The following is a 71,548-nucleotide window of genomic DNA, read 5'->3' on the forward strand; positions in this document are numbered from 1 at the left end:
CCTCAAGAGATCCACCCACCTCAGCCTCCTAAAGTGCTGGGATTACAGGCGTGAGCCACCATGCCCGGCAGTTTTCTTTAAGTTATGCCCCATTTCCTTTTCACAACAATGAACTCCCCCTCCCCTGAAAGTGCTCAATTTGTACAGGGAACCAGTACAGGTTTTTGAAATTTTCCTTTCCTTCATGAAGAATCTGACATTTCTACTATATCAATAACAATAGGAGCAAAGAGTTTACCCTGTATTTGCATAATTAGTTAGAAAGACGAGAATTTCCGTGGCCTCTGAAAAAGGAGCTCTGCATCTTTAAGACTCTGCGAGGCTCCCTGCCCTCCGCGCAGACCGAGCAGACTCTGCCGCAGCGACTCATCCTATCGATAAGGCTCAGTTAGCCAAGGTGGAGGATGGGAAAAGAATGGAACTGTCCCAGCTACTCAATGAGATCAGGGCAAACTATGAAAAGATCCTCACCAGAAATCAGATAGAGACGGTGCTCTCAACAAGGATCCAGGTAATGATTTCATACAGACAGGCACCTTCCAGAATAAGGAGACAGTCCATGTCTACCCAATTCCTGTCCCGGCCTCTCTGAGGTACAGTATTTCCTTTTCGATGCAGCATCTATTGGGGAAGGAATTTAGCTTCTACTGCAATGTGACTGGGACTACAGGGGGAAATACTGTGATTATATTGTTAAATTGCCGTTAAATAAGCATTGATTGATGCACTTGATTTTTATATAGATTGTGAGGTTCCTATCATTAACATGGGGTCAACATACAATAAAATGATGCACTCTAACCTCTTACAGACAATCTTCAGGAAGGAAGCATTCCATATACCCTTCAAAGATATTATGGAGTTATTTACAGAGATAATTTAAATAATATCTTTAAAATGTAAAACCTTTAAGTAAGATTTATTAGCATGTACACTTTCTAGAGATAAATATTTCTAAAAGGTTTCTATCATCTTTTTAACGAGTTCCGTTTTATACCAGATTGTTATAAATAGAAATCATCTGAGTGTGTGAACATGGCATTCAGAAACAATGATATAAATTATGACCATCGAAATTCCCCAAACTGGTAACGATTCTCCACTAAGATTTTTGCTTCTGTACTATAAGATGAGAAACGTTTCTTTCCATTACAAAGCTTGTAATATTTAAGTATTTAAAAAAGAGAAAGAGAGCCAACTTAGATAAGGACTAAATCCTAATTTCATAGATTTAGTTTTAAACTAACAATCACTTTCAGCAATTAATTAAGGTCTCAAGTCTTTAAACAAATTTACAAACAAATATTTTAGAAACAAAGATTAAGAAATTTAGGGGATTTTTTAGTTTACCTATCATATATGGGTTCAAGGTATCTTCCAAGCCCTGAAATACAGCAAAAAGTTTACTTAAGAATATCACCCAAAAGAAAAAAGAAAAAAATTGGTAGAAAAATCTCAGGGCTTTATTCCATTAGCAACTCATTTTTAGTTCCATTGTAAATTTCACCTCTAGGTAACATTTTTAGTCTTCATAAAGAATGATCAACATCTTAGATTAAGCAAAGTCACTGGTACATGTAAGCATTGGGATAGTTCATTCACCTTTACAAACAGAAGAAAAAAAATAAATAGATGACAACTTCTAAAAACTGTAAACAAAACACTTACCTTTGCAGCAGTAGAAATATGAGTTTAGTTTACAAGTCACGGGGCCAAAATGAGTAAATTCAAATGAAAAGACTACAGTAAAGTTTTGTTTAAAGTGTCTTTTAACTTGAAACTACTTTAGAGGATTTTCTTCCAAATAACTCAGAAAGTCAGCTGAATTAAATTCTAGACAGCCTGATTATTTAGTTATTTTTTTAAAATTTCTAAATAAGGTATTTTAGTTACAGATTATTGTATAACACCCCCAAAACTCAGCTGGGACATCAATCGTCTTGGGGTATGACTGGGTTCACTCATGTGTCTGGCACTTTGGCAGGGCATTGCCAAAAGGCTGGCTCTGCTGGGACTTCCTCTCTCGCTCCATGTAGCCTCAGGGTCTCTCTCCATCTGGCCTTTCCACAAGATCTCTCCAACAGGGTATCCAGACTTCTTAGATATTGGCCCAGGGCTCCCAAAAGCACAGAAGTGGAAGTTATCAGGCTTCCTAAGACTTAGGCCTAGAAGTGGCACAGCATTCCTTCTGCCTCATTCTACTGGTTAAAGCAAGACCCAGGTCAGCCCAGAGTCAATGGAGAAGGGGATCACCCTAGGATTCATCTTGGGAGAGAGTTCCTTAAGGGCTATCTTGGGATGGTAGTTACCAAACAAGCTTAGCTGCCGGTTCCATATTTGAAAGCCACAAGACCAGCAGACACCAGCACTCTTTGGTTTTCTTTTTTTTTTTTTTTTGAGACGGAGTCTTGCTCTGTCGCCCGAACTGGAGTGCAGTGGCCGGATCTCAGCTCACTGCAAGCTCCGCCCCCCGGGTTCACGCCATTCTCCTGCCTCAGCCTCCCGAGAAGCTGGGACTACAGGCGCCCGCCACCTCGCCCGGCTAGTTTTTTTGTATTTTTTTAGTAGAGATGGGGTTTCACCGTGTTAGCCAGGATGGTCTCGATCTCCTGACCTCGTGATCCGCCCATCTCGGCCTCCCAAAGTGCTGGGATTACAGGCTTGAGCCACCGCGCCCGGCCTGGTTTTCTTTTTTCCAAAATTCTTTACTTTATCTTCTGTAGTTGCTCTGGTAGGTGTTGCTTGCTGCATGACTTTGCCAAGTTAACACTAAGAAAAGATTTTCAACAAACCAAAAGAAATGTACGAATTTTGTTCTCAAATATCTTGCCCTAAACTTTATTCATAAACTTTCATTTACTTCATTTCCTTTAAAAAATCTATTGTATAATAAAATTAAATTTTTAAAAGTTAAAATTTATTTTTATAAGAATATTAAAAGTTATAAATTTTGCTTCAAAATACTATAATCAATTCTATACATTGTTCTCACTGTTCCTGGGGCCAAATGTTAAAACTTCTGTCAACAGATACTTTCTTTTAATTTCAACATCAACATAAAAACATTTAAAGCTAAATATAAAAATTCTACTTTTTTTAATATGAGAACATTTAGAAAATAATCCTTAGAGAAGTCCTTTTTATTATTTATTCATTTTATTACCCAGATACCCAAAATTAATATGCCTTTTAAAAAAATCATCCTGAAAAAGGTAAATCAACAGATTTTCTTAATATGGAAGTCTATTTGCGAGCCTTATTGCCTATAGTAACTTAATTCTCTAAATTACCAGTAATGTACTTCCTAGCAGAATTTACTCCTGTCCCTATGCCTGGTCCCAGGATTGATTAGTTTTGGGGGCTACAACTGTTTATCTGCTTCTGCAAAGCAGCCTACAAGAAAATGTGGGGGAAAATAGCAAATTTTCAATCCTTCCTCCTAATGATCCATAAATAATGAAAAGTTAAGAATCAGAGATCACAAATCTTGGTCCTACAAACTGTTTTCATTCATGTAAATGTATTTTTCCTTATTTCATAGATTGTCATAATTGGAAGAGAGTTGTTGAAATCATTTTACATAGAAGAAAGCGGGCTAAGAACGCAATGGACTTGCTCACATATTTAATCAGTTAACTAGGCACTAGAACACACATTATAATCTAACAAGTTAAGGAAAAATGTTTTGATTCCTATACAATTTTTCTATAATTGCTCTTACACATCTCATTTTCAGAAGCACTCCTTGTTTTTTGTTTGTTATTGTTGCTGTTGGCTTTCTTATAGCTAGAAGAAGACATAAGCAAAAAAATGGACAAAGATGAAGAGGCTTTGAAGGCAGCTCAAGCAGAACTCAAGGAGGCCCGACGCCAGTGGCACCACCTGCAAGTGGAAATTGAATCTCTCCATGCTGTGGTGAGAATGATCTCAAAAGTAATTGACCCATCGAGTCCTCAGATGTGATTTGATTAAGAGAGGGGAAGGATGAATGTCTGTTTATTTACCATGAGAAACTGGAAATCAAGGCCACTGAATTCTATCCCTGATCCTAGTTTAATTACTCACCCCTCCCCCCACTGTGGCAGTGGCTGTTATCAACTCACTCAAGGTTTAGTTCAGACCTGTAAAAATGAAGAAATCCTTTCTTATTACCTTGGGATTCTCTAGTTGCTGAAGTTGGGGAATAGAGCATTTGTTATTATCCAAAGTCTTAACAGTGGGGATTCTTTTATCCATGCCACTGAGACATCTAATAAAAAATATTTAGGCCGACACTGTGGCTCACACCTGTAATCCCAGCAATTTGGGAAGCTGAGGTGGGCTGACTGCCTGAGCTCAGGAGTTTGAGACCAGCCTGAGCAACATGGTGAAACCCCATCTCTATTAAATACAAAATATTAGCTGAGCATGGTGGCACACACCTGTAGTCCCAGCAACTTAGGAGGCTGAGGCACAAGAATTGCTTGAACCTGGGAGGCAGAGGTTGCAGTGAGCCGAGATCATGCCACTGCACTCCAGCCTGGGCGACAGAGTGAGACTCTGTCTCCAAAAAAGAAAAAGAAAATATGTTTGGAGCAGGGTGCGGTTGCTCATGCCTGTAATCCTAGCACTTTGGGAGGCCGAGGCAGGTGGATCACTTTAGGCCAGGAGTTTGAACCAGCCTAGGCAACTTGGCGAAACCATCTCTTGTACTAAAAATACAAAAAATTAGCTGGGTGTGGTGGCACACGCCTGTAATCCCAGCTACTCAGGAGGCTGAGGCATGAGAATCACTTGAACCCAGGAGGCAGAGGCTGCAGTAAGCTGAGATCACGCCACTGCACTCCAGCCTGAGAGACATAGTGAGACTGTCTCAAACAAACAAACAAACAAAAAGTATTTAAGCATGTTCCTAAATGCCTTTTATGAGCAGTCTGCTCTGGCTTTGATGTTCAATATACTATATTTTCTTCCTTTTGTTTTACAAAGCAAAGCCTACCTCTGAAGTATACTTTCCATAATTTAAAAATCAGGTAATTCAGAGTGATAATAAGTTAATCACACTGCAGAGGATTTTTTTTTTTTTTTTTTTTTTTTTTTTTTGCAGTAAGAATTATCACAGGATGTCTTTGAAATATAGTAAGATCTCTAGTTAGGTACATAAAATATAATTTTTAAAAAATTAGGGGTCACACACAAAGCTGTTAGGAAACACACCTCTTGCATAGGTATAATACAATTATTGCAATCTTTTTAAAGAAAAAAATGGAACATAAAAGAATGAAGACAGCCAGGCACAGTGGCTCAAGCCTGTCATCCCAGCACTTTGGGAGGCCAAGGCGGGCGGATCAGGAGGTCAGGAGTTCGAGACTAGCCTGGCCAACATGGTGAAACCCCATCTCTACTAAAGATACAAAAAATTAGCCGGGCGTGGTGGCACATGCCTGTAATCCTAGCTACTCGAGAGGCTGAGGCAGGAGAATCACTTGAACCCAGGAGGTGGAGGTTGCAGTGAACCGAGATCGTGCCATTGCACTCCACCCTGGGCAACAGGGTGAGAATCCATCTCAAAAAAAAAAAAAAAAAGGATGAAGATATTGCAAATCAGATTTCAGAAACACATTCTGTGTTACTGATTCACTGATGAAAATCTATATAAAACAGGAAAGGGGCCTTGAAAACTCCCTACATGCCAGCGAGCAGCATTACCAGATGCAGCTGCAAGACCTAGAGGCTGTGATTGAAGGACTAGAAAAAGAGCTACAGGAAGTAAGGCGCGGCATCGAAAAGCAGCTTCAAGAGCATGAGATGCTTCTCAACACGAAGATGAGGCTGGAACAAGAAATAGCAACTTATCGCCGCCTCCTAGAAAAAGAAGAAATCAGGTACCTCAATCCATTTAGTTAATGACAAGGGGCCAGAAATACAGAGCCACTTATGCCATTGTTGATGTAGTCAGAGAAATTAAATCCAAAAAACCCATCATCATCATGGTGTATTCACTGAGTTTATACAATAAGGTATGCACTGCAAATAATATATGAAAGAACCATTTCTAGACTTCCAAAATTAGGAACCAAATAGCCAAAGTCAGCTAGAACAAAATGTAAACAATTCTGGATTACTACAAAAATGATCTTGTAGTCTTGGCCGGCTGCAGTGGCTCACTCCTGTAATCCCAGCACTTTGGGAGGCTGAGGCAGGAGGATTACTACAGTTCAGGAGTTCTAGACCAGCTTGAGCAATATAGTCAGACCTCATCTCTACAAAAAAATTTAAAATTTGCTGAGCATGGTGGCACACACCTGTAGTCCCAGCTACTTGGGAGGCTAAGGTGGGAGGATTGCTTAAGCCCAGGAGTTTGGGATTAGAATGAGCTAATCATGAAAAAGACCTTTCCTCAGCTGGGTGTGATGGCTCACACCTGTAATCTCAGCACTTTGGAAGGCCAAGGTGGGAGGATCACCTGAGGTCAGGAGTTCAAGATCAGCCTGGCCAACATGGCGAAACCCTGTCTCTACTAAAATAATAACAATAATAATAATACAAAAACTAGCTGGGCATGGTGGTGCATGCCTGTAATCCCAGCTACTCGGGAGGCTGAGACAGGAGAATCACTTGAATCCAGGAGAGGCAGGTTGCAGTGAGCCGAGACCTCGCCACTGCACTCCAGCCCAGGCGACAGAGTGAGACGCCATCTCAAAAAAAAAAAAAGAAAGAAAGAGAGAGAGAGAGCGAGACCTTTCCTTTCTCACTTCCTTGCCATTCATCTCTTCTAGGATTAGTCTGTGCCTTCTAAGGATCACCCACAACGAAAGCCTGGAAAATTCACAATCACCACAATCCCCCTGACCAAGGACTCACCCTGTACCACACATCAAACCCCAAAACAATTATAATTACTATAATGTAATTATATTACAACCATGGAAAGCAATATTATTTTGAGTCATGATTTAAAAGACTACCAGATGTCCTGATAAGAAAAGATATCAAGAGGAATTCTTATTCATTCATACATCATAATCTGTAATGACTTATAAGGTCATACTGCTTTGAGCATGACATAACCTCCAATTCTCCATGAAGAAATCTTTATTCTTGCTTGTTTCCAAATTATAAGTCCTTTATAAAACTAGATGAAAACTAGGTGAAACAATTTTAGCCTATAATAAATCTTGATATTTATTACATCTTTGAAAAAACATAAACTGAATTAAAAATATACTACTTACTAGCTGAGTGACCTTGAGCAAGTTACTTAACCTGTGTGCCTCAGTTTTCTCATCTGTAAAATGGGAATACTACTACTACCTACCTCATAGGATTGCTGTAAGGATTAAATGAGTTAATGTTTATAAAGTGGTTAAAACAATACCTGGCACATTGTAAGTGCTATGTAAATGTGTGTGTATATATATCATGTCTATACATATATGTATATGTATATATGTAACTATATAGTTAAATGGTTATAAATTTTAATTCCTAATCATTCCAGATCCTATATACATGTAACTATAAAATTGTTAAATAAAATGAATGGTTGTGAATTTTATTTAATTCCTAATCATTCAAGATATTGATCAGGCCGGGCGCGGTGGCTCAAGCCTGTAATCCCAGCACTTTGGGAGGCCGAGACGTGCGAATCACGAGGTCAGGAGATCGAGCCCATCCTGGCTATCCTGGCTAACACGGTGAAACCCCGTCTCTACTAAAAATTACAAAAAACTAGCCGGGCGAGGTGGCAGGCGCCTGTAGTCCCAGCTACTCGGGAGGCTGAGGCAGGAGAATGGCGTAAACCCGGGAGGCGGAGCTTGCAGTGAGCTGAGATCCGGCCACTGCGCCAGAGCGAGACTCCATCTCAAAAAAAAAAAAAAAGATATTGATCAAATCGTCTTTAATATTTCCGTAGTAAAACTTTAAAAAAATTAGGCTACACTTAAGATATACAAGAAAATTTCATAAAAATACAATGACCACCTCTATACCCACTTTCCCCAGTTTAAAAAGTAAAATAGTTCAAAAAAAAAAAAAGATATTGATCAAATCGTCTTTAATATTTCCGTAGTAAAACTTTAAAAAAATTAGGCTACACTTAAGATATACAAGAAAATTTCATAAAAATACAATGACCACCTCTATACCCACTTTCCCCAGTTTAAAAAGTAAAATAGTTCAAAAAAAAAAAAAAGAATAAAATGTTTCCAATGTTGTTGAACTTCCCTGGACACCTAAGCCACATCCCCTAATCTCATGCTCCTCCCTCTACCTGACCTGGCTTCGGAATTTGATGCTTATTAGTCTCATACATTTATTTATAGTAATATGTATGTATTTCTACAAAGTGTGAAATTGTTTTGCATATTATTCTAAACTTTATAGAACTATAAAACTTTTTTCACTCAATATTATTCTTAGGCGATCCATCCGTAAACATACAGTGTAGCCTTAGTTCATTTCTTTTCAGTTAAATAGTGTTTCTATTGCATGAATATACGATTTATCCATTCTTCTGTTTGTTTTAATTATTTGCTAATACAATATTGCTCTTAAAATATAATTATTTCCGATTTCAGATATTATGGTTGTATCCAAGGTGAGATAAAAGACAAAAAGCCTACCACAAGTAAAGTTGGTTTTGTCTTACCATCAGGTGAGTTTCTGACATAAACAAACTCATTTGAAAAGTGAAATACTATTTATGGGGATTATTTTATATGGAAATTAAACACTCTAAAGTAGCAAAAAAAAAAGCAAGCAATATTTGAATAAAAGTTTGAATATAATTTGTGAACAGTAATTCAATATTGTAATTTAATATATCATAAATAATATTTTCACAGCCATTATAAATGAAATATCTTTTACTACAAAAGTCCCACAAAAGTATGAGAATGAAAACGTAGAAACAGTGACCAAACAGGGAATCTTAAATGGGAGTATCGTTAAGGAGAGCACTGAAGCTCATGGCACTGTCCAGTAAGTAAAGAAACTTTGACTAAGAAGTAATAATAAATATATGTAAAGAAATTAACTTTGAGTAATCCCAGTAATTACTCTTCTTTGTTTAAATGTTTCCAAACATAGTTTTAGTATACTGTGATTTTTTTTTTTTTTTTTTTTTTTTTTTGAGACGGAGTCTCGCTCTGTTGCCAGAGTGGAGTGCAGTGGCACAATCTTGGCTCACTGCAACCTCCACCTCCCGAGTTCAAGCGATTCTTCTGCCTCAGCCTCCCAAGTAGTTGGGAATACAGGTGTGCACCACCACACTCAGCTATTTTTTTGTATTTTTAGTAGAGATGGGGTTTTACCATGTTGGCCAGGTTGGTCTCATTCTCCTGACCTCATGATCTGCCCGCCTCAGCTTCCCAAAGTGCTGGGATTACAGGCATGAGCCACCATGCCCAGCCTATTCTGTGATTTTTAATCTGACATATATACATAAAAACTCATGGAAGAGTACTCAATCCTTAATTTGCCATTTTTTTTCCAAAAATACAACCCAAACATGAGAATTCCTAAAGAGAAATTCCATAGAACTCCTTTGAAATTCTATTGATATGGTTGTTAAAGTAAGTACATTATAAATTCTGTACACTATAAATTACACAAATTTCTTGATTTTTCCATAGATATGAAATACATAATACATATTTTTAATAGACCCATACTTCATTATTAAAAGGTTTATTTTATCATTTCAGGACAGAGAAAGTGGATGAAGTTATTAAAGAATGGGAAGGTTCTTTCTTTAAAGATAACCCTCGATTGAGGAAAAAATCTGTTTCTCTTCGATTTGATCTTCATTTAGCAGCCACTGATGAAGGGTGTTTACAGACTAAGCAGGATAATCTACCAGATATAGAAGTCAGGCTTATCATGAGAAGATCATGCAGTATTCCCTCTATCAAACCTCCATCAACAGCTGATTAATCCAAAGATAGTATTTGACTTGATTTGAAAATATTAGGATGGACCAAGGTGGGCTATACCAACTCCCTCTGTCCCAAAATGTAAGTTATTCCATATGTATGGAAGATGTTATGATCAATATGTGGTTCTCTTCAGAAGAAAAAACCAGCAAAGGACATTTCTCCGAATCTAATTATGGAGATAGACATATATGAATGAGAGAGAGTAGCTTAAAAATAAAATCACAAATTCAGTACAGTCTATTTCTTTATATTCTCCAAACAGTCTTCTTTTTCCCTTGAAACTTCATCACAGACTGTAAGCATTTAACTGGTTTAGTGAAGTCTTTGTAATTTTTTTCAATGGCTGAATATGCTAAGGAAAAAAGAATTGTTTAAATAAGATTGTATTATGTTAAGAGTCACACTGAGTTATTCACCATTATTCAATGTCTGGTTAAACCTACAGTGTGTTCTATTTTTCAAAAAGAGCAATTATAAACAAGTTTTTAAAGGAGGATTCACTAGTCACTTAATGAGGATTCTTCTTTTTGAGATAATCATTTGTATACTGAAAGAAATAAGAGTTATTTCCATGAGAAATTCTGAGCAAACTATGGAACACACCCCAAGGCTAATTTGAGATAAGTAAAATTAAGTTAATCTACATATATCTAGAAGATTTTTTTTGTAATAAGTATCTGATTCCCAGAAGATTTACTTTACTCAAAGAACTTTAAAGGTTGTATCCCCCACCAAAAAAAGAAGAAAAAAAATCAGAAGGCCAACTGCGCAAACAAAACATGAAAAGCAAATTGAAAAGGTATTACCATAGTTATCAGAACAGTTATCCACCATCCCAGTTTTTCCATCTGTAAAGCTAAATGTGATTAGAGTGTTTGCAATGAGCTGTAGATAAGATACTATATGAAATATTATAAATATTTCTTGCAATCATTTATGTGAACTAAGATAATGGTATTGTTATCTAATGTGAACTAAGATAATGGTATTGTTATCTAAGCTAAGAGTATTTGCAGGATTTGTTTTTAAATTGTTCAAATTGTAATAAATATGGGTAGAAAATATATTTGTGAATAAGTGAAGTATTGTTGCAAAGTTTTTAAAATAACCTAATTTGTTTAATACAGGTATATTTAAGATCTTAATAAATACCTGTTTTAAGACATTAGAAATTTATAAGCTCTTAATTCTTTTCTAAGCAGAAAAAGTAGTTGAGTACAACTCACCAACTTTTTCCCAGCTAAAGTATCATCTAAGGGCTACAGCTATGTTAGCATTTTAGTACAGTCTTTAAAATGTTTCTCTCTCTCTCTCTCCCCTCTCTCTCTCTTTCTCTCCATATATACATATATAATATACATATAAAATTATATATATTTCAACCAGAAAAATGTATGTTTTAACCAGGAAAATATTATGTTAAATAATCTTTAACATAATACAAGGATATAAAATTTTTAATTTTCTTTCAATTACTTCAGATTCCTTTTAGTCTGGTTTATTCTGTTTAGTGAAAAGGGATGATTTTGTTTTGTCAAGGATGTAACAGCATGTTAAGTGCTTATTCTTGCAGAAGCAACTGACCTCAAATACATCCTATACATAAAAAATGTTTCATTCAATATTGCTAAATGCTACTAACTTTATTAAAGCTTTAAAAATGCAATCATATAAGTTATTGTACTAAAGTTACTGTACTAAGCAACAGTGATCATAATAAAGCAATATTACATCTAGCATAATCTATTGCAGTGTTAAAAAAAAAAAAAAACTTAGTACTGGGCGTCATGACTGTAACTGCTTGTTGTAGTAATTCCAGTATGCATCTATTGGGTGTATAACATGTACATTTTAAAATACAGTACTTGAATTTATAATGAAGCTTTATTCACTTTGGGACATTTTAAATTGGGATATGAATTTACTAAGGTAATGATTTCAATACAATTTAAAAAATGAAACATGGCCAGGCACGGTGGCTCATGCCTGTAATGCCAGCACTTTGGGAGGCCAATGTGAGAGGATTGCTTGAGCCCAGGAGTTCAAGGCCAGCCTGGGCAATATAGCGAGACCCCCATCTCTATAAAAAGTAAAAATAAATAAAAATTAAAAATTGAAAAAATTGAAATATGAATGCTAAAGCTGCATTGTATGTGAGTTTGAACGCAGTCCTTTTAGTTCAAAAATATCTCTGCGGCCGGGCGCGGTGGCTCATGCCTGTAATCCCAGCACTTTGGGAGGCCGAGGCGGGTGGATCACAAGGTCAGGAGATCGAGATCATCCTGGCTAACACAGTGAAACCCTGTCTCTACTAAAAATACAGAAAATTAGCCTGGCATGGTGGCGGGCGCCTGTAGTCCCAGCTACTCGGGAGGCTGAGGCAGGAGAATGGCATGAATCCGGGAGGCGGAGCTTGCAGTGAGCCGAGATCGCGCCACTGCACTCCAGTCTGGGTGACAGAGCCAGACTCTGTCTCAAAAAAAAAAAAAAAAATCTCCGCATGGTTAAGTGAAACAAAGAACTAATTACTCCAATATGGTTAGTTCATTTGGGGAATAAAGAAAACTGCAATCACAGTAGATAGATAATGGTTTTTAACTTGTTTTACAAAAGAGTTAAGAATGGTATATCAATATTTTATTCTAGTTTTTTAAAAATCAAAATAATCACATAATCCCATAAATCTGGGAAAAGTTTAATAATGGCTGCACCATTTGCAAAGCACTTACTCAGCTCCAGGCACTGTGTTTATCCCTAATAATCCCTAATCCTTCCTTACAACAATCCTACACAATGAATAATATTATCCTTGTTTTATACATGAATAGAAATTAATATTCTTCAATCTCTCTGAAATGTTTCAAATGCATGCTTCCATAACAAAATACAAAAATAAAGAGTAATTCCAATTACTAATAATTGTAGGATCCTAGTCCTGGTTCTGTCACTAATTAACCATGTAACCAGGAGGGAACACTTTAAGTTCCTAGGCCTCAAGTTTTACACTTGAAAACAAAGGAAAAGGTAATGCTGGGTAATAATTCCTACTCTGCCTACCTTACAATTGTTTGAAATAATATACAAGCAAAAATATTTGGTAAAGCACTGCTCAGATATACAGTACTATTTGGAAGAAAATTGTCTTTAAAGAATTTGTGGGGGAAATTATAGCTGACAATGATTAAGTAATAGTTCAAAACACAACAGGTAAAGATACTATTTTTAATTTTTCAATTGCTGCCAGAAAAGTTATTCTTTCCCAGTGAGTCACCCAATTTGAACTGTTCTGTCATGATAGATCTTAAAGTACAAAAATGTTCTCCATGCCAGGCACAGTATCTAAACTACAAAAATGTTCTCTATGCCAGGCACGGTGGCTCACGCCTATAATCCCAGCACTTTGGGAGGCCTAAGCAGGATTGCTAGAGCTCAGGAGTTCAAGCCCAGCCTGGGCAATATAGTGAGGCCTTGTGTCTATTAAAAAATTTTAAATTAACCGAGCATGCTGACACATCAGTAGTCCCAGCTACTCAGGAGGCTGAAGTGCAAGAATTGCTTGAGCCCAGGAGGTGGAAGGTACAGTGAGCCAAGATCACGCCACTGAACTCCAGCCTGGGTGACAGAGTGAGACTCTGTGTCTCAAAAAAAAGTAAAAGTTTCTCTAAAGATAATAAGTGGTTATTATTTTAAGCCACTAAATTTTGGGATAATTTGCTATGCAGAAATATGCGAATAACACTGCACATAAGCATATTTCTTATTCATTTGTTAGAGATCTTTGTATTGTCAAAGTTCAGTTTGTCCTTCAATTTGTTCTCTTATGGTTTTAGAATTTTTAAAAACTCTCTTGGCCAGGCATGGTGGCTCACACCTGTAATCTCAACACTTAGGGAGGCTGAGGCAGGAGGATCGCTTGAGCCCAGGAGTTTGAGACCAGCCTGGGCAACACAGTGAGGCCTTGTCTCAAGCAAAAGAAAGAAAAATCAAAAAATTAACCCAGTGTGGTTCTGTGCACCTGTAGTCTGAGCTACTCAGGAAGCTGAGGTGGGAGAATTGCCTGAACCCAGGAGGTCGAGACTGCAGTGAGCCTAGATTGTACCACTCCAGCCTAGGCAATAGAGTGAGATGAGACCCTGTCTCAAATAAAAATCTCTGAAGTCAGAAAATGCTTTCATTAATTTGAAAGTTTCCCCATTGGAAATGTATTATGATACATGAGCTGAAATTAAATTTTAGATAAATAATATGCATACACATTACTCAAATTATCAACACATGAAATCAAAGGAAAGTTTGTCTGTCTACAGGGCAGAATTTGGTTCTATGTTTACAAGTTATGGCCGGCATGTACACACAGATTGCAATATTTGTGGGCATATAACAAATAAAGGCTCTAAAATAAGGTATATGTGAAAATCAGTACAAGCCTTTCCAAGTTTCCCTCACATGCTTAGACTCTAGACCAGCCTTGGCAACCTTCCCCATTGAAGCCCAGAGAGCAAATACTTTAGGCTTTTCAGGCCATAAGATCCCTGTAACAAGTATGCAACCCTTCCCTTGTAACCACAAGCAACCAAAGACAATATGTAAATAAATGGAGGTGCCTGTGTCCAAATAAGGGTTTATTACAAAAACAGGAAGCAGCCCAGATACAGCCTGCAACAATCTCGTTTGGCTACTCTGCTCTAGACTCACAATATTATCAGTGGATAATAGACCCCACACCCCAGATTCTCCAGCTCTATCCTGTTTTCAATGTTCATCCCTTTCCACACCATGTGGCAACACTCTTGTCCCAAATCCTCGAGGTTATTTTGAGGGTGACACAGAGGGTTCTAAAAGCAAACCGTGCTTTTTAAATTCTGTGAATCACTCTGTCCTGGAAAGCTGCTAAGCTTCAATATTTCACAACTATTTCCAGCTACAGAAAACAGAATACCCATAACTCCTTCTTATTTCACAGAAACAGCTGAGAAAATTAGTTTGTTTCATCATTGTGTCTATAACCAGATTTTCTTTTTTTTTTTTTTTTTTTTTTTTGAGATGGAGTCTCGCTCTGTCGCCCAGGCTGGAGTGCAGTGGCAGGATCTCAGCTCACTGCAAGCTCCGCCTCCCGGGTTTACGCCATTCTCCTGCCTCAGCCTCCCAAGTAGCTGGGACTACAAGCGCCCGCCACCTCGCCCGGCTAGTTTTTTATATTTTTTAGTAGAGACGGGGTTTCACCGGGTTAGCCAGGATGGTCTCGATCTCCTGACCTTGTGATCCGCCCGTCTCAGCTTCCCAAAGTGTTGGGATTACAGGCTTGAGCCACCGCGCCCGGCCTATAACCAGATTTTCATAGGCTATTTGGGTCAGGTAAAGCTTTGTTCTCGCTTTCCCTTGCCTAAGAAAAAAAAATCCATTAAAAAAGCTTCCACAGGCCGGGCGCGGTGGCTCAAGCCTGTAATCCCAGCACTTTGGGAGGCCGAGACGGGCGGATCACGAGGTCAGGAGATCGAGACCATCCTGGCTAACACGGTGAAACCCCGTCTCTACTAAAAAATACAAAAAACTAGCCGGGCGAGGTGGCAGGCGCCTGTAGTCCCAGCTACTCGGAGGCTGAGGCAGGAGAATGGCATAAACCCGGGAGGCGGAGCTTGCAGTGAGCTGAGATCCGGCCACTGCACTCCAGCCTGGGCGACAGAGCGAGACTCCGTCTCAAAAAAAAAAAAAAAAAAAGCTTCCACAGACATACTACAACTCCATGGCTCAGTGGTTGGTTCATAATCTTTCTTGAGTCATGCACCCCTTCAAAAATCTCATGAAAGAATTAACCTTCTATCAGGCAAACAGCCATAAGAATTGAGTATAATTTTAAAGGGTTCATAGACCACTTACAGCCTATTCATAGACTACTGGGTGTCCAAGGACTTCAGGTTTTTCCTTATTCTCTCTCATTTTCTCCTTTTTTCTTCTTTCTTCTCAGTCCTACCCCTAATTCTGTCTCCATCACCAGTTTCTTCCCACAGCACAATGGAAAGAACTCAAAGATACCTGGGCTTGAACCTTAGCTTGCTCACTTAGTTCTGGCTTCCCTGTCTTGGGGAAAGAAGAACCCCAAAAAAGTATGAGTAGTGTCTGGGGAAAGCAGGCCAAGTTTCTGGATCTTGCTGCCAGAACGAAAACTAAGGCCTAAGTTAGGCCTTAATTGGGTCTAAGATTATCTCTGGGGTTAACCACTGGGCCCATGTGAGCGCTCCCAACGACCCCTACAGTTATATTTAGTTTAAATAGTCATATTGATGCTGTATCCCAAGTTTTCTGGGAATAATCACAACTCCAAACATCTGTCCTGTAGTTACCAAAATATCCTTCTAAAGGCAAGATCATATGTTCTGATGTTTGCTTTAAGGGGAAAAAAACTCATAATAAGTAAAGTCCATCTTGCTAGATAGTTCACTCTTCAGTTTTAGTTTCTTCAGGACTAGGAAACAGATTATTTTTCTATTATTTCTCACCTATATCCTTCCTTCTTTTCTTTTTTTTTCTTTTTTTTTAAGAAAGGGCCTGTGTCACCCAGGGTAGAGTGCAGTGGCATGATCACGGCTCACTGCAGCCTTGACCTCCCAGGCTCAAGCAATCCTCCCACCTCAGCATCCCAAGTAACTGAGACCACACTTGGCTAATTTTTTTTTTTTTTAAAGAGATGGGGTCTCCCTATGTTGCCAGGCTGGTGTTTCTTAATTTTTCAAATCTTTGGTAGAGAAAGAACCAAGGGAAGAAAATGAGTCATTCATGTATTTACTCCACAAGTATTGAGCACCTAAATGTGCTGTGTACTGTTCCAGAAGTCAAATGTCTCCACTCTGACAGGGAAAAAAAGATGGCCGGGTGCGGTCTCTCACGCCTGTAATCCAGCACTTTGGGAGGCCGAGGTGGGTGGCTCACTTGAGGTCAGGAGTCCAAGACCAGCCTGACCAATGGTGAAACCTCGTCTCTACTAAAAATACAAAATTAGCCAGCTGTGGTAGCACATGCTGTAATCCCAGCTACTTGGGAGGCTGAGGCAGGAGAATCACTTAAACCCGGGAGACGGAGGTCGCAGTGTGCCAAGATCGCGCCATGGCACTCCAGCCTGGGCAACAAGAGTGTAACTCTGTCTTTAAAAAAAAAAAGAAAAAAGAAAAGAAATAAAAGAAAAAGAAAAAGACAAAATAAATTCATAAAATGTATAGTATGTTAGGTAGCGATAAGTACTACACAAAAAGTAAAGAACAGGCCATAAACAGACACTGGGGGTTGGGGAACGAGCTGCAATTTTAAAGAGGTCAGGAAACACCTACTAAGAAGGTGACGTTTGAGCAGAAGCCCAGTGACAAAGTGTATCAGATCATGTCACTGCTCCACTTAGGTCCCCTCCTTTCCCTTTTCTCCATTTGTGGACCATCCCTTTCCTACTATAGTGTGCTTTATTCCTAACATTCAAAACCTGCAGTTTTTCTTCAGAGGACTGCCTGGGGACAACACACAGCGCCTCCTCAGCACTGCACTTGCCCAGTCCCCCCAGCATAATCCCAAAGGCTGGAGTTGCATAATCCCAAAGAAACCAGGCTGGAGTTGCTGGCTAAAACCAGAAAAAGAATGTACTGGAATCCCTTCTGAGACCTTCGTGTATCGTACATTAATCCTTTACATGTCCCTGATTCGCATATATATGTGTGTGTGTGTGTGTGTATGTGTGTGTGTGTATATATATATTTTTTTTTTTTTTTTTTTTTTTTTTGAGACGGAGTCTCGCTCTGTCTCCCAGGCCGGAGTGCAGTGGTACCATCTCGGCTCACTGCAAGCTCCGCCTTCTGGGTTCATGCCATTCTCCTGCCTCAGTCTCCCCAATAGCTGGGACTACACGCGCCCGCCGCCACGCCCGGCTAATTTTGTTTTGTAATTTTAGTAGAGACGGGATTTCACAGTGTTAGCCAGGATGGTCTCGATCTCCTGACCTCGTGATCCGCCCACCTCGGCCTCCCAAAAGTGCTGGGACTACACGGGTGAATATTTTTAAAAAAGCAATTTCATGTACATTTTCTCAAGCACCACTCAAGCTGCCTGTCCACAGGGCAGACGACCTCTCCTTTAGTCTTTCTCTTGAATATGCTCTTCAATTTCATTAATCTCTATTCATGAGTATAACAATATTGGATAAATTGGACAGAGTAGCACTTGTTCCTGGCTTTGCAGACTAGAGATGCTTCTATTCCCTGTTGGCACACTCAGGATGAGGGCTAAGAGCCCAATAATTCAGCCACTCTCTCTAAATGTCAACTGTTCTCAAGTAACGACAGGTCAGGGGTCCCATCTGTTCATTCTCCTCCACAGTGGCCCACAATATCCGTCAGGTGTTTATGTATCCAAAGAGGAGACTACTCACTCCATCTGGTAAACCAACATACTCATGATGTAGTGGAAAGAGCCCGGGAGTAGCACAGAGGGCTGCCTCAATACACACTTACTGAGCGTCTAACAATGAATGAGTCAAGTCCTTCGTAGGCACTGGTAATGGGAAGATGACCAATACAAACGGCTGAACCTTGCTTTCAAGGCCTTCATAAAGCACTGGAGATGACAAACACGGTCCGATACAAAGGGTCGGGTTCAGGACTCCAGTCATTATTATCAAAGAGCCACGGGAATACAAAGGAAGGATTACTAGCGGGGGAAGTTCCTGGAGGGCATCACAAAGAGACCTCTGAGCTGGATCTGGAAGGACAGATGAGTTTAAGCTGAAAGTGGGGACGGTCGTTCCCGCTGGCGGGAACCGAAGGAGCCAAGGCAGCGTTGGGGCGGAGACCAGGTGGCACCCGCGGCGCTGCAAGGACACACAAGCTGTTGCAAGGGGGTCAACCTCTCCGGGCCTTGGCTCAGAAACCTGGGACGATTACACCATAAAAGCGCTTGGAAAAACTGCAAAACTCGTACTGCTTTTCGCCAAAGCTACTACCGGGCCGTGAGGGCAGGAAGCCCTGCGAGGCGTCTGCGAGGACGCAAACGCCGCGAAGCGAGTCCTCTACGCCTCCATCCCCGGCAAAGTGAAGTGTAGACTCTGGCCCACAGCCGAAAGGAAAGAAAGACCCGGGTCGGGGAGGGCCCCTCCAGGGGCTGGCTCAGCCGGAGTCTGGCCGAGCTGCGCGCGGCCACAGTGGTTCCGCGGCCTCGCGCTGAGCGCCTCCCGCCGTCTCCCACTGCAGCCCCCACTGCCCCTTCGCAAGGCTCGGCGCCTCCCGCCACCTCCTCGGTCCCGGCGGCCGCTCCAGCTCCTCACAGCCGCTAAACCCAGGCCTATCCTGCGGTCGGTTCTCCTCGGCCCTCTTCGCCGTGACGAATCGGCGCCCGGCTAGGAAAGTATCCAAATTCGGGGAGTTTTGAGGAACCAATGGGGCCTGAAAAAAATCCCGAAGTCTGCTAAGCATCACCGCATCCTCACTAGAAGGTTTATTTTTTCTAAAGAGGGTCGGGTGGGGCCCGGAAAAAAAAAAATTAAGAAGAGTGTGGAAAGTGCGAGTGCGGAAGCTCCGGACGCGAGGGGCGGGGCGTGCGCGGGACAAAGGGAAGCGAAGCCGGAGCTGCGGGCGCTTTTTCTGCCCGCGGGTGAGTGTTTCCAAGTGGGCCGGACCGGGTCGGTGGGGGCAAGTCGTGGTGTCCCCGCTTGGCTGAACTCCGAGTTCCCGGGGGTTGCTGGGGTTCAGGCTTGGCCGTGGGGCCACAGCTGGGAGCCTGTTGCGGCCTCCTTGAGGCCTAGCAGAGCGAGGGTTGGCAGGGAGTCCCATCTGGGGCCCCCTCCTTGGAGGCAAGGCCGGTCACCCGAAATTGGTCAAAGCACCTGTGCATACCCCGTTTTAGGGGAGTTGCTAGTAAAGTACGTTCTCCAAGACGATGAGAGCGACCTCAGGAAGCCCGCGGGCGAGGCAAGTCCGTGGTTCTCACCCCCAGGAATAAGGTTCCCCCATTGGTTCAGGCAGCGACCTGAGGACTCACGATGTGGCTTATGGAGACGAGCAGAGCTCTGAAATAGTTTGGCCTGGGTTTGAAACCCAACTCTGACACTTCCTGTCTGCATATGGCTTCAGACAAGTTGTTTAGACTCTCCGAGACTCCTTTGTTTCATCTGTAAAATGGGGATAGCTGTACATATCAAGTTCTTGTGACTGTTAAGCGAAATAGTGTCATAAGTCTACCCCGTATAAAGTATTTCTTGAACAAATATTTATCGGGTATTTATTTTTATGCCAGGCACCAAGGATGGATCCAACGGTGGACAAATGTACAAGCCCACTCTTAAATTTTATGTTCTAGCAAAGGAGAACAATAATTTTAAAGTATTAACAATGAAGTATAACGTACAGGGCGCTTATGGCAGTTGTCAGGGTCCCCTGCAGCGAGGCCTACTGGATGTTGACAGCTCCCTTAATGTGAGCAGAAAGGAAATCTACACCAGAGTCAAAGGTTTCTGACTGTTCTTTAAGAGAGAAAGACTCAGGTTGGACCACTGAGAAAATGAACTGTTTCTTTCCACACCAGGACTCATTCCTTACGCTCCAGGGAATCTCCTTAAAATGAATAATAGAAGTGAAAAATCGGATCTATTCCACATAATTTTGGATGCAAATACCTCCAATAGTCATAGAAGTTTATTTGCCTTCTTTCTAAAGATGAATTTTTGTCTTCTTGTACCTCACTATTTGTGATGTATGTTGATGTAAAGAACAAGCTCACATGTGCCTGATTATGTTGTGAGCTGGTAATACTAGGAAAAAATTTTCTAAGAATTGAGCTGGGTCCTGCCATAGTCCCTGTTTCCAAGTAGCATACAATCTAGCCATATTGACAAGTTAAAAAAAGTTATAATAATATCATAGATCTGTGTAAACTGTATAGGAATACAGATGGGGGAGCAATTAATTCTGCCCAGGTAATGTATCAAGAAAGTTCCATTGAGGAGAAAAATTTTGAAATGGGCCATGAAGGATGAATAAGAATTTTTCGGGTAGACTCTCAAAATGTATTCCCAGCATTTATGAAGCTATTTACCACTCTAAGAGAATGCGAAGTTCATTGTCATACCAATTACGTTTTGCACTGCCTCCAGGAATAAAATGCTGCCCAATTTTAATAAAAATTGTTATCCCAAAAACATGGTACAGTTGCTGATCAAGGAGCTGTCAGTATCTGGTAGGCCTTGTTGGGTTGGACTCTAATACATCACTTTGTATTCTCATCCTTGTATCAGTCTGATGAAATGTTTACATGGCGTCAGCAAAATGTTTTCCATGCAAGAGGTAGCTTAGTATCACAAGAAAAACCCTGAAAGTACATTTCTAAATATCCCCAGTACTTTATTTTAGTCATTTAATTCTAATCAACCAAATCTCCTATAAGAACTAGTTAAAATATGCAAAAGGCTTAATTGCTAGGAATTAAGGTGAAGTAATTTTACTCAGAAATACCAATTAAATTACCCTATTCATTAGGAAAACATTCTCGTATGCTTGCTGAGTTTTGATTCTCTTTTTTTTTCTTTTTTTTTTATTTTAGTGTCTCAGATTCATTCTTAAGGAACTGAGAACTTAATCTTCCAAAATGTCAAGTAAGTTTCAATTTTTATATTTATCAATCTATGTTAATAAGAGACTAATGCCCTAGCAAGTGGGAATTCCAAAATACTCTCATTTTTTTTCTTCAAAACAGGACCATTGGTAGTTTTGTTGCATAGTATTATATCTCAGTTGTTTACAAGAAGTTATTTATTTTCTTTCAAACAGAAAGACCATCTTATGCCCCACCTCCCACCCCAGCTCCTGCAACAGTAAGTTTTAATTTTCTTGTTAATGTAATAGCCAAGTCTGGCCTTGATACAAAAACCCAGATGTCTTCCAGTGACAGTCACTCAATCATCACAGCAACAGGATGAAATTCAGCTTAAAAGCAAAAAAAAAAAAAAAAAAAAAAGCATTTCCTACTAAATAAAATAATTATTTGCATCTTTCCTTGAACCAACCCCAACATTTAAAGAAACAATACTGTAAAACTCCAACCTCCTGTGCTCAGTTTGTTTTGTTTTTTTCTTTGTAAATGGGAAATAAGTGAAAGTTTTACCATTTCTTTCTTCTTAATCTTCACTATTAAGAGTCTTTAAGTTGTTACTGAATGAATGCTCATTCTGGCTTTTTTGTTAAACCTAACCTTCAGCTGGTTGTGTTTTTCTCTCCTTTCTTGTCTCTCTATAAAATTTTCATATTAAACAATAAAGCTTCTGAAATTATACTCATTGTAAGTATTTTCAAGCTGTTCAAGTAAAGATTTCGTTATCTTATGGGTCAGATCTTGCTATTGAATCATTTTCCACTCCATAAATTATATTTTATTGGTTTGGAAGTATATATGTTTTGAGGTATTTAAAAAGTAGTTGTGAACATGTTTTTCACCCAGCAAGCTCTGGCCCAGCTTGGTCAGCATGTAAAATAATTTTCCAACCTACAAAACAGATTTAGCAGTAACTGTTCAGGTATTGCTGAAGTGGCTTCCTTGTTGATTTTTTGGGAGGGGGGGTTTTGTTTTTTAAAAAACACTGTTAACATGACCAAATTCTACAAAGTTAGTTCTTTAATATTAATCCTTCCTTCCATACCCCTTACCACCTAAATTTCAGGCTAGTCTACTTTTCACTACTAATTAGGTCCTTGTGTAATTTTGTTTTCTCCGCTAGAAAGCTATTCATATTTACTAACCCTCAGATGTATGTTTTAGTTACATTTATCAACAATTTGTTTTTCTTTAGTGAGATACTTTTAAAAAGAGATACTGTACCATATGTTCTCATTTCAATTTATATCATATACAGGCTCTAAAGTTAATTCCAGTAGACCGTAAAGTCCTGTGCTTGGTTTCTTTTCTTTCTTAAATCAAAGAACATTTGTTATGACCATCTCCATGGCATTCCGCTAGTGGCTATACAGGTGGAGCTGAACAATTGAGATTCTGACCTCAAAGAGCTAACCATGTACTTCAGCTTTGGAAATGGTATAATTATAATGTTTTGCTTTCCTTTTTTTTTTTTTTTTAGTTCCCTTATTTTTATAACATTATTGCCTCATAATGTTGAACAGTGATTCTTATTATTTATGCAAACTTTGAAGGTGTCATTTTGACATAAATACTGCCTCTGACAATGTATCATATCTTGAGGACAAACTTGATTTTTTGAGATTAAAATATTTCAAAAATGAAGTGTCCCCTTATAACTTACTATGCGTAAAAAGGATTTTTTTTTGCCTTTCTTTAGTTATATTTTTGTGCCATTATAATTTCACATTAACACACAAAATAGAGAAAACTAGGGATTAAAACATCCAACAGAATGGATACTAAATTAATTATTCTCCTTCCTTCTTTCCATTACTCCTACCACCACCACCATCACCACCACTACCAACACTATCACCACTATCACCTCCGCCACCCAAATGTACCACTCCAAGTAATATACACTTCTTTCATGCCTTTGACACTTCATCTGTGTTTTGCCTACTTAAATATGCTTAATTTGCGTCTTTTCTAACTGTATAGACTAGAAATTGATCAGCCGTTCTCTTTTCTCCTAAAGAGTATCAAATGTAATATCTGCTTAAATATCTTTCTTTTGGGTACTAAGGATATGTGCAGCGGCATGTTTTAGGAAATTGTGTTTATTTTGTAACAGCTACAGCTTAGTTGGAATCTGTTAAGCATATTTTACATTATACAATTAAGGACCAATATTGTTAATTGCATGTAAAAATGAAATTGTCACATATTTTGATTGAGCTTTACAAGGTAAAATACCCTAATTTTGGTCTCTCTCTACTATATTCTTTCTATGCATTATGCCTTGGTTCTCATGAACATTGAGTGTCATTGTATTAGCCCCAAGGCCACTGCTATATAAGAGCCCATTTGTGATTACATCAACACATAATTCACAAAAACCAAGAGTTCTGTTGCTGAAATGAGCAGTTGTGTTTTGAAAGGGTGAGAGCTATCAGGAAACTAGAAGAAAAAAGAAAATTCAAGTCTATCAACTAGAAAAGTAGTTCACATTGAGACTAAATGCAGAAATGTTTTCATGATTGACCTGTGGAAGATGGATCAAAGAAGAGATGGAAGAGAAATCCTATAAAAGAATGACTGGGTTGAAAAGATCAGATAGTACCCCAGAATGAAATCCATGCATTTCTTACAAGTCTTTGTTTTAAATCATGTATGTGACATCCATCAAATTCAGCATATGTTCTTTTCAATTGACAAATCCTGGCTTCCCGATTTGAGTCTCTTCTCATTTCTCACATTATATAAAATGATTTAAAACTGTCTTTGAAATCAGATCCATTTCTTGTTTTTGTTTTTAGTAGATGAATACATTGGTGGCATCCACATGTCAAATAAATTGTGTTTTGTTTTGCATGTAGTGTTTTCAGAGTTCTAGTTTATCACACTTTAAGCCTTCCTATCTCAGTCTTCATATATTGCTAAGTTGTTATATCCTGTTGTTGACCATAAAGTAATCCTGAATGTTTTAAACACTTCAGTGTTTGCTTACCTCCAGAAACAAAACACACATTCACAGTCACACAAACACCCCCAGTCCCTGCAAAAAAGAAAGAGAAAAACAACCAAAAGACACTGCAGACAGGTTTTTCAATGAAAGAAAAATATTTAATTTCCTCAGTGGAAGAAAAGAACAATTACAACACATCATTGCTTGTTTAAATTCAGGTTGCTTTTGCATGCCATATGCAGATCATTTTTCATTTCTGTGTTTTCCTCGTTTGAGCTCATTTCTCATTCGTGTTTTTGTCTCATTTGTTTCCATCAGCAAATGCCCAGCACACCAGGGTTTGTGGGATACAATCCATACAGTCATCTCGCCTACAACAACTACAGGCTGGGAGGGAACCCGGGCACCAACAGCCGGGTCACGGTAGGAGAATCAACTATTACAGCATCCGGCAAACAACTGGAATTGACCAGAAATGCCTTCAGAATTAGGTCTTTTTGAATCATAAGCACAGCCATTTAAAAAAATTTTTTTAACCTAGCTTTTTGACTATTTTCAACATTCATTGTAGCATCGCACACTGAAAAAATAAATAGTAAGATCTGGAATGTATATGGAAGAAAAGAAAAATCCATTCTGTTTGGTGGTTCGTAGGGATAAAGCCTTGAGCACTTGATGCTTATACTGTATGTAAACAAACAGAATTTCTTCTGGTAAAAATACCCTTTTTGGCATAAAGAGTATTTTTCATTTTTATAAGGTGATTGGCATTAGTCTCAAGGATTCAGTTTCTAGTAAAGGCTGGGCTTTCAGACCTGGCTTTTTCAGGGCTGGAAAGCTTTTGGCTGGTATACCAGTTTGAATCGCTACCCATAGTTATTTGTCTTTTGGATTTAATAGTTGACCTTCTAACTGAGATTCATTTCTCTACAGTGAAAAAGAGAAAAACGTTTTAATGTCACCTTAAAGAAATGCAGAATGAAGATTGAATGAAATTAATTTGAAGTATCAAACTAGATACGTACAACGAGAAGCGCATTTCTAATCCTTAGTTTAAGAGATATGATTTCTGAAACTTAGGATGTTTCATTTAAATGATCAGCCTAAGATTTCAAAATTGGATGATACACTTCAAAGCTTTTAGTTTAGAATCATCTTAAATTTCATTCAAAAAAGTTTAAGTGCCAAAAAAGCCAATAATTATAAAAATGACTTACTAAAGATAAAAAATCCAAAAGTCAAATACTACATTGGAATGTAGTGTTGGTGAGAATTTATACAACCCAGAATGGCTGTAAAGTTTTTAATATCTGGTTTTTGTTTGCTGTATTCATAAATAACAAGTGCCTTCTATTAATGTAACTTCAGAAAAGCCCTCTCACCCTGTAGTCAAGCTAGAACTGAAAGTTTGTAGCTATCAAATGAATGTCTATCTTGATAAGCATATTGCTTAGCTTGATAGGTTTTGTTTGTCTAAATTTTTCATTGTTTCTGCATAATTTGTACTTCATAAGCATATCAAGTTTTATGTGCCATGCATATTTCATGGTATCTGAAAAGAATTCTGACAAAGTGTGTGTATGTATGCATTTCACAATGCATACAATTTTTATGTGCATCAATACGTGTTTTTCCCTGGCCTAAACGTGTTGTTTCACAAGTGTAATGGGTGGCAAGGTTTGCAGATGATAAAGAACATTTTAATTTAAACAATGAACAGAATCAATCTTGGATCTTCATGTTAATGCAGAAATTTTTTCACGGGCAGTAAACAAGAATGATTGCATTTAATAGCGCTATACAGTCACCTCTTGATTATCTATGTTAATGGAATACAAATGGTAACTATAGTATTACAATAATTTGTCTTTTGGTTTTGTGTAAGCATTTTGTTCTTAACTTGGATGTAGCTGTGGGGGATTCTCTGTTAAAAAAGTGAGATTGTTCGATAGAGACTAGGAAGAGAAAGTGCACTCCAGATCTGAAATCACTCATCTGTTTCTTCTCATTCCTTCTTGGCGAATGTTAAGAACTGAGCATTTGGCGTGGACACTAGCTACATGGTAGATGAAGTGTAAAGAGGTGTGGGGCATGGAAAATTTGGTGTTTTGGTCCTTTGTGGAGATTTACTTTGTATTATTATCCTCTTAACACCAGGTTGAAGTGTAATCAAACTGCTATATGAAGAAGGGCCTAGAAAATGTGGAGGTTTTACACTACTTGCCCTGTTTTCTATATCTAGTTTAAGCTGTTAGGACTCAATGGCTCTGATTTTGACCATAATAAAAGCATTTTGATTTTAATAAAAGCATTGTGACCCTAGTTATGCATTACTTTTGGGGGTGAGGAGAAGCTCCCATTTGGTATTATTGTGTGCATATTGCATTAGTGGTTTTCAAGGAATGAGTCTGTGAAGCCCTGTCCAGTAGCTTCTGGTAGGCTGTAGAGAACATTGGGTTTCTCTGGTGACTCCAGTATACTTGGATAGTTCTCAGACAGTAAATACTTTATATAGCATGTCAAGACCTTTTGGAGTGCTTATGAGAGCTACAAGATGGAATTCATTCCCAGTCAGTTCTTCATTCAGATGATAATTAGCATTCTCTTGAGTACAGGTGTGAAAACACATTGAGACAAAAATGTCTTTAAAAACAGCCTGTTTCTGTACATTAATAGAAATTCTGTCCCAGAAGAAAGCTCTTAAATAAGTTCCTGCTAGAGAAACAGCTGAGAATTACAGAAGAAACAACAAAAAACTGAGTGGCCAAGATAAATTTCACAAAATCATGAATTTTATTCATAGGCAATTTCCTAAGACCTTGCTCTTCTGTAAGCCCAGTTCTACCCACCTCTCCATTGGAAATTGAAAGCAGAAAATTGGAAAGAGAGTTGCTGCTAGAGGTGGATTTCCTGATAGTAGCAAGGAAAGAAACAGTTCAAATATGGAAACACATTCTCCAAAAGCATAGATAGCCATAGGCCACTGAAAGAGCCAACAACAGATTTTCGCATTTCACACACCCGACAGAGGGTTACAGCACAGCAAAACAGTGGTGGTTTCCAACTGAAGCTTATCCAGAAAGGGTCTAAAGTATGTTCAGCTTTTTTTTACAGAAATGTTTAAGACATTGTAGAAAGATGTGTGTCTGAGACATTGAATAAATTGGAGGTGTGTAATGATATAAATCTTTACTATCCTGAAAACCATCTGGAATTTTAACTTTATTATTGTTTTGGGGTGTTTTTTTAGTTTGGGTTTTTTTGTTGTAAGTTGACTGGTCTCAATATATAGATGATTTGTGTACCTTTCTTTGGGAGAAAGGAGGAGAAATAGCAAATCCATTAATATAAATGTGATTCTTTGAAAAATATCAAAGCAAATACTACTATGTTTTTAAAGTATTTTAATTCATACTTAAAGCTCGAAAGCATAGGCATTTTAGAATTCTTTACCTCTTTAATTTCAAAAAAATTTTGACAGTAGTCTTAACCACCTCAGTTATGGGCACAATTCCAACTTTATTTGTAACCCATTTCATGGAATTCTGAAGGTTTGTGTTGGATATGAGTTGGAAATGCTTTCTAATAACTGTGTGTGAAGAAGCAGACTTTTGTGTGTCTGTTCCTCTGAATCCATAAGGTTAGTCTTCCAGGAATTCCCTTTCCCCTTAAAAGAACTTGTACAAACCCTGATACAGGTTTCCCTTTATTGGCTGCTACCCCACCACTTTTGACAGTTTCTGTTCCCCCTGGCCATCTCACTCTCTTACCCACTGCTGGCCAAAAACAGTGTCTGTCTACCTGGGCACTAGCATGAGGTGTAGTAAGAATGCATGGGAGGAATGGAAAGAGAGGAAATACTGCTTCCAAGGCGAAATGCTTTCTAATAACTTCATATATGAAGAAGTAGAGTTACAGGGATGGAGAGAGACCCTTGTAGGAAGAGGAAACATTTCTTGATCATAGTGGAAAAGGACACAAACATGCTAATCCCTGAGCCCTCAAATGAAAAATAAGGTTATGATTGGGGTCCCAGCCCAGAGTGGAGGAGTATCTCTGGAGTTTTATCATAGCAACAACAGAAGGGGAAGCGAACAAAATGATACTTTAGTTTTCTTATAAGAATTTGCCAATCCTGTCTTTTGATAATTAGAATAAAGCCAGCACTTCATTTCTCCAGCCTAGCAGGGAGAGTCAGTATCAGAGGAGATCTCCTGAGAATTTGCAAATTGTCTGAAATAGCAATGATTTTTCTTATTCTGGGTCTTTAATCAAATACAGTCATGTATATTAAGAGGAGACTAAAAAGTTCAGAAATAAATGCTTTTAGATGGGTGTTATCTGGGTGGTCTACCAGAAGCTGTCTGGAATCTCACCTAGACTTTAGACCACAGGAAAAACTGATCACTTTATCTTTCTCTTTCCTTCTTTTTTAATTTTTTCTCTCACCTATTTTTGCTTTACCTTTTTAAAAAATATTTTTCAGTCTTCCCTCCCCCACCTTTTCTTCTGTCTCTCTTTTCCTGCACATCACATCTTTCCTTTTCCTCTGTCTTTCTCATAAAACCAAACATTTTTAATGGAATGGAGCTTCTTGATACAACACCTCAAAAATAACAGTCAGGCCCCATATCTGCCACTTCTCTGTTCCAGATAAACTTATTTGCTTTTACACTGTGATTAGGACTAAGGACAAAAAAAGGTGCGACTTTCATTCACACTTCTCCTTCCCCTTTACAAGAAAACCACTAGGTAACAGACAGAACCTTAAGAGAAATAAAATCTCTAGCCTGGCAAAGGAGGTAAAGTGGTTTGTTATTTCACTAATTGTTTTTGATTTTGAACCTGAGAAGTTGTTTTTGTGGTGATATTGGGAGTACATTCCTGACATAGTACTAATAGGTTAAGGCCCCTGTAGACAGTGTGAGAATGGTAAGTTTAAGGGTTCAGATCCTGCTGCAGATAATCAAGTGTTGACTGTATGTGTAATGGTAATTGAGCAGAATAAGAGGGTGCCAGGTAATGTCCTGAATGTGAGATGGTTGATATATAACCATATATTTTCAATGTATGGGTTACTATGTAATATTTTATTTGTTCCTGCAGCCAGGTTGTCAAAGCATTGGCAATAAACTGCTAAGTAAAACATTTAAAAAGTGTGTGCTTAAAGTCGTTTTCTTTTGAACATTTCTGAATTTGCAGTGATAGCTATTTTCAGTGGAGAAAATATTTGGACGAGTAGAAGAAAGGCGCATTAGAATTGTTTAAGGAACTCTCTTTTCAGTTTGCCGGTGAACTCCTTACAGTTTAATAATGAATGTATTTAACTCTTTTGTAGGCATCCTCTGGTATTACGATTCCAAAACCCCCAAAGCCACCAGATAAGCCGCTGATGCCCTACATGAGGTACAGCAGAAAGGTAGGCGCTTAGGACCTGGAAAGGAGTGAGGACACTGTCTTTGCTGCTTCTTTCTTTACATCCAATTTTAGATTGGCTTAGCCAGCTTTTCTGTGCATATTCAGAGGAAAGGACCAAAAAAATACAGTTTTTAAAGCAATTAGTTCTGATTTCAAAATTCCAGAACTAAAATCCAACAAGAGGTGCATGATTAAATAAACTGTTAAAATCCTTAAGATAGAATGTTCTGTGGCCACTAAAGTCATGTCTTTTGGAGAATATTTAATGACATGAAAATATTAAGTGAAGGAGGACTATAAGACTACATGAATTAATATTTCATTTTTATAAAAATAATGGCAACCACATGTTACTTTGAAGGGGGAAAACACAGAAGACAGTGGTTATCTCTAAGCAGTAAGCTTATGGTAGTTTTTATTTTCTTTTCCTCAAGTTTTCCCTTTTTTTTTTTTTTTTATTGAAAGGCAGAGCATTATAACCACTATCTAGAAATTTTAAACCTTTTGATCTTGACTGTTACATTGGTTTTTGATAATATGATGTATTGTGTTATGCAGATTAAGCACTTCTAAATTCACGTGAACTTTTAGTGACATAGACTGTGTTATTGAAGTAATTCATCTTAAGTGTCTGTAGTGATTGGAGATATTCTTGCATATCACACTGAAGTATTTATAAGTGAGTGACATGATGTCTGAGATCTATCTTAAAATAATCCAGTAGGGCAAAGATAACCTGAGGTTGGGCAGTCGTTGATCATTGTTGAAGTAGGCTGATGAGTACATAGAAATTTGATACTGTTTTCTCTGCTTTTTATGTTCAAAAGTTTCCATATTAAAAAGTATTTTTAAAGGTCTATACATTTAGACATCAGTATTAACATTTCATCTGTTTTCTTTTTAAGGTCTGGGACCAAGTAAAGGCTTCCAACCCTGACCTAAAGTTGTGGGAGATTGGCAAGATTATTGGTGGCATGTGGCGAGATCTCACTGATGAAGAAAAACAAGAGTATTTAAACGAATACGAAGCAGAAAAGGTAGGATAGGGGCTCACAGTGGGATAGATAATGTGTAAAGTACATAAACACTAGCTTACTATTTATAAAAGAAACATAAGATTTAGTCGGAAGGCTGATGCTGTACTGAGGCTCTGTCTACCTGAGTCAAGTCAATTTCTCAAGGCCTCAGATTTCTTGTCTGTAAAAAGGAGATAATTATCCAAACACCCTGTTTACATCATATCTTTTGATATTCAAATGAGATAACATAAGTCTGCATTATAACCTGCAAAATGTTAATTATAAAAACAAAAAACATTTGAATTTCAGATAGAGTACAATGAATCTATGAAGGCCTATCATAATTCCCCCGCGTACCTTGCTTACATAAATGCAAAAAGTCGTGCAGAAGCTGCTTTAGAGGAAGAAAGTCGACAGAGACAGTCTCGCATGGAGAAAGGGGAACCGTACATGAGCATTCAACCTGCTGAAGATCCAGATGGTAAAAGAAAAAAAGTGGGGTTTTGTTTATGCTTCCTCTGAGAGTTAGGATATGAGTAATCTCTTAGGTGTGTTTTATTTCTTATCCTAAATGGAAAAGAAAGCATAATTTATGTGTCATCTCAGTATTTTGGTTATATTGAGTAAGATTTGTATGTGAATTTCCCACAAGAAAAAGAAATATCCTTTTGAGTGCAGAAAATGGCAAAAATTATTTATTGTTTATCAAAATCTTTGTACTCAAAATGCATGAAAGGTTTTTAAATGACAATCAGGATTTTGCCTCATCTGCTTTTAAAAAGCTAAATGCATTCTAGTTATATCCTGTTTTCTTACTGGTTCACTAAATTCGCTGAATTAAAGGGTCTTAAGGGAGAAGCTAATGAGTATGTGGAAACATTCTGAAGTTTCCTTTCCATTTAATTCAGAAATCCAATAAGAATGTATAAATATAGCTCATGCTACACCCATACAAATTTTATACATGCACATGAATAGCAGAGCTTCCTAATTGCCATTCTGTATGAGTAGTTAGCAGGTATGCTGATCGTTCTGGTCTTGTGCAGCCAGGCAGGGTCTGAAGCTGCAAGGAGACCCAGAGATAGCCACCTGCAGTGTGAACACACTCAACCACATAGCTAGTGTGCTATATAAATACTGATAGTTCCTCTCTGTACTGCTATGATGTGCAAAAGGTTAGAAGCTCTAGTTACAAGTGACAAAAACATCAGGAAAATGATTTAAGATCCCATCTTAAAGTTGCAGCAACAAAGAGGAAGGCTATAAGAACTTTAAAGACAGTATCAGTGAGGGAGGAAGCAATAATAGCACCTGAAGACAAGAATAAGTTGATAAAAGTGGGGAAAAACAGAAATCATTTTTTAAAATAATGGACTGGAATATTGTCACATGTTCTCATAAATACAGACAGTGGAATGTAACACTATAGAGAATAGAATATGGAATAGAAACAGTATTGAGTGTTAAGCAGAATCAGCAGTGCTAAAGACACACTAGCATCCTCACACTTTAATTACTCAAATGGGATGATTAATGCAAGAGAAACATACAGAAGTGAAAAACAGAAGATGATCCAGGCTACAGATATTGGGAGGATAGGGGTCAGTACAAGAGGAAACAAAGGCTAGCAACATAAGTAGAAAATAAAGCTTTCGTTAACACCATGAACATTGAGAAGGACTGAAGAGATTCACTCAGAAACAATCTCAAACTTGGGCCTATTATGTTTTTAACTTTAAGGTTGGGTCTTAAAGTTGCTAGTAAGTAAGTTCAGGTAGTAATTAAGATGCCAGTATGAGAATGTCTTTAGCATGCCAGTATGAAAATGATTAGATGAAAATGATTAGAAAGAGGAAGACTTGGGAGGTGGAAATGTATGTCAAATGTACATAAGAGAAAGGTGGCATCTGCATGAAGTACAGCAGCTACTGACTTCTTTAACAGAGGACTATCAAAAGATAGACATGACCAGGCGCCATGGCTCACGCCTGTAATCCCAGTACTTTTGGAAACTAAAGCAGGAGGATCGCTTGTGGCCAAGAGTTTGAGACCAGCCTGGGCAACACAGCAAGTATTCTCTACAAAATACTTAAAAATTAGCTGGGCATGGGGGGTTGTGCCTATAGGCCCAGCTGCTCCAACTGAGGCTGAGGTGGGAGGATCAGTTGAGCCCAGGAGTTCAAGACTGCAGTGAGCTATGATCGTGCCACTGCCCTCCATCCTGGATGACAGAGCAATACCCAGTCTCAAAAAAAAAAAAAAAAAAAAAAAAAGAGGGCATGTGCAATTATCCACACAAGACAATGAAGGCTTTTGTTCTGTGAGAGCCTCTTCATGGGATAAACAGCTGTTCAGTTAGATCATAATTAGAAAAGCCATTCCCCGAAAAAAGGAAGCAGATGACTTACATGCAAGGAAGAACAAGCCCAAATTCTTAGACCTTATTACCCCATCTGTGGTCAACACTGGGGCCATATAAATGAAAGAAGAAAATAAAAAATAACAACAAAAACAGATAACTTAGACAGAGGTAGCACAGATATACCATATATAACCCTAAAGGTGAAAAACTCTTAAAAAGTAGAAAGGTTACAGAGTTTTTTAAAAACTGTATCTTACCTAATAGTTTTAATTTCAAAAGTTTATTCCTAAAGAAATTACTCAAAAGGAAACAAAAGTAATTTTTTTAACTTTTTACAAAAACAACAGTTTTTAGCTGTAGTATTTATGATAATGAGAATTTTAGGAACTACTTAAGTGCGAGACAATAAGAGAGGTGCTAAACTGACATAGGAGCACCACAAAGGCCTCTAACAGGGTTCCCTCTGTAACAGGGTTCCCTCTGTAACAGGCTTCCCTCTGTAACAGGCTTCCCTCTGTAACAGGCTTTCCTCTGTAACAGGCTTCCCTCTGTAACAGGGTTCCCTCTGTAACAGGCTTTCCTCTGTAACAGGCTTCCCTCTGTAACAGGCTTTCCTCTGTAACAGGCTTCCCTCTGTAACAGGCTTTCCTCTGTAACAGGCTTCCCTCTGTAACAGGCTTTCCTCTGTAACAGGCTTCCCTCTGTAACAGGCTTTCCTCTGTAACAGGCTTCCCTCTGTAACAGGCTTTCCTCTGTAACAGGCTTCCCTCTGTAACAGGCTTTCCTCTGTAACAGGCTTTCCTCTGTAACAAGGTTTGCTCAAGTATGGTTCCTCCCTGTCTGGTGGGAGACACTGAGGTGATTAAGTGGGTCAAAAAGGAGCATTTGTTTTAGTATGTATTGCTACAGAGAAAGCTTTTTTTTTTTAAATGAGTTAGTTTAAAGAAAAATATTAAGTAAACAATAGTACAGGCTGTTAGTAGATATATGAAAAACTATGAAGCCGATAGAGCAAAGACTGAGATTAAGGAAACACTAGATACCTATTAAAAATAAGCATATAGGGTGTGTGCAGTGGCTCACACCTGTAATCCCAGCACTTTGGGAGGCCAGGATGGGCGTATCATGTGAGGTCAGGAGTTCAAGACCGCCCTGGCCAACATGGTGAAATCCTGCCTCTACTAAAAATACAGAAATTGGCTGGGCGTGATGTTATGTGCCTGTAATTCCAGCCACTTGGGAGGCTGAGGCACAAGAATCGGTTGAACCCGGGAGGTGGAGGTTGCAGTGAGCCGAGATTGGGCCACTGCACTCCAGCCTGGGTAACAGAGCGAGATTTTGTCTCAAAACAAAACGAAACAGAAGCATATAAATCAGACTCGTACAGCTGGCTAAGTGTAAACTGACAAAAATTAAATTTGGAATCAAAACATTTATTTTTCTTCTATAAAATTACTTGAGGGCCTGGGAAACTGAATATTGTTAGAGATGATGTTTCCTCTGCTGTGATAATTTTACAAATTGGCATTTTCATAAAGTCACTGCCCAGTTCGTATGTTGTTCGTTAGTTGTTAAATGCCTTAAGTCACTACCAAGAAAGTGAAACATTGGGCAGAATTTCAATTACTGCCATCACTTGCAGCCTTCACATTGATTCCAAAGCCAGAAGAGACATGTTGTATCTCGTTTATGTTTTAGCCAAAGCCTTCTCAGACACACATCATCACTTAAAGACTGTGAGCTAAATTACTACCTTGGCCGGTGAACACATTACGTCCTCTGTATGGTTTTTATCAAGTAACTGCCCATTGCTCCCATGACGCTGGTCAGGTCCCCTTGTTAGGCCAGCAAGGGCCATAGTTCCTTGATAATTAAGTGTTAACATGTTACACTCCTTTTTATGGTTACTGGTGACCTACTTTGCAGAACAATTTGTTCATTCCAGATTATGATGATGGCTTTTCAATGAAGCATACAGCCACCGCCCGTTTCCAGAGAAACCACCGCCTCATCAGTGAAATTCTTAGTGAGAGTGTGGTGCCAGACGTTCGGTCAGTTGTCACAACAGCTAGAATGCAGGTCCTCAAACGGCAGGTCCAGTCCTTAATGGTTCATCAGGTAAAGTCATAAAACATTCATTTCAATAAAATGGGCCTATACCACATATCCCAGCTGACATGATTCCTACCCCATGCCTAAATGTACCTGTTAAATATGTCAATCTAAACTGTTCCTGATTTGGAGAAGAGGTTTAAGGAAGTAGACCTTTCCCAAATGTTTAATAAGTTTGTCATTAAAAACTATAATATAGAACCTTGTAATGGAAAGTATATTTGTTAAGAAATACATGTGAACTTAAGAATTTTGAGGCGTCCTATCAATCTTTACTGCTCTACTAAATACTTTTTCCAAAGGAATTGCTCAGGCCTGAAACAGTATTCTTTAACATTTACCTATTGATCATAATCATTTCTTTGTGCTGCGTTTTGTATTTTTTAAATCTTAGCTAGACTCATGTAATAAATGATCTAAAGTTCAAAACATTATTTGGTACACGGTGTGAAAGTGTGAACCATTAAAACATGAGACATAGTTGTAAAGCCTGATCCTGTCTTGCAGCGAAAACTAGAAGCTGAACTTCTTCAAATAGAGGAACGACACCAGGAGAAGAAGAGGAAATTCCTGGAAAGCACAGATTCATTTAACAATGAACTTAAAAGGGTATCTGTTTAATATGTTAACTATACTTTTATCACCATACCTGTTACTTTGTTTTTCCTCATTCTTTTTTCCAAAATAGTGTTTTTATTGAATGTTGTTCACTTTGAAACAGGGCTAACTTTACTATATAATCTGTAAGATCTTTTTTTTTCATAAAATTATTCCCAGCCCGGGCGCGGTGGCTCAAGCCTGTAATCCCAGCACTTTGGGAGGCCGAGACGGGCGGATCACGAGGTCAGGAGATCGAGACCATCCTGGCTAACCCGGTGAAACCCCGTCTCTACTAAAAAAAATACAAAAAAACTAGCCGGGCGAGGTGGCAGGCACCTGTAGTCCCAGCTGCTCGGGAGGCTGAGGCAGGAGAATGGCGTAAGCCCGGGAGGCGGAGCTTGCAGTGAGCTGAGATCCGGCCACTGCACTCCAGCCTGGGGGACAGAGCAAGACTCCGTCTCAAAAAAATAATAATAAAATAAAATTGTTCCCATTTTCTTGACAAAATTGCAATAAATTTGAAATATCGTTAACTATATGCATATCTACTAGGCCTATAAATGCTAGAGCCCTCTGATATTTTAAACTCCCATACAGTCATTAACTACTTTCATTTTATTGTGATTTATTCATCAAATGTCTTCATTAAATGTAATTTATAGTTTGTACTTCGCATTCAGACAAGGAAATCTAGTTGGTAGCCCAGAATGTAAAATGGAAGCCTTATGTATACCCCAGAACTTTCACTATTTTGCCTCACCAGCTGCTCTGGAATATCCCATATTATATGACTGCTAGAGCAGTTTTCTTTTCTTGTAGACCCAAGAGTTTCAGAGAAGACCTAGAACCACATTTTTTTGCACACATACACAGACACACAGGTGTATAGATATATATATAGTTTATAGGCAAGGAAACCAACTTTTGAAAGAATATATCTGGCTCAAAAATTATAAGGAAAAAACATTACCGAGTTCTGTTTTTTTCTGACTAGTTGTGCGGTCTGAAAGTAGAAGTGGATATGGAGAAAATTGCAGCTGAGATTGCACAGGCAGAGGAACAGGCCCGCAAAAGGCAGGAGGAAAGGGAGAAGGAGGCCGCAGAGCAAGCTGAGCGCAGTCAGAGCAGCATCGTTCCTGAGGAAGAACAAGCAGCCAACAAAGGCGAGGAGAAGAAAGACGATGAGAACATTCCAATGGAGACAGGTAACCCACTAGCAACAAACGCAAAGGAAGTGCCAAGACTTTGTATGGCTGTCTTTAATTTAGGTTTTTCTTTCTAAGTGCAGGTATTCTGGTAGCTGCCACTGAGGGTGATTCCGAGTACTAGATTTGACATGATATTGACATTCAATATTTTAACCTTTAATGCTTACATTATTTATCAAGATGTGGTTATTACTGTTAAGATTGTCTTTGGTGTCCTAGGACAGCATTCTGCAAAGTAATACCTGTAAGGCAATCCTGCCCATCACTTGTTTTTGTAAATAAAACTGGAACACAGCCACACTTGTTTGTTTACATACTGTCTGTGGCTGCTTTGGGGCTAAAACAGTTGAGTAGTTGCAGCAAAAACTGCCTGGCCTGCGAAGTCTAAAATACTTTCTGTCTGGCTCTTTATAGAAGAAAATTGCCAGCTTTGTCCTAGAAAAACCCTTACTTCTAGGTATACTGATTTTCCTGATTAAAAGCATCCCTCAAGGTAAAAAAAAAAATTAAAAATAACTTGTATAAGTAAAACTTACCTAAAGTACTGATTACATTGATCATCACTTGTAATTTTGAGATCACCTGACCGCATAGCGCTGTTTTGACACTACCTGGTACACTGTGTAAACAGGACTAAGCTAAAAGTAGTTATGGAAAACAAAACCAAAGGCTTCCTGGAGCATCGTTGCAAGAAGTGGGAGGGACAGTAGTGATACTTGGTTCTCAAATGACAACCTCCGAGTGTCATACTTTGTACTCAAATGACAGCCATCTGGAAAACATGTAATGGAATATAGATATCTTTACCAGGTATTTCTGCAAAATTTAATCCAGCACATTAACATTTTAAATAGTCGTATTTTAAGTTTCACTATCTGACTCTCTTTCTGTTTTGTATGAACGTGAATTCATTCATCTTAATGAATTTAGAGCATGAGCACATTTTTGTGGTTAAAACAAGAGCTTGGGCCGGGCGCGGTGGCTCAAGCCTGTAATCCCAGCACTTTGGGAGGCCGAGACGGGCGGATCACGAGGTCAGGAGATCGAGACCATCCTGGCTAACACGGTGAAACCCCATCTCTACTAAAAAAATACAAAAAACTAGCCGGGCGAGGTGGCGGGCGCCTGTAGTCCCAGCTACTCGGGAGGCTGAGGCGAGAGAATGGCGTAAACCCGGGAGGCGGAGCTTGCAGTGAGCTGAGATCCGGCCACTGCACTCCAGCCTGGGCGACAGAGCGAGACTCCGTCTCAAAAAAAAAAAAAAAAAAAAAACAAGAGCTTGAAAATTAAAATACTGATTTTTGCTAATTTTGCAACTAGACGAACACTCAGTCCTTTGCCTCTGTTTTGGCATCTATGAATGGGGCGTGTTTTATGCTTAAGGTTTGCAGGTCTTTACTCAGGTTCTCTCCTCCTAGTTCAAGGGAAAAACCTGAAGAAAATTGTTTGAGACTATTAGAGCTAAAACCTCGTGCTTTTAATTTCTTACAGGAAACAGCCCAGCATGACTTTAAACAAAGTGTCTAAAAGATCAACCTTGTATTATTTCTACAACTGCTTTCTCTCTGTTTAATCCATAACACTACAGACTAACTCTCATTCACTGTCCAATAGAAATAAAATGCAAGTCACGTGAAATTTTACATTTTCTACTAGTAACATATTTTTAAAAGTTAAGCCAAACAAGTGTTTTAACAGTGTGTTTTATTTAATTCAACATATCTTAAATAAAATTATTTCAACACAGAAGGAACATTTTTAAAATCAGCTTTCCTTTTTTTAAATAGTCTTCAAATCCAATGTATATTTTATACTTTTATACACATCTCAAGTCAGAAGCTAAATTTTCATCGGAAGTATTTGATCTGTATTTATTTAATAAATTTCATTAATTTACAGCTAAAAAGTAGATTTTCATACCCAAATTGTTCCAACATTCTTAAAAGTTATTTAGTCACACTGGCTCATTTCAGGGGTTTAATAACCACATGTGGCTAGTGGCTACCATATTGGACAACACTGCTGTATACTGTCAGCTTAACTAGAGTAAAATTTCATCTTGGAACTGACAGTGACAAATGTGTGATTACAGAGGAGACACACCTTGAAGAAACGACAGAGAGCCAACAGAACGGTGAAGAAGGCACATCTACTCCTGAGGACAAGGAGAGTGGGCAGGAGGGGGTCGACAGTATGGCAGAGGAAGGAACCAGTGATAGTAACACTGGCTCGGAGAGCAACAGTGCAACAGTGGAGGAGCCACCAACAGATCCCATACCAGAAGATGAGAAAAAAGAATAAATGTTGCCTTGTTTTATGTGTTCTAAATACTTTTTTAAATGAAAAAATGTTTTTTGGTTTTAATGGTGTTATGTGGTTTGTGTATTAATTTTTTTCTTGTCCATATCACACCACCAAAGGCTTTTGGACCATTTAGCATCATGAGCCTAATGGCACAGTCAGTCACCTTTCTTAAGTATTGTGAAGATGGCTCTTTTCTTTGGATCTTGTTTCTAGCCCTCAACTGCTGAAAGCCTCAGAATTTAGGTTAATTGAGAAAACACCCACCTCTTTTAGAGAATTATCCTTTGATGCTGCAGAATCTACTCTTACAATGCCTTCCTACAGCTCACTGGGGTGCTTACCAAAGCCATAGCTTTAAACCTTCCCAATCCCCATCAACAGCTTCCTGAAAGTTTCCTCTCTTGTTTACTTCTGCAAAGGGTAGCTTCTTAAAAACGTGATCATGTATGAGTAAGTATTTGTTCACTTACCCTTTTTTACTTTTAATCAATGTCAGATACCAAGAGTTGTGTTAAGAAGTTGAGTGTAGCCTGCAACTAACTACGCGTGGATCTTACTGATCCAGAAATAGTCCCCATAGTTAGAGTAGTTACTTATGAAATGGTCATTAAAGTGAACACAGCACATATACATTATCTGTACTGCTTTTTGTTATGATTAATATTGGGTATGTTCTGGTAAATCCATCCTTATTGTATAGAAAGAAAATTACTTTTTTACCAGGTTTTCCAAAGACAGAATAGATCACAAAGCTCAAGGAATTTAATATTCTTGTAATGGACTAGATAATTCAAACTGATTAGCCCATTCCTGAAGAAAAACAGCTGGGAATTAAGTTAATCCACTTGAAATTGTTTTACAATAATCAGAACATTTGAAACCTCAAGGCTCAGGATCCCATAGATCAGAGCCCACCTTTTTGATAAACTCTTGAAGTCTTGGAGACTAGAAGCAAGATAGTTTGTGACACATATGCTTCCCAAAAACTAGAATAGATTTTTACTGAATAGTGGTATATCTGATGGTATATGTTTCTTAAAGGTCCAAATGTAATAAAAAAAAAAATTAAAAAAGGTCTCAGTGTTTTTAATGCACTACATAGTTGTATGCAAGACAGGCATCCAGTTTTTTTCTGTAATGCAGTGACAGTGTGGAATGACCACTCAAGCCATTATGAATTTGTGTACTCAGGGCCCTTGTCTCACCCAACTGTCTCTATAAACTGCTGCAATAGTTTATTTGTACAAGACACTTGTGAAAATCACTTTTCTTACATTATAGTCAATGTCACATACGGAAGTTGGTGTTTGACTCCAAAAGTAAAGGGAATATGGAGAAATCTGTAACGTTTGAACTATCTTTGAAAAAATGGCTAAGTAATAAATGTAAGTCCTGTGCTTATATGGAGAGAACTCTGTACCAGCATGAGTTAATTTATAGTGAATTCACTGCTATTCAGTTCATAGCACATTAGTGACTAGGAATCTATGTTCAGCTTCCTGAGAGGAGGGGAGGAAGCTTGATGTTGGGTGGAAATGACTCTTGACATCTGTTTCCTTGTGCGTCAAAGAACGAATTCGTATCAAATAGATCTGTTGAGCTTTGGCCATTATATGGCTAAGAACTTCAGCCATCTCATCTCAGACAAATTGGACAGCCTCTTTGATGCATTTTCCAGTAGTTAAAATGGGGCAGATGTAGTATAATATGGGTGGAAAACAGTGCCCCAGCAAGATACCAGCTTATTTACTGTGGTATGGAAAGCTCTAAGAGAATGAAGTGGTTCTTTTGCCCAGCTGGAAATAGCACTGGGAAAACAAGTCTATCCAGACCAAGCCTGCCCATACAACACTGGCAATTGGTTGATGAAGGAATTAAGTCAGATGGGAGATGGGAAATTTTTTTTTTTTTTTTAAGCTGGAGTCTCCATCTGTCGCCCAGGCTGGAGTGCAGTGGTGGCGATGTTGGCTCACTGCAACCTCCGCCTCCCAGGTTCAAGCAATTCTCCCTGCCTCAGCCTCCAGAGTAGCTGGGATTACAGGCTCTCGCCACCATGCCCAGCTAATTTTTGTATTTTTTAGTAGAGATGGGGTTTCACCATGTTGGCCAGGCTGATCTTGAACTCCTGACCTCAGGTGATTCGCCCACCTTGGCCTCCCAAAGTACTGGGATTACAGGCATGAGCCACCGTGCCCGGCCTCAGTTGGGATTTGACAGCTCTGAACCTCAGCAGGGGAAGACTGAAGTAAAAATCCACTTTGTCAGAGTGATATATGTAGACTTGTTGCTTGAGATGGTTCTCAGTTTAGAGAATGTGGGATGTGGTAGAGGTCTCTGTTTTTTTCCCATGTCCCAACAGGCACTGGGGCAAGTTACTTAAACTCTGGAGCCTGTTTTAATTATAAAATAGATCAAACTGCTGTCTTTCTCGGTGCCCTTACTGCTCCTTGATTTTTAGTGCATTTATTTTGAGTATGAATGCATAAAGTCTGAGGGCCTAAATTTTATTAATTTTTAACAAATGGGAGAGGGGAATCCTCGATAGTCCCCCAATCAATTTTCCTTTTTTTTTTTTTTTTTTTATTGAGAATGAGTCTTGCTCTGTCGCTGAGGCTGGAGTGCAATGGCGCCATCTCGGCTCACTGCAACATCCGGCTCCTGGATTCCAGTAATTCTCCTTCCTCAGCCTCCTCAGTAGCTGGGATTACAGGTGCCCACCATCATGCCCGGCTAATTTTTGTATTTTTAGTAGAGTCAGGGTTTTGCCTTGGCCAGGCTGGTCTCGAACTCCTGACCTCCTGATCTGCCCTCCTCTGCCTCCCAAAGTGCTGGGATTACAGGTGTGAGCCACTGCGCCTGGCCCCATAGTCCCCCAGTTTTCTAACAGGAATTTTAAAGTCTGTAACTTCTCCTGTCTATAAACAAGGCTGTCTTTTTAAATGACTGTCCTACAGGATGTGATAATTATGTATTCTATGAAGCCGAGATTTGGAGAGAGGTAAATAGCTATTTCACATTAATACAATAATGTAAATGTCCTATGGAAAAGATATAATACTTGGACTGTGTTTTAAAGGGGAATCTGGGGTCATGCATATTGAAGTTTAACTAGATCCCTCCAGATTTTTGGTTTTGATCCTGCACTTTTAGATACTAGTTTTGGATTTTAGGCAGTTGGTGCTGACGGTGTGAAACTTCTATTGCCTGCAGTTAAATTGAAGCTTTGGTTTCTCATGTGAACAGCAGTGAAGCTGGGATTATACTTTGTTAAGTCCTCATTTCAGAAATAGTTTCCCTCCGCCGGCAAGCACTACCACACATGGTCTCCCCACCTGGTTTCAGCTAGTGCATTAGTTTTATCGTTTTTTACCGCTGGGCAAACCTTGCTGGAACAACAACTGACTTCATGATTTGCACATTTGGAGGGCTTAATGTCTTTGCAAATGAAAAATCCACTGTGCAATAACAAGCTCAAAGGAACTCGGAACCTTTTTAGAAGAAATCATCCTCAATTATAATGTGGCTTACTGCAATAATGTTTCTTTGATCAGGATGGAAAGGAAAATACTGAGTTTAGCAGAAAACGGTGTCTAAATGTATTTGTAACAATACAATTGTTTATAAATGTTTTACATTGAACCATAAGAAATTGCCAGTGTACGAGTTCATCTACAAAATGACAATTTCACCTGCCTTAACCTAAATTCTGCATTTTGTACTCCAAGAATAAGCTCTTCGTGGCAGCTCTCTAAGTGTGAAATGATGGAACTTTCTATTTGCCAGAATGACCTACACTTCTCTAATAGTTTATCTCATATTGTTAGCCAAACGCTGATTAAAACGCAAATCTCAAACTATTGAGTTTTTAAGAGCCTGATGTTTAAAATACACTGTGGTGAACTTATACTAGCTCGTTTATGTTCACACATTTTCTCATTTAGCACCAGAAAGTTTCTTACAGCTCTTTTGCATGCATTCAGGAGTAAAAAGTATTATATGGGGAGGGGAAATTCCCAAATGATAAAAGCTTTTTACCTAAAACTGAGACAGTAACTGCAGATAATGGCTCCCTTGGAGGAGCCACTTGAAAGAACGGAAAGGCTGCCTTAAACTCCTTGACTTTAAGGGGCAGCAAGGACCCTTGGTCAGCCACCTCCACACCCGTCTAGCACTTGGTCCCAGGTCCCCTAAGGGCGTCATGGCTGTGCTTAAATAAATACCTCTAGTCCAGGGGAGTCCGTCATCTCTTAAGATAGCTCATTCCTTCTTTAGTTCACTAAAGGTATTTCCTCTCACGGAGCTAAAATCTGTCTTCCTATAATTTCAGCCTCCCTCTTACACACCTTGAAGTCAATTAGAGTACAAGTCACCACCTTCCAAGTAAAAGATTTTCAAATATTTCAAGACATGTGCCCCTTGAGATCCTTTCAGAAGACAATTTCCATTTTCTTTTTTAGAATTTTTAATTTTTTAATGTCCAGAAAAATTTGGAATATAGACAGTTTACATTCTCATTGTCCTGTTGTCTCCCCTCCAATGTGTCTCTCCTGGGGTAGAAGGACTGTCTCTTTTCAAACACGTTTTTCTCTAATCTGGTAAAGTGTTTCCTCCCCAGCGTATTGTACTTGAGACACGACATCTCCAGATCATGGAAACCATCTGCCTAAAATACAGGGGTGATCCCATGATGACCTCAAGCTCCTGTACAGCACAGAAGTTTTGTAACTGTACTACAGATTCGAGCTCCGTGAAATGAGTGTTGATGAATGTTTTCAGATGTAGCACAACGAGGAGCATACAGGTTCAGTTCACTGAGTTAGTACTTCTCAAACTCGATCATTTGCATGCCACCATCACAATTTTTACCATTTCTGGGTACGACTTGTGCTATTATTACTTAGCAGCTTTCTTTGAATCAGCTTCTTCCACTTGAATGACTTATTTTAAAGGGAAACTGTGTATCAGCATAAGTGTTAAAACCATTGTCTTTTGTCAAAAAAGAAAATAACCTTAACACAAATATTTTAGTAGTTCTGTTTAGACTTAAATATGTACTATGTAGAAGAGTATTATTTAAGGCCAAGTGTGGTGATTCATATCTGCAATCTCAGCACTTTGGGAGGCCGAGGCAGGAGGATCACTTGTGGTCAGAAGTTCAAGACCAGCCTGGGCAACATAGCAAGATCCTGTCTCTATTTTTTAAATAAAGGGTTTTTTAAAAAAAGAACATTCTTTAAATGGTCTTTGTACTACCCAAAATCATCCCAAGGATCCCACATGGTGGTCTGGATAACACACATGGGAGAAGACAACAGTAATGGGAGGCTATCTCCTGCTACCTGCAGTTGCAGGAAGTTTGTCTTTTTAGAAACTATCCCTGGGTCGGTAGCGGCTTATAACTCAAGGGCAAATTCGTGAAAGTTAATTCCATGATCACCTAATAATAATAAAAGCCAACATTTGTTGAGCACTTACCATATGCTTATGCACTTTTTATACTTTTTATTTTCTAATCCCCGAAGTTAATATTAGAGTAGATCACTTTACCAATGAAGTTTATAGTTATGATCTTGGGCCTGAGTTGATCAATCAACTCTTACAAACCATTTTTCCTGGAGAGAGGAAACTTAGCCTCAGGCTGTTGTACACGATATTAAATGACATCAAGATTGAACATCTGTGCTAGAGATTTCATCATTGTAGATCAATAATTCAAAAGACTCAAGACAAAAGAATCCACTCAGAGATCAGTGTTCTTGCAATGGGAGATGTATATGGAAAAACGATTCCCTTTGTCATCCTTTCCTTCTTCCCTCCAAAGCTCTCCATACCACCAAAATGAAAAAGTACACACACACACACACAGACTTCAATAATTTGTGTGTCTATAATAATACAAAATACTGTGCTACATAGAGAACTACTCTCATGTCTGATGTCTGCTGTGTTATGCATGCATTTTACCCCTGTTGTGGTTTCCTGTCAATCAGTGAGCAGTGGGGGAACCTTTTAAAAGACGTCCCTGGTTGGGTGTCAAAAATTTCAGGAAGTATCATATCAGATGGATGTTATGCAGAATAACTCTCTGACCTTTAACCACCTCTTCCTGATGTGTGCTGTGGATACGCCTTCCTCCTCCTCAAAAAACACATCACGTATTCTGGGACAATAGCCTTAAAACACCTCCTCGAAGCCATCAAATATCAGTCCCAGTCTAGGTGGCTGTGGTGGTGGTTCTCCGGCGGGTGGTTCTCAGACTGAGCACAGAATCTCCCGGGGAAGCTGTGTGAACCCCATCCAAGCCTACTGAATTAGAGGGTACCAAGGTGGAGCCTAGCAGATCAGCACACCAAAGTTTGGAGAATCACTGATTTGGTTTAATCCCTTCATTTTACCAAAGGGGAAACTGAGGCCCCAAAAAAGAGAAGGGAATGACTCATCTAAGATCCAACTGTCTCAGTGCCAGGGCTGGAATTGTTCTTTACAGCGCCTTCTGGGGAGAGCAGAGCCTCAGGATATTTTTAAAAACATGTTCAAACCCTAGTTGGACTGAACTTTGCCGAGAGTTGGACGTTCTTCAGTGTGCAACACTTTCCAATGTTATACTTGTTAATGACATATGATGAATATCATCTCTGTTTTAAAGATGGAGAAACTGAGGTTTAGAAAAGTTAAATAACTTGTCCAAGATCACACAGTTAATTTACGGTGGAGACAGGATTCCCACTTGAGTCTGTCCGACTCCAGCTCTGAGTGATAGGTACCCCATCTATGACATAAAAACTCCAGCTGACAGCCAAGTGACCTTTCCCCCTTCTGCAAATTTTTAAAAGCACTGGCGCTTTTCTCATAACCACTCCAGTTCTTAAAATGATTTTTTTTTTTTGAGACGGAGTCTTACTCTGTCGCCCAAGCTGGAGTGCAGTGGCACGATCTCAGCTCACTACATGCTCCACCTCCCAGGTTCACCCCATTCTCCTGCCTCAGCCTCCCAAGTAGCTGGGATTACAGGCGCCCGCCACCGTGTCCAGCTAATTTTCTGTATTTTTAGTAGAGACAGGGTTTCACCGTGTTAGCCAGGATGGTCTCTATCTCCTGACCTCGTGATCCACCCACCTTGGCCTCCCAAAGTGCTGGGATTACAGGCGTGAGCCACCACGCCCGGCTTTAAAATGATTTTTTTTAAGAGAGCGAAGGGCTTAGGAGCAAGTGGCTTCTCTTAAGAGAACAGTAATAAAGGCTGGTATCCTAAAATGGTCATTTTCCAGATATTTGTGCAGATAGAAACATTCACAATGATGAGATTCCAAGTTGTAAATACTAGCTTTGTGGGTTTTGGAGGGTTTGTTTTGTTTTGTTTTGTTCTGTTTGAGACAGTCTCGTTATGTTGCCCAGGCTGGAGTGCAATGGAGTGATCTCAGCTCACTGCAACCTCCGCCTCCTGGGTTCAAGCAATTCTCCTACCTCAGTCTCCCGAGTAGCTGGGACTACAGGTACATGTCATCATGCACAGCTAATTCTTGTATTTTTGGTAGAGATGGGATTTCACCATGATGGCCAAGCTGGTCTCCAACTGCTGGCCTCAAGTGATCCGCCTCCTCGGCCTCCCAAAGTGCTTGGATTACTGGTGTAAGCCACTCTGCCTGGCCTAGTTTTGTGTTTTTTAAATCATTTTGTGGGTGTTTTCAGCCAGGCACTCCTTACAAAACAGTGTTCACAGCGTACCTAATAAACTGCAGATACTACCCAAAGTACGTGGTTTAACAACAAGAGGTGGGCAAGTGAGAGAATTGGTAAATGATCTGACTGTGATGTTATCTGCTCTAAACACTTTGCAACAGAGTTGAACACATCAACAGCAATATACATTATGCACCAAAGCAGGGGCCTGATGCATGTGGAGCCCCTGGCAACCTGTGCATGTCAGAAGGGCGTGCTGCCTTGCTGCTGGCTTTGGCCAGGTAATGCCCAAAGTAGGGTCTGTGTGGGTCTCCTCTCTTACCAGATTATTTTTTCATTATCACCACCCACTTTGAACGTAAATTTCGTGTTTCCCACTCAATTTCCCAAGGGAAGCGGATAGGTCTATATAAACCCAGGGAAAATAGACAGTGGATAGACCACTTGAAAAAAATGCATGGGATTCAGGCCCAAAATATGGCACCTTGAAAATAGTGGATGTTTTAAGCTGAACCAATTTCTGAACTTCCCTTGAAGCAGGTCGTAAGAACCTAGGTGACAGGTGCCCTCCCTATACTCAGGGTAAAAGCGCATTTTTATCTGCGAAAAAGAGAAACTGGGCTAACAGGCCTTGCTGAGCTTCTCCCCGCTTTCCTACCCCCAGCTCTCCTACCCCCAGCTCATCCCCTCTGTTTCCTGTCATATTCTTCCATGACTTTCCACTCTTCATCAAACCCCGTATAAAAACACTCAGGTTTAAACATTTCTTTGGGTCTTCATTTCCTTACAAAAGCCCCTGTATCATGTAAAACATTAAATAAATACATATGCTTCTCTCTTGCTAGCCTGACTTTTCTTACAGAGATCCTGCCAATAACCTGGAAAGGCAGAATTTTTAAATGTGTCCTCCCCTACAAAATCAAAGCGATTTTTTTTTCTCTGTCCTAGGTTGTTCTAGGTCAATGCAACTGGAGCATCCTGCTGTCAGGGTAGTTACAGCCAGAACACATTTGGAGCTTGACAGCCTGAAACAACCACAAGTCATTTATACATGATTTGCTTTCTCAGGATGAAGAAACAGAGACTTGTCTGACACGGTCACTCCCTCTTGGCCAACAAGCATCAGTTTCCTGACACCAGCGTTTCCTGGGGGAGGGTTAAGGAGATCCGCTGTTTTCTAACCCGCTCCTGAGTCTGATGGTGTCCAGGTGACGTGATATCTCCCACCTGGGACAGCAACTGCTCAATCCATCTGGCATCTGCCTCCTGAGCTTTGCCTCCAGCGCCCTCTACAGGAGCTTGTTAAGAACTGGATGCCGAGAACCAGGAGAAAACCCCTGTCCCTGCTTACCTGGGACTGACAAGGGACATCCAGTGATAAAACCCAGCAAGTCCCAGGAAAACTGAAACAAGCTGATCACCCTGATAAACACCTTGACACCGCTACAGGTGGTAGCTCACGCCTGTAATCCCAGCACTTTGGGAGGCCAAGGCGGGTGGATCACGAGGTCAGGAGTTCAAGACCAGCCCGACCAAGATGGTGAAACCCCGTCCCTACTAAAAAATGCAAAAATTAGCCGGGTGCGGTGGCAGGTGCCTGTAATCTCAGCTACTCGGGAGGCTGAGGCAGGAGAATTGCTTGAACCCAGGTGGCAGAGGGTGCAGTGAGTCAAGATTATGCCATTGTACTCCAGCCTGGGAGACAGAGTGAGACTCCATCTAAAAAAAAAAAAAAAAATAGACCTACGCTGGAGGGTCTGGTGGGGACCCTGCACTATTAAACCGTTGTAAATGTACGGTTGAAGTTGGCGGATAGGGAGGGTATCTTAGTCAAAGTCCCCAAGGCCTGTGAAGCAGTACAGTGTCAGTGTCAGATTCTGCAGCCCACGCTGGAGCAAGAGGCTGCTGACTTATGGGATTCCTCGTGAACTGTCAATCACTGAACAAACAACTACTAAACACTTGTATATGCCGGGAACCCTCCTTGGCACTAGTAACAAAAGATGCAGTATGGCATGGTCCTTGCTAGAGAAGGTGTCTACACAAGCGGCAAGTGTCCAGTGTGCAAGTGTTCCATGAGTGAAAGGCCTTGCACAGATGTGCCCTGGAAATGCCCTTACACTGCTGACAGATGGGAGCTCCTTTCCGCAGGTACCTGAACACAGCAGGAGCCATTTGGCAGGGGTTGGGCCAAGGGCTGGGCTGAGGGGCAGGACATGAAGATGAGTTGGGTCTAACCCTGTTCCACGGCTCCACTTCCTGTCTGCCGCGGCCCCAGGGCAGAGTCCAGAAAAGACAAGCAAACACCTTGGTTTGAAAGGTAAAAGAAGTAATTAAATTTTCAGCTGCAGGAAGTTGGCTGAGTAAATTATGATCCTAAAGGAATTTGTGCTTTAATGATGATGAGAAAGATTATGTAGCCACATGGGACTGTGCATATGCTACCAAACTAGGTTTCTTCAAAAAGTAAATGTATGCTAGGATCATGCAATTAAACATGCAATCAGATGAAGACTGATTGGGAAAACAAACTGGACCCGATGTGTTCAGTGTTAAGATTCTAGGCTATCTTTTATTCTCTTTTCAAAACTGGGTTTACTACAATTAAATCATTTTTATAATAAACAAGGGTAAATGTCATAAATGTTATAAAGGTCATATGTACAAAATTCTAATGAAAAATAGTTTTTTAAAAAAAAATTACTGCCATGAATTAGACCTGTTACAAAAGGAAAAGAGAACAGCCCTGAATTATATGCTACTATGTACTCATAAAGCAATTTTTTTTTTTTTTTGAGACAGTCTCTGTTGCCCAGGCTGGAGTACAGTGGCGTGATCTCGGCTCCCTGCAACCTCCACCTCCTGGATTCAAGCGATTCTCCTGCCTCATTCTCCCTAGTAGCTGGGATTACAGGCATGCGCCACCACACCCAGCTAAGTTTTGTATTTTTTAGTAGAGAGGGTGTTTTGCCATGTTGGCCAGGCTGGTCTTGAACTCCTGACCTCAAGTGATCCACCCGCCTCAGCCTCCCAAAGTTCTGGGATTACAGGTGTGAGCCACCACACCTGGCAAAAAAAAAAAAAAAAAAAAAAAAAAAAAAAAAGTTACCCAGGAAGAGGAAAAGAAAAAAGAAAAGAAGAAAAGGCTGCACAAGGGAATTAATTTTAATTCTCCTTTCAGCTCATGGGGCGTAATTATTTTGTCCATCTTCCCACCCTACTGGTGCCAGAGGTGGCGTCAGATCTCAAGGCCAGAAGGGAATCCACCACCCAAATCGAGCCAGATTAGCTGAGCTGCCTCCAGGCAGGCTGGGAAACGTAATCAGAGGTTGGTGTCCTTCCAAGAGACGATCTTTGAAGGATAACAAACCCAGGCTGCCATCAAAATGAAGAGATGGGGACTGATTCAGCAGCAGTGCCAGGCAAGCAGCAGCGCCTCACAGCACAGGTTGTGCGCCACAGCTAAGGAGGGAAAGCGGCTGCGGGGGCAGATTCTCAGCTGCAGAGGGCCCAGCTCTCGGGATCAGAGACGGATCCAGGGCTACCTCACAGCACCTCACACCACCGGCCCCTGCGACCCCGACTCCTGGATATTTCACAAAAGGCTTGAGATTGTGCAAGTGTTAAAGACAGGACACTTCCTGTTTGTCCAGTTTCAAACCTCTACAGATGTCAGTTAAAATGACAACACATGAAGTTCCCCACCCAGGGCCCATCCCAGCACCTAAGGCTTCTCCCCAGGGATGGCTGGGCCTTGATCGAGGAGAAGGAAGTAGGTATTAACTTGTAGGAAATGTGAATGGTTTGTTAAATCCACTCTGTCTATTTGGAAACATGGTTCTTGGGTCAGAGGTGGCTATTCTTGGAGGTGGTCCCATCCCTTCACTCTTTATGGCTCACCCTACTCTGTATCCCCAGAAAGAAGGAGCTGGGATACATCTGTGTAGAATTTCTTCTGGCCTCACCCTGAAAACCAACCCTGTCCCAAGCTGATAGACTGGGTAGATTTCCACACTGCCAGAAATTACCAAGATTTCTACCCCCTTTCTCCTGCTTCAACCAGCAAACTGGTCTGTCATTCCCAGGTGCCCTGGCTGGGTGCCCCGGAGCCCACAGTCCTGATCCTGATGAGATTTCAGCTCTTCCAGACTCCTGGTAGGAATCTGCTATGGACACTCCTTCCAGCTCTCTCCCTAGCCTATTCCTAGAAAGCAAACAGCCTCTTCTCCAGAAAAGAAGATGGGAGACAGAGGCCATCCTCTGAGATCCAGTGATAAATCTTTTCCTTGTGTTCGTGCAGTACTTAATGATGACTTAATGAAGAGCCAAGTGATGGGGGAAACTCAGAGGTGAAGGAGACCTGGGTGCAGCCCCAAAGAGTTAGAACCTTGGAGACAGATGAAAGAAATGAACCAAAACCCTCTGGCAGGTGTCATATGCATGGCCCCCTGAACCAGGAGAGCTCAGAGAGGGAAGACAGGCACTCCTAAGGGAAGGCCTCATGGAAACACAGCTTCTGAGCAGCCGGGAGAGGGCAGTGGAAGTGGAGAGAAAGGGATTGCATGAGGGAGTGAAGGCTCTGTGGGGAAAGTCCAGGGCAGAGATGGGAAGGAGCAGAAATCAGCCAGAAGGACAGGAAGGGCTGGCGGGTGCGGGCTGGGAGACACTCAGGGCTCTGATCCGCAGCCCAGACTGAATCTAGGATCAACTCACCACACTTGTCTGAGAGGCATAAGAATGGGCCTTGGAGTGCATGAGGGGGAGAGGGGCCCTGTGTACCCAGGTCCTACAGCAGCTCATTTTCAGCCCTGCTGGCATGCCAAATGGCCCTGTGCTTGATCTCTGCCAAACAAAGTGAAGACTGCCCCTTCTCTCCTGGCATCCCTGATCCCCGGCTTCTCCTCCAGTCCCAGTTTCCCAATCCCCAGCCAAAACTCCCAGGAGGCAGGAGAGGACCACCTAATCTCCCCTTCCCAGCAAGTCCCCTTTCTGTTCTCAGTTCAACTAAGCCACACTACCACCTTTCCCAAAGGGCAATGAGAACAGGGACCTGAATTCCTGAGACCATCTCTATTTCAAATACACTGGCCCCCTGGCGCCTTGGACCTTCACACTTGCCTGGTTGTGTGTTGCTGATTTTTAGTGCAGAGCATGAGGTCACCAGAGCAGGGGGCCCTGGACCTGGAGACTCTGCCCTGCGAGACTGCCCTGGGACTGGGCATCAGGGCTCCAACACGCAACGGTGAGGCTACCTTGGTCCTGTCTAGCGCTCCCTCTCCTCCCCTCCCCACCACCCTTCCATTCCATGCTCACACCGTGTTTGTGTCCATGTCTGTCTGCATCAGGAGAGCTGCCACCTCTTGGAGAACAAGGGCTCCATCTCATTTGCCTCCAGATTCTCCCTGCTTCCCACCGACCAGTTGCATATTTAGAGTTGTCAATGAAATCTGTTAAACAACAAGAAAAGTTGGAAACATGCCTACTGGACTCTGGGGAAGACACCCCTGTCTTGGCAGCGGACACTGCAGTTGGGAGCTCTCAACTGCCAGGGTTTGGGCCTTGGAGTGGGAGATCTCCAATAGCCAGGAGAGTCCTGTGGTTGGGAGAGATCAGCGGATGCTGAATCAGTGCTGGGAAGGCCAGCTCCTCCGCCTTCCGTGGCCGAAGGGCTCCACCCAGAGGACAGTCAGCTTGATCCCTGTTCACACAGACCTTTCTCCACCAGGTGTAGAGGAGCCTCTGCCCAGTTTTCCTGAAGAAACTCAGAAACCCCCAGTGCCTCACCAGAATGACTCTGCAAAATACCTGCTTCTGCCAGAAGAGCCAGTCCTCAGCCCTTCCCTCCAGCCGCAGGAACGCCCCCTGTCTGCAAATAAGAGTGGAACTGGGGCAGCTCAGAATTCTGCTCCCACCTGGGGGAGCTCTGAGAACCAAATGAGGCAGGCTGTGGATGGGAACAAGCTACAGAAAAAAAGTACACAGCGCTGTTCAAACCCTAGGGGGTTTTTGGTTGTTGTCTGCAAGGCAAGAGGTGCTTTAAGAAAATTCTCCCCTCCTGTTTTCACTTCCTCTTCTCTCTCTTAACCCTGGAAAGGGGAAAATCCTACAAAGATTAGCAGCTGATGTGTGAAAGAACCAAAACAACATTCTGATAGTTACATTTTAACAGTATCTTCTGGCAGCCACCACAGGACTGGGTTCTGATGTTCCCAGCTCAAGGCCAGAATCACTGGATCAGAATGAAGTGTGCAGTTGGAAGAGACCTCAAAGGCCCTCTAGTCCAATGCACCAACACGCTGCCCTGTTAAAGTGCATCAAAGTGTGCCCTGGAGCATGGCCACCTCCAGGTGAAAGGTGAGCACTACCATATCGGCAGCTCTGTGGAGGACATTGGCTCTGGGTTATGCTAAACCACATGGGCCCACCATCCACTCCCCTGCAGCAGGGGCCGTGTTGTATTTCAGTGGCACAGAGAACCCAGGGATGCCCTCATCCTGCCCAGCCTTGTTGTGATCCTCCTCTCACAACAAGTTCCCAGGGTAGCCAGGCCAAGGAGCTCATGAGAGGAAATGGGAGTCAAAGCTCCGTAGCAGTCCCCAGCCACACCCACATCAGGGATGTCGCTGAGCTCTGGGAACCGTTCCTAGACTAACTGGTATTGATCATAATGGATCTTTGTGTTACACATGGTGCAAGGCCCTGGGGTGAGCAAAACTGGGAGCAACTAGTAAGAGAGAAGGACATGTTCAGAGGGTCTGGGAAGAAGGAAAACGAGGTGTGAAGAGTGTAGCTAAAAGGTGGCCCCAGCAGGCCTCTGCGGGAAACCAAGCCATGACACACACTAACACTTTGCTCCGGTGCTACCCCACACCTCCCCAGCCTGACGAACGCCTGCCCTGCTGTCAGGATGCAGCCCAAATGTGCCTTCCTCTGCAAAGCCTTTCCCAGCATCTCCACTTCCAGATAGAGACTGATGCTCCCCCGTCTGTGGCTTGGACAGTCTGCGTCTTCTACCAAAGAAGGTGTTTCCAGCCTGGTCCCCATAGTATCCCCCAGAGCCTGGCTCATGATGGGTATTAAAGAAATATTTTTTAATTAATTAATTAATTTTTTAACAATAGGGTCTCACTCTGTTGCCCAGGCTGGAGTGCAGTGGCACAATCATAGCTCACTACAGCCTCCAACTCTTGAGCTCAAGCGATCCTCCCACCCCAGCCTCCCAAGTAGCTAAGACTGCAGGTACGCTGCTCTGTCTGGATTTATTTTTTAATTTTTTATAGAGACAGGATCTCACTATGTCACCCAGGCTGGTCTTGAACTCCTGACCTCAAGGGATCCTCCTGCCTCAGCCTCCCAAAGTGCTGGAACTATAGGTGTGAGCCACTGCACCTGTCCTGAAGAAATATGTGTTGGCTTTCATCCTTGTGACCTCAGTGACTAATACAATATATTACAGAATAGAAGCTGGGCAAATATTCCATGAATGAATGAATGAATGGATACCAAATGGTTATAGGGTTCACATATGGCCAGCCCTAAGGACAGGTACCCTATCTCCCACCATTTATGTTTCCCACAGAGCTTCACAGAGAAGCAACCACTTCACTGGAAAGACCAACTCAACTCAATAAATATTTACTGATATTTCCTAATACTTACAATAAATATTACAACTCATCCAGTAAATATTTACTGAGCTCCCACAATGCATCAGGCTCTGTTCTAGGTGCTGGGGACACAACAAGGTACAAAACACAAAGCCCCCTGCCTTAGAAAGTTTCCATCCAGTGGAGCATGAGGCCGACTGTGCCTGCTGTGTCACACACACTTGCTCTTTCTGCTCACACCTTCCCCCTCTCCACCCCAGGACCCGCTTGTGATCCTGCCTCCTTCCGAGAGAACCTGCACCTTGATTTCCCCTTCCCAGCAAGTCCCCTGACTGTTCTCAGTTCAACCAAGCCACACTATTGCCTTTCCCAAAGGACGATGGGAACAGGGACCTGAATTCCTGGTCTCATCGCCCTTTGGGCATCTCAATTTCAAATATGCTGGCCCCCTAGCACCTTGGACCTTCACACTTGCCAGATCGTGTGTTGCTGATTTTTAGTGCAGAGCATGTGATGACCAGAGCCGAGGGCCTTGGACTGGCAGACTCTGCCCTGGACAGTGTCTTCCCGAGGGGTAAGGGATGAGTGAGTCATGAAGGGTAACTGGAAGGGGGTAATGGGGTCACTGCAGTCATCAGTGGCAGATTCAGAGGAGGTGCTACTTTTGCTTCCTGGTCCTCAGATCTCACTCTGCATCTGCTGACAGCATCTTCTGCCTTTGGATGGAACTGGCCCTCCTGTTTAAATTAAAGTGAATTAAATAGAATCAGCTTTCATAACTGAATGATGCAGAAATGGTCCTGACAGTCACCCTCGCCCGGGGCACCTTGCCAGCACTGGGCCTTTGGAGTGTCCTGATCCCAGGTTTCCTCCTCAGGTGTGTCACTAGCTTCTCTGGCTACCTGGTTTCCAGCAGGAAGTCTGTTAGTGCTCACACCTGTTTTTTTGCAAGCGTTTAGGGAGGAGGTTGCCAGGCTCCAGGAAAACAGTTTGCTGGAATGTGGGCACTGTTCTTAGGAGCATTGCCCACTTTCCTGGGTGGCGTCACTACCTCACTAGGCACTGGAGGCGGGTGCTGAAAAGCTCTGAGAAACTCACTTACACAGAATGAGGGGGTGTGCGTCAGCTTTAGAGACTTGGCCAATATGGTTTTCCCACAAGGAAAGGCACCCAGCACATTCTCAATAAAGACTCATTAATTTGAAAAAAAAAAAGGATACAAAATGCATGAGAAGAACTGTCTAAGTAATCATGTGGTGAATGGTTGCAAAACGATATTATAGCAAATGATCTTTAAAAAAAAAAAAAACTTGCTTCTTTTTATTTAATAATATACCTTCTAGCAAATGACCTTCTCTGAATTAGGTTTTCACGACGTGGATTTGTTAAAGGTTTGAAGTGAATTGCATCCTTCCTGAATTACCTTTTCCTGCATCCTCGCTAAACTTGAGAGGCTGGTGGCTCCTGAAAGTAGCAATCATCTTTACATAATCCTTTTCATAACCACAGCACAAAGGAGGGGTGTCAGTATGCTCCCACACCAGAAGAAAGCCTTATGATTCTGCAATCACGGGGAATTCAAAAGATAGTGTTGTGCTGTGCGGTCTGCGTTTCATAGTTAATAAGTAATATCCTCTTCACTCCTTTTCTTTTTCTGCCAGTAAATTGAGCTTGGCAGGCCTGTTATTTTCCTTATAATGCCAACTGATGAAATTGCCTCCCAAATGCAAGCCATCGTCATTAACACAAGTGTCTCAGAAAGAGATGCAGAAGATGGCCTCCCTCCCCTGCAGCTGGGGAGAGACAGCTGCCACTCTACATTAAAAAGCCAGTTCAAAGAATCAGATATGATAAAGTGTTAGGTTGAAAACTTTCACAAGGACATAAATCTTGCTCTCCAGGGCACCAAGCGGACTCATGTGAATATTCATCACTGTTCCCAGTCGATCTTGGGTAGAATAAATCCGTCCCTGTACTCATTCGTTCAACAAAAGGGATCCAGTAAGACTCCTAAGACTCTATTTTTCATTTCTCCTAGTTAGTTAACCAGTTAGTTAGTTAGTTAGTTAGAGTTAGGATCTCACTCTGTTGCCCAGGCTGGAGTGCACTGGCTCGATCATAGCTCACTGCAGCCTCCAACTCTTGGGCTCAAACAATCCTCCTGCCTCAGCCTCCTGAGTATCTAGTATTACAGGCAAGCACCATCATGCCTGGCTATTTTCTTTTTAATTTTTTTTGTAGACATGGGGGTCTCACCATGTTGCTCAGACTGGTCTCAAACTCCTGGCCTCAAGTGACCCTCCTGCCTCAGCCTCCCAAAGTGCTAGAATTACAGGTGTGAGCCACCACACCCAGCCCAGACTACTAAGACTTTAGAAATAGTTGCCTTGCCCTCTAATAAGAAAGCCCCAAAGAGAGCTGTAATTCTGACTGGTTTTCTCACTTGGGAATGGTTGTCTTGGAAGTAGCATTGCAGCTGACATCTCTGTATTTCTAAACTGTTTTGTGGGCTTTCTCTATCAAATCAGGAGTCACCGCCACATTCCTCTTCTTTCACTTGCACAATAGAGCAAATGAAACCTAAGTCTCTGCTGGCTTTATAAACATAACTTGAAAGTCTCAGTTATTGAAATTAACAGGGATAAACATTTTTTCCCTATTGAATCACCTATTGGATCATTCAAAATTCACAGTGGGCCAGGCACAGTGGTTCATGCCTGTAATCTCAGCATTTAAGGAGGCAAAGGCTGGAGATCACTTGAGCCCAGGAGTTTGACATCAGCCTGGGCAAAATAGTGAGACCCCATCTCTTAAAAAGAAAAAAAAAAAAAAAAAAGATTAGCTACGCATGGTGGCGAAAGCCTGTATTCCCAGCTACTTGGGAGGCTGAGGTGGGAGGATTGCTTGAGCCCAGGAGGTCAAGGCTGCAGTAAGCTGAGATTGGGCCACTGCACTCCAACCTGGGACTTGTGCTCTCTCCCTGCTCTCTCTGCCTCTTCTCTCCCCTAGAAGCCCTCCTGGTCCAACCTGAACTTCTCCTTTAGATCCTTCAGTCTTCAATGTGAAACAAGGTGAGTCTTTATCACTAAGTCCCTTTCCCGTTGTTTTGTTTTACCAATGATTTCTCCTCATCTGGGATGAAGGGTGGGGAAGGAAAGAGGGGAGTGAGGGAAGTGAGTGATGGGAAAAGCAATAATCACTCATCACTAACTGTCACTCATTAAAAACCAGCATCTCAATTAAAACTATGAAACTATGTTCATCGAGTTCAGCCTCACCCTGCAGAATCAAATTTTGACTTTCAGTTGCCCCCGTAGGGTCTAGCTGAGACTGACTAGTCAGACATAAATCACGGAGCTGGCTCATTCTTGGGACCCTTCAGGACTTCTTAGAAGCAGCAGCGCTCTCACGTCCACAGTCTATTTCCCTAACCACCCCCGACACGCACAAAAAAATTACGTCTTCTTATAAGTGTAATCGATCTTATTCCGAGAACTGTTCTGATTGGTTGCAGCTCGCTGAAGTGTAACCAACTACCGCGCCCTTGGAGCTCACGTGGTTCCCTCCTGTGAGGCTGCTACTTCTCCACCCCAGTCTTGGCTAATCAAAACCCCACTCTCCACTGGTTAAACACATTCAATACACCCTTATCGTGGACCATGAGGCAGGCATTAAAAGTGATGTTGTGGTAGATTATTTAATAGTTCATGATGTATTTGTTACATAAAAATAGCTGTTTATAAAACAATAGGTGTTATAAGTATAAACCCATTTTAAGGTGTTTTTTTCATGGACAGATATGGTCATCTCCAAAGGGTTCTTATTTTCCCTCTTGTGCTTTTCAACATTTCACAACATTTTACGGTGAGTACTTTTGGGTTTTTTTATTTTTTATTTTTTGAGACAGACAGGGCCTCACTCTGTTGTCCAGTCTGGAGTGCAGGGGCACGATTACAGCTCACCATAGCCTCAACCTTCTGGGTTGCTCAAGCAATCCTCCCACATCAGTCTCCCAATTAACTGGGACCACAGGCATGCACTACTATGCCTGGTTAATTTATGTATTAATTTTTGTACAGACTAGGTCGTCCTATGTTGCCCAAGCTGGTCTCAAATTCCTGGGCTCAAGCAATCCTCCTGCCTCCACCTCCCAAAGTGTTGGGATTACAGGCATGAACCACTGCACCTGACCACAGTGAGTAGTTTTATAATGGAACAAATGTGAAAAGAAAACATCCTATCTGTTACAGGCTTCATTGTGTCTCCCACTCAAATTCATATATTGAATTCCTAACCCCCAGTACCTCATACTGTGACTATATTTGGAGATAAGGCCTTTCAGGAGATAAAGAACACCAGCCATATTGGATTGGGGCCCATGGATATGACCTCATTTTACCTCAATGAAGTCAATGGTGGGTTCTCATCCATTATGATTGGCATCCTTACAGGAAGAGGAGATTGGGGCCGGGTGTGGTGGCTCACACCTGTAATCCCAGCACTTTGGGAGGCTGAGGCAGGCAGATCACGTGAGGTCAGGGGTTCGAGACCAGCCTGGCCAACAGGGTAAAACCTCATCTCTACTAAAAATACAAAAAATTAGCCGGGCGTGGTGGTGCAGGCCTGTAATCCCAGCTACTCTGGAGGCTGAGGCAGGAGAATTGCTTGAACCCAGGAGGCAAAGGTTGCAGTGAGCCAAGATCTGGCCATTGCACTCCAGCCTGGGCGATGGAGCAAGACTCTGTCTTGGAAAAAAAAAAAAGGAAGAGGAGATCAGGACCCAGACAACACAGACAACCACGTGAGGACACAGCAAGAAGGTGGCCATCTACAAGCCACGGAGAGTGGCCTCAGAAGAAACAACGCTGCCAACCTCATGATCTTGGACTTCTGGCCTCTAGAACTATGAGAAAATAAATGTCTGTTGTTTAAGCCTTTGAGTCAGTGGTATTTTTTACAGCAGCCCTAGGAGACTAAGACACCACCCACCTTTCAAAGACCAGCTCCAATGCCAGCCCTGCCACAAAACCGCCTGTTCCCAAACTTCCCCTCCACCCAGTCTTCGGTGGTTATGGTTTTTGTGTCATTTGGCCTTGTTTAGAGTAACCTTTGCTCACCCTCTCCCCTGCTAGGCTTCCTGAGAGTGAGGTCTGTGTCTCATTTGTCTTTTTTAATTCCACCACTACTTGTCTGGATGTCTGGGAGGGCTCATTAGAGGCTGTTGAAAACATGAGAGAACAACTTCCCTGGGATGCCAGGGGTGGAGGGGGGGCAGTGGGCGGGGTCAGACCACAGAGATGTTTCATGGTGCTGATGCTGGTGGTGGTGTGTGTGTGTGCCTGTGCGAGTATGTATATGTATGTATATATGTATATGTGTGTGTGCATATGTGAGCGTGTGTGTGTGTATGTGTTTTGGGGGAGGGTGTGGTCATTGCAGGAGGATGCCACCTCTTACCAATTGTGTGATTTTTGGGGTCAGTCACACTTCACACCCAAGCCTTAGGAGTTTACAAAGCATTCTCATGTGTATTATCTCATTTGGTTGCCATAACAATCTGCCAAGGTTACACATCATTTCCTCCCATTCACAGGTGAGGTAACCATCCTCAGAGTAGGTGCAGAACAACACGTTTAATGATGGAAACTTCACAATGATAAGGGCGGGAAGGTGCTGAGTGCCTGGTGCCGCATGGCTGCGTGCCTTGTCCCCATTCATCCTCATGACCAGCCCGTGGAGAAGGAATATTTCACAGATAAGGAAATTGAGGCTCGGAGGCGTTGCCTGAGATCACACAGCTCAGAAAGGATAGAGCTGAGACTGAAACTCAGGCTGATAGATCCACGGCCCACACTCAGAATCACAATGCATGCCGTCCTCTTCCCACGTCAATAAGTCTATAGAGGGGGCTAAATGTGGGGCACAAACAGATATTGCTCCAAAATTCAGAGGCTGAGTTGGTCTGGAAAGGCTTCTGACAGCAAGGTGAGAGTTGACACAGCTGAGTACAGAGGATGCGGTGGGGCCAGACTGCCCTCCCCCAACCCCTCCCCGCCCTGCCCCCAGTGCTCTTTGCAGCGAAGAGTCTCGCAACTCAGGTTTAACCACCCCATCCAACTCCCCACACCCCGCAGGGCCCCCCAGCATGTACTAGCCACTGCACTGGGAGGTGCAGGGACACAGAGAGGATTAAGAGAAGGTCCCTGCCTCTCAGAAGCCATCTCCTCAGGAGGGCAGGTGGGTGCATAATAATTTATTCATGACCTAAGTAGACATGAATCAATTACACTGCCATTACTTTCATGTTCTACCCAGGGCTTCAAGGGAAAAGCTCTGGTCGCAATTCTGCCACTATTTCCTAGGAGACTTTAGGCAAATCACAGCCCATCTTGTGGCTTCAACTTCCCCACCTGGAAATGGAGTCACTGAACATGTACTGCAGAATGACTTCTGTGGGGCAGCTTCAAGCATTTACATCCAGTTTCCACTCTCCCACGCCCACCTCCCGGTTCCACACCATCAAAACCTCTAACCCTGACAATTAAAATTTTTTAAAAGCAGCCTATATCTTGAAGAAGGGGGTGGAAATAGCACTGATCGCCACCTTATACCCCAAGCCATCCTTGGCCCCAGGGTAAAAGACCCAGCAAGGCCACAGCACACCCTCCTGGGCTGGATGAAGTTCTCGGAGGAGATGGTGTAAATGGATTAGCTACAGGCTCCAGGAGAGCACCACCCCTCTGAATTCAGTGCCACACTCTGTGGGCCTCTCCTAGCTTTGGCTCCTCTTCTTGAACACCCTCCTCCTGGAAAAGGTCCCTAAGAGGTGAGGGAAAACCTCTTATTGGCTTATTTCTTGTTAAGACTCAAGAGTCAAGAGGGAGTCTTAAAGAACTGGCTCAACAAGATTTTCTCACTTAAGGCCGGATACAGTGGCTCATGCGTCAAATCTGAGTGTCAGAGGTGTTCCAACCAGAGCAACTCCATTTTGAGTGAGGGCTAGGAAAATAAGGCTGAGACTTGCTGGGCTGCATTCCCAGAAAGTTAGGCATTCCTAGCCTCTAGATGTTTACAATTAAGAGAACAAACTAATAATGTTTACTAAAACAGACCCAGACTTGGGAGAGTCCAGATGTCCTGATATCTGGAGAACAAAGGCATTCCTAGTTTTGCTTTAAAGATAATAATATCGAGTCTTGCAAAATATAGTAATTAAGAAAATTAATCCCTTATGACAAACCCTTATAGCAGAGCACATCTGCCCATATAGACAAGCACTGTACCTAGGGCGGATGTCTTCCTCCTCTAACTTTCGGGAACGTCCTGCTCTGTCTATGAAGTAGCTGTTCTTTTGCCACTGAACTTTCTTAATAAGCTTGCTTTTGCTTTGCACCGCGGATTCGCCCTGAATTCTTTCTTGCGCGAGATCCAAGAACCCTCTTTTGGGGTTTGGATCAGGACCCCTTTCCTGTAACACTAGCACTCTGGGAGGCCGAGGCAGCTGGATTGCTTGGGCCCAGGAGTTTGAGTCCAGCCTAGGAAAGGTGGGGAAATCCCATCTCTACTAAAAATACAAAAATCAGCCAGGTGTGCTGGTGCACACCTGTAGTCCCTGCTACTAAGGAGGCTGAGATGGGAGGATCACTTGAGCCTGGGAAATTGAGGCTGCGGTGAGCCATGACTGTGCCACCGCACTCCAGCCTGGGCAGCAGAGAGAGATCCTGTCTCAAAAAAAAAAAAAAATCTCTCGTAAGTACACAAGTTGAATAAATGGAAATATTTCCCTGACTGGATCCTGTTGACCAATGCAAAGTGGCTTTACATTCTAGAGCACATTTAGCACCTTGGTACGAATTTGGTTTCTTTTCTTCATATTTTTTTTAATGATAGGAGAAAAACTACATGCAGAAGAAAATTCTTTCTATGGGGACTAAGCCCTTCACTTTCTTAACCTCAGCTTTCAAGTTTAGATGCCCAAAAAAATTCTAAGAAACTTCTGCTCCAATAAGATGATCCCCTTCTCTGAACGGTAAGAAGTGGGGGTCTCCTCCTTCCATGGGTTCCCCATGCTACAATCCCAGGGCTGCCTAATCATTACAGGGTCTCTCTTAATGCTCTCGAAGTTGGATTTCTACAACTCACCCAGCATCTCCAGGGGCTGGGGCTCTATTAAAAATCTCATCTTCCTGAGCAGCTATAGAACCCAAAAAGACGTGGTGAAAGATTTCCCAGTAGCTGCGCCCACAGGGTTCCGGGGCCTACAAGCTGAAGCCTATAGCAGGTGAATCTCGTGTGTGAGAGCCAAGCCAAACAAGCTACCAATGCTGCCATTCACCCCATGCACAAAGAAAATGCGCCCAAGTCTCCGTCATGTGCTCGTCTGACAAGGCGGTGACACATCTGTCTGCCCAGCACTGTATCCTTCACTGGGAGTTCAAAAATGAAAAGACAAAGTTCGTGTCTCTAGAAACTCAAGCTCTAGTCGGGGAACACAAAGGTCTCCAATCCTTCTCACCCTTCACCTCCACCCCAACCCTGTAACCCTGATATCAAAAGGTGAGACAAGCTGGGTTGCATCAACTTGGAGAAACCACGGGGCTGGGCTGTTGGATACCATTCGAGCTAAGAACCCAGCAGAATCTGAGGAATTTAGGATTTGCAGTCTTCGTGGTAGCTTCGGGCAACCTTCTATGCAGCACTATGTGGGGTTATGTGCCTAGGAAAGGACAAGCCTACAAAAGGCTGGACACACAGCCTGCTCCCGCCAAGGAAATAAAATGATACAGACAAAGATGCAGGCAGCAGAAACCCATGCTGGGACAGGCAGCCAACTGGGGAAAAGTGTGAGTTCAGGCCCCAGGCTCTGTGTACAGGCCTGGAGGTCTGGGCCCAGAAACCAGAGGTGGAAACTGTTACCACCTGTCTTTTTCTGGCTGCAGGGGTATGGAAGGTGAGTGAGGGGTAGACTAAACTCATAGAAACCTCATCCTAGCCCACACGACTTGGTGCTAAAAGGCCAGATCTGATTGGGTCTGGTCAGGTCTGGTCAGGCATGCAGCTCGAATACTACCCATGCTCTCAGCAGACTAAAAGTCGGCACAGGCACCTGAGTTCAAGCTACAATACCGCACCTTGCTATGCCTCCTTCAAAACACCTCTGCTTCTCTTTAAGTTTTAGCTTCCTCGTGTGTAAACTGGGGAACATTCCCATTGCTCACCTGAAGGGTTGTTGTGAGGCTAAAATGAGACAACTGGTACAAAGCACTTGGACAGTGGTACCCTGTTATTATCAGCCACGTAGACCCCTTCCAATCCTCTCAGCTAAAAATGACCTCTGCCCCATTTTGAGCTCACATCACAGCCTGGCTCTATCTTTCATTTACTGCCCTTGAAGGGAAGATCCCTGTTTGATTCAATCCACAGCATCTCGTTAGAATTCAAATGATAAGTGAAGATTTAAACAATTCTTGTCGGGGGGGAGCGGGGGGCAAGGGGAAGAAAGAACTTAGAAACAATGATGCTATTGGCAGATTGGCAGAAATAGGCAACTACAGCCAGCTACCAAAACAAGAACAGTAGCAGACTGAGTAGATTGGAGCTTGGATCCAACTTGCAAGTTCAAGGGAAGGGGACATTCAACACAGGCTTGCTGCTACTCAAGGTGTGGTCCATGGACATCGCCTGGGAGCTTGTTAGAAACGTGGAATCTCAGACTGTATGCTGGACTTACCGAATTCGACTCAAATTTTTACAATATTCCTGTGCACTCCAAATTTTGAGAAGCATTAGGCAGACGAATGGCTCTTTTTTTCTTTTTTTTTTTTGAGACAGAGTCTTGCTGTGTCGCCCAGGAGTGCAGTGGCACAATCTCCGCTCACTGCAACCTCTGCTTCCTGGGTTCAAGCGATTCTCGTGCACAGGCATACCCCACCAAACCCGGCTAATTTTAGTATTTTTAGTAGAGACAGGGTTTCACCATGTTGGCCAGGCTGGTCTCGAACTGACCTCAGGTGATCCACCCACCTCAGCCTCCCAAAGTGCTGGGATTACAGGCGTGCACCACCGCGCCTGGCCTGGAATCATCTGAAGAGCTTTTAAAAATGCTGATGCCCAGGCTGTAACCCAGAACAACTGGCATCACGTTGATTTTTGCAGCTCACCAGGTGATTCCAATATTCAGCCAGGGTTGAAAGCCATTCATCTAGACCAACCTTCCCATTTGCAGGTCAAGAAACTAAAGCCCAAGGGGTAAACTGACCTGCCCAAGGTCATACAGCAAGGGAATAATAGTGCCTGGGACCTGAACCCCAGTGCTCCACCCCCAGGGCTCTCTTCACTGGACTTCACTGCAAAATGGGGAGGTGGAGCGGAGCACCAGCGTTTCCTTTCTAGTTTCGCTTCTTCATGGTGGGGTCCTCAGCTCAGATCCCAAAGGAGCTTCCCAGATGCAGGTGGCCTTACGCCTTTGAATTCCCAGATGGACTATGGCCATAGAGGCCTCACCCTCTCAGGCGGTAGGTAGCAGAAGCCTGGGGCCAGGTGGGACTCTGCTTCCTCACCGGTGGCCAGTCTCTGGGCTGGAACAGCCTCACACCCTAACCCAGCCAGCATGGGCCTGCCATTCCCGCCCACCCCCCATCATCTTCCCAGAGAGACAGAGCCCTCAGGGACTGTCCCACCACAGTTCTCAGAACTCAGGTGAAGTTTCTGAGCCCTCACAGCCCCAGGTCCCGACTCCTCTCAGAACTGCTGGGACAGGCCCGTTCTCAATCAGCAACCGCGACTGTCTTGAAACCATCAGAGGCTCCCTCATGACTTGTTTTTGCTCTCTTGTCAGGGTTTTGGGGGGGGCGTGTGTCTCAAACCTCTGATTGTCTCTGCTTTGTGACTTTTTCTGGTGTGTTTTTGAAGTGGCTTTTTGTTATTCTGCCTCCACTCGCTCATCTTTCTCGGCAGCCGTGGAAAACACTCTCGGCCTATTCTGCTCTCCACTGAGCACTTGGATTCCTTGTAAACAGCTCGCCTGGTGGCCTGGACTGGGCTGAACAGATAGGAAGGGCCTGGGTCTGTCAAGCCCTTGAAAATAACCATGCTGCACAGAGCTTTACCATGCTCAGGGAGGAGGATGGGGTAGACACGAGAAAGCAGAAAGAACTTTCTAGGCACGAGATTACCCTACTGATGGCCGAGGGAGGTCTGTTCCACCGCCCTAAAACAGGCAAGAACAGAGGCCTGCCCCTTCCCTGAGCCTCAGGCCTGCTAGAAGGAGGGCACCCATCTGCAGAAGCCTTTCCTGAAAAAAAAAAAATTTTGAAATAGAATCTCACTTGACCGCCCAGGCTGAAGTGCAAGTGGCATGATCATGGTTCACTACAGCCTTGACCTCCCCAGCTCGAGTGATCCTCCCACCCTAGCCTCCCAAGTAGCTGGGACTATAGGTGCGTGCCACCGCATGCCTGACTACTTTATTTTTTTGTTTTGTAGAGATGGGGGTCTCACCATATTGCTCAGGCTGGTCTCAAATGCCTGTGCTCAAGCAACCCACCCGCCTCAGCCTCCCAAAGTGATGGGACTTCAGGCATGAGCTGCCGCGCCCAGCCCTCACCTGAAATGTGAGAGGTAGATCTTAACTTGTGCTGCCCAAAATAGTAGCCACTAACCACACATGTGACTACTGAGTACTTAAAATGTGGCTACTTTGCGAACATGGTGGTGGGCAAGTGTAGTCCCAGCTACTTGGGAGGCTGAGGCAGGAGAATTGCTTGACCCCGGGAGACAGAGGTTGCAGTGAGCCAAGATTGCACCATTACACTCCAGTCTGAGTGACAGAGTGAGACTCTGTCTCAAAAAAGAAAAGAAAAGTGGCTACTTTGACTAAGGAACTGAATTTTTTATTTAGTGTTGCATAATTTAAATAGCCATATGTGGCTAGTGGCTACTCTTAGACAGCACAGCTCAAAAGCAGGTTTCTCGAACTTGGCTGCAGATTAGAATCACCTGGGAGCTTTAAACCACTCTGACACCTGCAGCCATCCATGGTGACTTTGATTTATTGCCACTGGGTGTGAGCAGAGCCAGAGTTCTGAAAGCCCCATGCATGATTCTCATGCACAGCCAGTTTTGCAAACCTCTGGCCCAAAGGACTTCCCACAGCTCTTCCACCTCTGACATCCTACACGTTGATCTGGTTTCTACAGTTTTCAGAATTTAAGGAGCAAGGAATTTACTTAGAGAATCAACTCAAGATGGTGGAAAATGTTTTTCTATGTTCTAAATGTAATGCCTGTTCATTGTAAAACATGGGAGAAATTTGAGAAAATTCAGAGAAATGAACAGAAGAAAGTCAAAATCCCCTAAAATCCTACCACCTAGAGAAAAAGGGTTAAAACACTTAGAGGTATATCCTTCCAGGCATTTTTCCATGGATAGAGCCTTATTTTCCTTCAAAATTGAAATCCTACTATGCTTCCTATTTTGTCATTGTTTTTGTCACTTTGCTTATTTGATTAACAAATATATCATCAATTGTAATGGCTACATGACATTGTATTGCATGTAAACCACTATTTATCCGAATTCATATTAATATTGGCCCCATTTTTGCTATAATTTTTCAAAACATTGCTACGAAAAAATACTAACAATGTCTTTAAGAAAGGCTATTCACTAACTCCTTAGGAGAAAAGAAAAAAAAAAGAATTAGGTCTAAAGGCACAGAAAATTCTAAGACTTCTCCTAAATGTTTACCAAAAGTGGAAACAGTTCACATTCCCATCAACAGAGCATGAAAGTACCTGTATTTATATGCATGTTGGCAATGGGGATTAACTTTTCAAACTTAATGAGGTTTGAAAAAAAAATTTTTTTTACCACCAACAGGCAACCCATTGTTTCAAAGTTCAGCACACCTTCAATGAACACTGACTATGCACCAGATGTCACCTTAGGTGTTGGTGATAAAGATGAATGGAATGCATCCCTGCCCTCTAAGAACTCAAGAAAGGGGAGAATTAACAACTTGCCCTTAAATCAAGGAAGAACAATATAGATGCTAAATAAAGGTACCAAAGTCACACTGGTACCAAAGTCACACTGGGAGCAGGAAAGAAAAGCCCACAATTTTTCACAGCAACGCTGGGGAGTCTGAGGGGGTGGCATTTGAGCTGGCTCTAGCAAGGTTGAGTCTAGGCGCTGGTGAGAGGTGAGGAGGTGATGATATTTGGCAAACACCAAAAAATGCTGGAAGGCTCAGGGGATTGGAAAGTTATCCCTTCCACCCTCCAGTGGCTCCTATATTTATCAACTGTCTACGGTCAGGAAGCTTCTCCTTGAGTCTCTCCAACAGCCTCCTATTGCAGCTTAAACCCCTTCCTCTGGTTATCTGTAGTGGGAATGGGAGGCAGCTTGAATGTGTTCTTCATAAATTCACCTCCAGAGACTTATAGACCAAGGCAAACACCAAGCATGGTATGACATGTTTTCGCTGATGAACTGGTCCTTTTTGGATTATTTGCTCCTTCGATAAAAACAACATTGACTTGTAATGTCAATATGGCCACTTACCAGCCTGGGTAATATAATGAAACCCCACCTCTACAAAAAATAAAACAATAAAAAAATTAGCCAGGTGTGGTGGCATGTGCCTATAGTCCCAGCTACTTGGGAGGCTGAGGTGGGAGGATCAATTGAACATGGGAGGTCAAGGCTGCAGTGAGCTGTGCTCGTGTCACTGCACTCCAGCCTAGGTGACAAAGCAAGATCCTGTCTTAAAAATACATAGATAGATAGATAGATAGATAGATAGATAGATAGATAATGTGTGTGTACATACATATATATATGTGAATATATGTATATATATGTGTGTGTGTGTATATATATACATATATATATATATTTTTTTTTTTTTTTTTTTTTTTTTAAGTTGCAGAACTCAAGACCATAGGGCAAACATCAAGGTGACCTGAATGGTCCCTTGATGGTTCCCAGGACACTAGTCATTAGCCCAACTTTCCCCATTATTAGGATGGCCAGTGCCAGCCCCATATAGAGAAGGGAGCAGCCGGTTCAAATCCTGGCTCTTCTGCTTAGGCCCTTGTGAATTCCCTTGAGTAAATTCACTTTTTCATCTCCCTGGGCCTATAAGGCATGGATGGTATGAATAGTGAAAAGTTAGGTTTGGGGAGGAAAGGGAAGCCTTTTGTTAATAATAATCACCTGTGACTCCCGTCCATGGGGGCTCACGTCAAGTGGGCCAGCCCCTTGCTTTCTCTTTCCTTGAGTCTCTGTGCCCCGCAAACACACACACACTTTCAGCTGAGTCTGCCATGTATTTCAGGAACAGCACATGTTTCCGAAGATGGCCTTTCTTGGGAAACGCACTGAAAAATGAACTCAGGGACTTGCCCAACTGTGTCTCGGGGCAGGAGGTAAGAAGGGCATGACAGCCACGGGACCTTTTCCACACATTGACCGACACTCCCTCTTTCCCCAATTCTGCCCTTCAACGTCAGAGACCGGATCAAATTTCCCTACTTGCTCTGTCTTCACCTCACCTTTCTCCCCTGCTCTGTGACGCATCATGTCCCTGGAGAGTCCCCCACATCATCACAGAACAAAAACAAAAACAGCAGAGAAAAAATACCAAACCACGCTCCCCCTGCCCCCTCTACTATGAGTCGCCCACACGATGAGGGTTCTTGGTTTCAAATACTAGAAATGAGATGGCCTTTTTTTTCTTTTCACTTCTGCTATTTACACAGAAGTGCCTCGGTGCTAAATCCACTATGATTCAAGTTTATTTTTGGATTTCTCAGCTGTAGAAATCTACAGAATGCCAAAATGGGCTGAAGCGACTCTGTCAATAGGAGGAAGGAGAGGGTGGAAGGGAATGAATGTTGTCGAGAACCTGCTGCGGGCTGGGGCCTTACTGATGAGATTTCGTTTCCTCCTTACAGAGACTCTTAGAAGAAACCCTATTATCAATTATCTTTTGAAGATAGTGAAACCGAGGTTCTGTGTAGTTAAACAACTTGGTCTAAGTCGAACAATTTGTATGTGGTGGGACCTGGATTTAAAACCAGGACTGACTCAAAAGCCAAACTTCTTTGGTCTCAGCCCTCACTCCCACCCACGTCCGCGCCCACCCCTTCTCGCTCCCACAGCGAATTATCACGTGCCTTCTATACCCGTGTGTTTGCACTCTCTCTGCCCCAGCCACCTCCTATACTTTGCCCTTTTCTGCTTTGGAACAAAAGTAGGGCCAACCAGAGAAGGTTCTGGAAATTTATGGTTTGGTTTTGTTTCGTTTCTCCCCAAAGCATAGTACATGTCTGATTTCAACCCATTTAAGTAACTGACTTCTTGCCCTCTGGGAATCCTGTTGGGGAGGAGAGCCAAGGTGGACAGAACTCTAATGGCAGCGTGGAAGACGGCCAGACTTGAAGTCACACAGATCTGCGCTGGAATCCCAGCTTGGGCACTTAAGGCACTTAAATGTTGCTAAGCCTCCACTTCTTCAACTATAAATTGGCAATGACATACCCATCTGGCCAGTAGCTGGGAGACCCAAATGAGATGATGTGAAGGAAACGGCCCAGGTCAGATTCCAGCACATAGTAGACATCCAAGACATTTCTCCCTCTCTTCTTCTCCCACATCCTCAGGAAAGGGGTTCAGGGCTGCTACCAGGGAGCCTGGCCTGCAGAGAGCTTTGGTAACTCTCTGAGGAAGCACAATTAGATTCATTTAGGCCTGTCTCAGATATTTGCAGGGCCCAGGCAAGAGTACAAACAGAGGCCTACAAACAGAGGCCTACGCACTACATGCCCAGATAGTTACATTATAAATAGAGCTAACAGACTTATAAAATAGGTTCCATTTCATAATGAAACTGTACATTTTCATAATCACCTAAAGGGCCATGTTTAAATTTAGAATTCTCAGACTCCTTCGAGAACTCTCAGACTCACCCCTCAGCTCCCCTTTCTCTACTCTCCAGGCTGCATACCTAAGCGTCATCTACAGCCACCATAAACAGCCAGGACGTGGTCATCAACAGAGTATAGGGGTGCACACAAAGCTGTGCAGTCTACCCTGTGGAGGATTTTCCCTAGGAAGAGGGCCATGCAAGCCTGAAAGTGACTGAAGACTCTTTGGGCAGGGAATACTGGGTCCTGAGACCTGGAGTGTGACATAGAAGTGGGGACATGGACCAGTCCTCCACCTGACAAAAGTACAGTCTGAGGAAGGCCAGAAAGACCTCTAAGGTGTGGGTTCCTCCACCTGAATCTGAGGGCAGGCTGCATTTGTTCAGGTGCTACTTACCTGTCACTCTAACAGGAATTCATGCAGTGAGCTGGAGTCACAATAGTGAACTCATCCATCTTCCTGAGTTAAGCCCTAAATCAGATATTGAAAGGAAATTATACTTTTGATCATTTCAATTTGTTTTCAATAATCTTTCTCTTTCTTCATTCCCAGGACAGGAGCCAAGGAGGGGGAGATTCCAACATGCATACATTGGTATTTACACATAGAATCTCTTCTGCTCCATTTTTGTTCTTTGCTTAAAAAGTCTTTGTTCCAAAAACTACAGACAGAAACCAGTTCAGTGGTTGTGAGGAGCTGAGGGTAGAGGAAAGGGTTGACTACAAAGACACATGAGGGAACAGTGGTGTGTGATGAAACTGTTATATACCATGTCTTATTTGTGGTAGTACATAACTGTATGAATTTATTTTTTTAAAAATCCTA

At 41.9% G+C, this 71,548-nt stretch overlaps 2 protein-coding genes across 4 annotated transcripts; both read left to right on the forward strand.

The window, feature by feature from the left end:
* Positions 1-341: 341 nt before the first annotated feature.
* Positions 342-10,650, forward strand: KRT222 (keratin 222). 2 transcript variants are annotated; one of them, XM_033183105.1, is made up of 6 exons: positions 342-511; positions 3,787-3,915; positions 5,644-5,864; positions 8,559-8,635; positions 8,826-8,961; positions 9,687-10,087. In XM_033183105.1, exons 1-6 carry the CDS (start codon positions 416-418, stop codon positions 9,913-9,915), a joined length of 888 nt encoding a protein of 295 aa, XP_033038996.1. In that variant the 5' UTR covers positions 342-415; the 3' UTR covers positions 9,916-10,087. The 2 variants fall into 2 exon arrangements, with proteins under 2 accessions (XP_033038996.1, XP_033038997.1); XM_033183106.1 differs by having other exon boundaries at positions 347-593; positions 9,687-10,650.
* Positions 10,651-18,810: 8,160 nt separating this feature from the next.
* On the forward strand, positions 18,811-40,573 carry SMARCE1 (SWI/SNF related, matrix associated, actin dependent regulator of chromatin, subfamily e, member 1). Of its 2 annotated transcripts, XM_033183108.1 has the most exons (12): positions 19,406-19,541; positions 21,486-21,537; positions 21,713-21,756; positions 24,802-24,906; positions 29,822-29,902; positions 30,807-30,938; positions 31,230-31,401; positions 35,228-35,400; positions 35,902-36,003; positions 36,989-37,199; positions 37,617-37,695; positions 39,295-40,573. In XM_033183108.1, exons 2-11 carry the CDS (start codon positions 21,531-21,533, stop codon positions 37,679-37,681), a joined length of 1,092 nt encoding a protein of 363 aa, XP_033038999.1. In that variant the 5' UTR covers positions 19,406-19,541; positions 21,486-21,530; the 3' UTR covers positions 37,682-37,695; positions 39,295-40,573. The 2 variants fall into 2 exon arrangements, with proteins under 2 accessions (XP_033038998.1, XP_033038999.1); XM_033183107.1 differs by lacking the exon at positions 37,617-37,695 and having other exon boundaries at positions 18,811-19,541.
* Positions 40,574-71,548: the final 30,975 nt, after the last annotated feature.

Source organism: Trachypithecus francoisi, unplaced genomic scaffold (genome assembly GCF_009764315.1).
Source record: "Trachypithecus francoisi isolate TF-2019V2 unplaced genomic scaffold, Tfra_2.0 Lachesis_group20, whole genome shotgun sequence".
NCBI lineage: Eukaryota > Metazoa > Chordata > Mammalia > Primates > Cercopithecidae > Trachypithecus > Trachypithecus francoisi.

Excerpts from the sequence above, each read along its gene's own strand:
- SMARCE1 (XM_033183107.1), top strand. Across the intron at positions 24,907-29,821 it reads GCACCAACAGCCGGGTCACG|GCATCCTCTGGTATTACGAT; the intron begins GTAGGAGAATCA and ends ACTCTTTTGTAG. Across the intron at positions 35,401-35,901 it reads AGTCCTTAATGGTTCATCAG|CGAAAACTAGAAGCTGAACT; the intron begins GTAAAGTCATAA and ends CCTGTCTTGCAG.
- KRT222 (XM_033183105.1), top strand. The coding sequence starts at position 416 with ATGGAACTGTCCCAGCTACTCAATGAGATCAGGGCAAACTATGAAAAG. Across the intron at positions 512-3,786 it reads TGCTCTCAACAAGGATCCAG|CTAGAAGAAGACATAAGCAA; the intron begins GTAATGATTTCA and ends GCTTTCTTATAG. Across the intron at positions 3,916-5,643 it reads TTGAATCTCTCCATGCTGTG|GAAAGGGGCCTTGAAAACTC; the intron begins GTGAGAATGATC and ends TATATAAAACAG.